Source organism: Coregonus lavaretus, assembly GCF_964263955.1.
Source record: "Coregonus lavaretus genome assembly, chromosome: 2".
In the NCBI taxonomy this organism is placed as follows: domain Eukaryota; kingdom Metazoa; phylum Chordata; class Actinopteri; order Salmoniformes; family Salmonidae; genus Coregonus; species Coregonus lavaretus.
Window position 1 is genome coordinate 38,768,982 of NC_139989.1, and position 72,089 is coordinate 38,841,070.

The window sequence follows — 72,089 nt, forward strand, 5'->3', positions numbered from 1 at the left end:
TAGGGTGAATATGTGGTCTGTCGTACGGTAATTTGGTAAAAAGCCAATTTGACATTTGCTCAGTACATTGTTTTCACTGAGGAAATGAACTAGTCTGCTGTTAATGATAATGCAGAGGATTTTCCCAAGGTTGCTGTTGACGCATATCCCACGGTAGTTATTGGGGTCAAATTTGTCTCCACTTTTGTGGATTGGGGTGATCAGTCCTTGGTTCCAAATATTGGGGAAGATGCCAGAGCTAAGGATGATGTTAAAGAGTTTAAGTATAGCTAATTGAAATTTGTGGTCTGTATATTTTATCATTTCATTGAGGATACCATCAACACCACAGGACTTTTTGGGTTGGAGGGTTTGTATTTTGTCCTGTAGTTCATTCAATGTAATTGGAGAATCCAGTGGGTTCTGGTAGTCTTTAATAGTTGATTCTAAGATTTGCATTTGATCATGTATCTTTTTTTGCTGTTTTTTCTCTGTTATAGGGCCAAAAAGATTGGAGAAGTGGTTTACCCATACATCTCCGTTTTGGATAGATAGCTCTTCGTGTTGTTGTTTGTTTAGTGTTTTCCAATTTTCCCAGAAGTGGTTAGAGACGATTTCTGACATGCTGTTCCTTCTTTTTCCGTAGTGTATTTCTGTATTGTTTTAGTGATTCACCATAGTGAAGGCGTAGGCTCAAGTTTTCTGGGTCTCTATGTTTTTGGTTGGATAGGTTTCTTAATTTCTTTCTTAGGTTTTTGCATTCTTCATCAAACCATTTATCACTGTTATCACTTTTCTTTGGTTTTCTGTTAGAGATTTTTAGATTTGATAGGGAAGCTGAGAGGTCAAATATACCGTTTAGGTTTTCTACTGCCAAGTTTACACCTTCACTATTACAGTGGAACGTTTTGTCCAGGAAGTTGTTTAGAATGGATTGAATTTGTTGTTTCCTAATTGTTTTTGGGTAGGTTTCAACACTACTTTCCTTCCATCTATAGCATTTCTTAATAGTATTCAGTTCCTTTGGCTTTGATGCCTCATGATTGAGTATTGCTCTGTTCAAGTAGACTGTGATTTTGCTGTGGTCTGATCTGAGGGGGCCTAAATGGGGTGTGGGCATGGTTGACTTGGGGGGGAGTTAATTGGTGGGGGTGGGGGTGTAGATGTGGTTGATGGTGCTGTGGTCTGGTTGTAGGTCCTCTCTGCGGGGTCCTCTATGTGTAGGTCCTGGGGGGGGGGTCCCGCAGGTCTGGGAGAGTGTCTTGCTGGTCTGGGCGGGGTGTCTGTTGATCTGTTGCTCCTGTGTGAGGTGTTGGGTCTGCGGTTAAGGGCGATATCCTTTAGGGTCCGGGCGAAGGTGGGCACTGCTGCCTTGTATAGGTGGACCCGGTCATAAAGGCTGTTCACGTCCAGGGTGGAGTGGTGGGCCAGGTAGACATTTGGTTTTGATGCACAGTCACGGGAAATATATAAAAATAATTGCGTTTACCCGCTGTATGGTAGCAGGGTGGAAGTATTTTCGTGGTAACAGGGTTGAGATAACCACTTGTGCGTTGGGGAATGTAGAAGAAGCTCTCTCTCTCTCTCTCTCTCTCTCTCTCTTTATCTTATGCTGTGCTTACATCTTCAGGATAAAACTCCTATGAGGCCAATTGGCTTTTATGGAATCATCAATCAGAATTAATTGTTTTCAGTATGCTTCAGTCAGGTAGTCTGCATTACATTATTCATGTATTTACAATGCACCACTAAGGCCCAAAGTTGCAGAACAAATGTTAAAAAGAGTTGTCACTGCTGCAGCACTGTCTGTGCTCCTGAACAACTAGGTGTCCTGAGAGTTCTTCTTCTGTTTGTCTAAGTAGGTTATTACTGAATGTGTAATGCTGTAAAGCAGAACTGTAATGTGGCCAGGATAAGGCAGGGAGCTGAGGGTTCAGAGGTTTGGAAGCAGAGGAGTCATGTTAAATCAATTACTAAACTTAATTTTTAAGACCACATTTTATCATAAAAATGTATAAAAAGATCTGTCAGCTGTATTTTGCGGAGGGGGCACACCGACTTTTTTTAACATTTTAATAATTTAGCAGAAGCTCTGACTTACAGTGGTGCATACATTTTTATACTGGTCCCCAGTGGGAATCAAACCCACAAACCTGGTATTGCAAGCACCATGCTCTACCAACTGAGCCACACAGGAGGACTGGCCATGAATAATAATTAACATAATATTTACATTTCCTGTTGCTCCAGAATAATTTTCCTGCTGTAGCAAACTGGCTCAAATTAAGATCCTACATCTGTATGTTCTTCTATTCTCTAGCCAAGGAATTAGTCCACTGAGCCACCAGGATGGAGCTAGCATGCCATGTTTCTTTTTTACTTATACAAAGCTTTTCGTTTTAGTCTATTCAAACAGACCCCATTTCAAAGGAAACAAGCACTCATTAAGATCAGGTGTGGCCAATTAGTGGGCGTTGCCAACACACCTGAGGTGAGTTCAACAAAGCTTCTGTTTGCAGCGAACATGTTGCCAAGTAACAATTTCAGTTGAACAATTTGAATGAACATTCCAAAATGTTAAGGTGAAACATCAAACAGCTACTTTTTGCAAGGATTACTGTGGCTTTTTAGCGACAATATTCAAACTGAAAACGATTGAGCTATTTCTACTAAACATAGTAGAAAGTCTACATGGCCACATGATTATTTTTAAGGTAGTTTAGACCCAAAACAGACACACGTTTGCCGCACACTATCTTCTCAGACTGTTAGCTAACGTTAGCGAACGATCGCGGCTAACACAAAACAAATGGAATATGTTAGCTAACGTTAGCGAACTAGTTCCCTTGTTGAATGCACCTCTGAACACACTTAACAAGATAGAGGATAGAGAGTTTTATTGACGCTGAGAACAGAATGTATATGTTTTTAAATAACATTCTTAGAACGTTCTAATGTTTTTTGTTGTTGTAGTTTTTAAGGAACGTTTTCTTAATGTTTTAAGAATATGACTTCAAATAGAACCATGAGGAAACCTGTAGGAAATGTTATGCTGAAGTATTGAAATTCCCACAGAAAAACGTAGTTTCTTAACGTTCTCAGAACTAATTGAAAACATTCCCAAATGTCAAACCAGTTGGAGAACGTTCCTAGAACCTTACCAAAAAAGTAATTAAATGTAACCATGTTTGAACTTTTATGAAATGTTCTATTAAAGTAATGAAATACCAAGAAAATAACGTTATTTTGTCAAGCTCCTTAAATGTGCTGAGAATGTTCGAAAGCCAAGCAACTATCCTGCACCATTCCCAGAACGTTGTTGGAAGATTGTATGCAAAATAGCCATATGACAACCACGCTCTCACCAAGCTCTAAGAAACATGGTTCTCAGAACATTATGTGTTAGCTGGGTAGCTTGTCTAACTATCCTTGCTGGCATGCCTGCTGGCAGGGTTGATATACTTTAGAAAATAATAAAATTGCTTTAATTATTGGGTTATGATACTACAGTATAGCTATACCAATGTGGCAGTTGTACTAAACTCCTAAGGCATAAAAGTTCTTAAAGAATCAATATGCATAATTAATTAAAATTACAACTGAACAGGTAAAGAGGTATGCTTAGATAACTAATGCAGAAAAATAAACATATTTTTTATTACATAGAATTAGGCATAATGATTATTTCTCTAGATTGCAGGAAAAAAGCAGTTTCAGGTGTTTGAAAAATGAATGCTAAATTCTCAGACTTGCAAGGCTGCCTCTGGACCATCCCCCTCCATCATTGCGCACTTCGTGCCCCCTCTAAAATAATAGGTGCATGAAGCCCCTGTCTGGAAGGCACATTGCTGGAGTCTGTAGAGCGCTCAAAATAAACCAGGCCTCAAACATTTTCCCTGTTCAAGAACAAGCAATTACCAGTAAGTTTGCAACATTTCTTGATATGGAAATAGTAACCTAATTATCAAAACGTGCAAAAGTCATGACCAGAAAGAATAGGCCTAAATAACTGAACAACAAACAAAAGGTTTGCGCGCCAAACCTACTCTAATTGATTTGCCGGCATCCGACTAGCTTTCTAGAACCCACATTGGACATCTATCCATGTCCTGAGGACCTGGGAAATGCCTTCCAAACCGCCCACTAAGGATAGTGCTATTACCATCAAGTAGGCTTGGGTTTTGCTATGGTGGATGGATGTAATCCCATGACTTTGGATCAGAAGGTTACAGTTGTGGACACTGGTTTTAATTTTTTCTATCCCAAACCTTAACCCTTACCATAACAATTTGGAATGAGTGCCTAAACCTAATGTTTTAACCCTATCCCAAACCTTAACCATTACCTTAACCTATCGGAATGAGTGCTTAAACTTAACCCTTAACTTCGAAATGTTATGTTTTGAGATATGGAACGATACAAAGCAGCAGGAACAACAAAAACAAGTTGAAATGTAACATTTGGAGCAACTTCGAAATGATACATTTTAAGTTTGGAGAACATGGATGAACGTCTAATTCTGCAGTGAGACTGTTGGGCAATACAACCATAAAGTTCTAATTTGAACAATTGACCAAGGCAGGGCCAATGTGTAGGCCTAGAGCTGTCCTGACGCTTGTCTAACGTTAATAATCACTGCATGCAATACGGATTTGGAGACCTCAGAAACTCTATTTTCATATCTACCTAAATCATTTTACAAATAGAAAAGAGACACTTATTTCAAGCCAATTTAAGTCAAAACTGTAACTAGGCCACTCAGCAACATTCATCTTGGTAAGCAACTCCAGTTTATATTTGGCCTTGAGTTTTAGGTTATTGTCCTGTTGAAAGGTGAATTTGTCTCCCAGTGTCTGTTGGAAAGCAGACTGAACCAGGTTGATGCAGCCATCACCATGCTTGAAAATATGAAGAGTGTTACTCAGTTTCTTGTTGTGTTGGATTTTCCCCAAACACAACACTTTGTATTCAGGAAATAAAGTTAATTTATTTGCCACATTTTTTTGCAGTTTTACTTTAGTGCCTTATTGCAAACAGGATCCATGTTTTGGAATAGTTTTATTCTGTACCAGGCTTCCTTATTTTCAACCTGTCATTTAGGTTAGTATTGTGGAGTAACTACAATGTTGTTGATCCATCCTCAGTTTTCTCCTATCACAGCCATTCAACTCTGTAACTCGTTTAAAGTCACCATTGGCCTCATGGTGAAATCCCTGAGCTGTTTCCTTCCTCTCCGGCAACTGAGTTAGGAAGGACACCTGAATCTTTGTAGTGACTGGTTTTTATTAATAACTACACCATGCTCAAAGGAATATTCAATGTCTGCTTTTTAAAAATTGTACCCATCTACCAGTAGGTCCCCTTCTTTGCGAGGCATTGGAAAACCTCCCTGGTCTTTGTGGTTGAATCTGTGTTTGAAATTCACTGCTCAATTGAGGGACCTTACAGATAATTGTAAGTGTGGGGTACAGAGATAAGGTAGTCATTCAAAAATCATGTTAAACACTATTGCATGGACTACTATGGAGTGAGTCCATGCAACTTACTATGTGATTTGTTAAGCACATTTTTACTCCTGAACCTATTTAGGCTTGCCATAACAAAAGGGTTGAATACTTATTGACTCAAGACATTTCAGCTTTTCATTTTTAATTAATTTGTAAACATTTCTAACATCATAATTCCACTTTGACATTATGGGGTACTGTGTGTAGGCCAGTGATACAAAATCTAAATTTAATCAATTTTAAATTCAGGCTGTAACACAACAAAATGTGGAAAAAGTAAAAAATGTGAATACTTTCTGAAGGCACTGGATATTCCCACACCATTCCATTGTTTGTGACCAGTCCAAGCAGGGGTAGAAAAGCTGTTTTTAAAAATATTTAATTTCAATTTTGGGGAAGGAATGCTATTTCACTCATATTGTTTCTAATTATAAGTAATATTTCATAGAAATATGGAACACTGGAAAAGTTACTTTCATACATTGCCACCACGGGACCAGAGAGAGACTGAGCTCTGTGTCCACCTGCTGCTCAGAAGAAGCACTGCATAGCTCATTGTGTTGAACTCTGGTTAAAATAAAAGCTTGTATCAGAGAGTGGAGTTGCATGCTGAGAAAGTTGAATTAAAGAAGATATGTATTGGTGGAATTCAGTAATGTCTAGGTTTTTACAAGTTAAAGGTAGCCTGTATCATACAAAGTGAAACACTATTGCTGCGATTATATTATACATTACTTATACTAATAATTTAGGCCCATTGAAACAACCCAAAACAGTATCTTCTTGGTTCAGTAATCTTTCTGAAGATGCACACACTTGTGGCAGGCTACTGCTGGTGGCTCAGGGTGGGTTGCTTTTCCTAAAAAATAAAATACCACTCCTCACCAAAGGGAGGCAGTAAAAGCCTGTAGAAAAAAAGTAAGTAACACCAAGTACGTGACCTCACTGAATTATAAACCGTTCTGCCTCAGGTGACATTTATATCTCACTTGAAACAACAACAGTACCTGAAACATGGACGTTTCAGTCGAAGAGCTTCCAAATGAGGCAATTCGAGTTTTTGATAGGGAAGTGATCCATTGATATGTATAAAGCCAGGGTTGGGCTGAGTGGGTTAAGACTTTCAACTTCCCCAACATGATGATTCAAGCTACAGTGATGACTGTCTAGTTATCTACTAAAACCCTGGTCACCACCCTTTCCTGGTAGAACAGGCACATGATCCATCACACCATACACGCGTCACCTCCCATAGTTGTAGCCTACCTACAATGCATCATACAAAAATACTTTCATTTTCATTTGTTTCGAGAATATATATGACACTGCCATTAACACATACTTTAGAACTATAAATAATTTATAAAGGGTTTATAAGCCGTTTGTAAACTGTTAGGCTAATTATGAGTCTAGTTTAACAGTTTATAACTATGTAATAAACAGTCAATACATTCGTTGAAATTTGTATCCAAACACAATCCTCAAAGCTATAAATAAAGGCCAGGAGATGTAGCCCAATCATAATATGAATCATCTTTCGACAACAAATAATGAATACGTGTGTCACTGTTGGACAAGTAAAGAGACAAGCTATCAAACAAGTAAATGAACACAGAGAGGCACGAGGACCAACACGCTCTCGTTGGGCGCGTGTATGGGCAAGGCGTGGCCAATTAAAAAGTAGAGTTTGAAGGGAGGGAACCGCATGCTGCTGCTGAGTGCTGAGGCGATCAAGGCGGTGTGATCTAGCAGTTAGAGGATAGCTAGTGTAACCGTGGGAACCGAGGGCTGCACGGGGTGGACAGGGGAGGACAACCCGGGGAGGACACATAGGAGGGCGCGCCACAACCGGCGCATGTACCTGCTCGTTTTTCCTTTAGTTCCAGTCTGACCTTATATCCACATCGGATGGTGAATGAAACCGATCCGCGTCCAGAACAGACACACTGACTGACAAAGATGGAAAGTCAAGGCAGCCGCTGTAAGATCGTGGTGGTCGGAGATACGCAATGTGGTAAAACGGCGCTCCTACATGTTTTTGCGAAGGACTGCTATCCGGAGGTAAGTGTCCTGATATAGGCTATGAAGTCTTGCGTTATGAACACGACTGTCCACACTTGAAAACAGGCAACTGGATCATTTAAGAGTGGTATGGGTACTGTGGGTCGATGGAACTCATCGCAGTTTGTGAATGAAGCAAAAATAAATGTCAAGAGAGACACAAAATGAAATAGAACGACAGGGTTTCTTTATTCTAATAATTTCACCACAAATTCCTTGATTTAAATTATGAGCCAGAGGTGTGTTCGCACCTGCGTTAGGCAATCTCTAGAGAGAGAGAAAGAGAGAGAGAGAGACGGAAAGCCGAAAGACGGAAATAATGAGCACCTTTAAATACAAAATTGCCATTATTATTAGTGATTAAACAATATAGACTCATATAATGTATTTCGGAGTGTATTCAGTTTCCCCTTTTGATTAATATTTTATCTGGGTGTTATTGCCAACAGTGTTTTAATATAGTCTATATATTTGTATGATACATTACATTTAAGTAATTTAACGTCTGACCTATGTTAAGCCTATGCTATTCGTGCTTTACTAATCAACATGCACCCTTTTTTCAGAACTATGTCCCCACAGTATTTGAAAACTACACAGCCAGTTTTGAAATCGACAAACAGAGGATTGAGTTGAACATGTGGGACACGTCAGGTAATACTATTTCTGCTCTCTGCATCTATCTCCTAAAGGCTGATGACAAATCAATCCCTCTGGCTGCTCCGCTCTGCAGTGACAACAGTCCATGTCTGCGACTGTGGGAGGGCTGCTTCAATCATTTCTGAGTTTTCAAGCAGTCATCTCTCTGACTAATTGCTTTGACCATGCCAACTTATGACTGACTGACTGGCGTACTTTTGCTTTGGGCATTTGCTATTTATGATTGTTGTCTTTGCTGAAAAGCTCCAGTGCCACTCCTTTCTCTCAGCGCTGCACTCTGTTTGCATTCCTCTCTGTGCGGAGCGCTGTGTGGGGCTGGGCTGTTCCCATGCTCTGTCCAGGGGCCAGAAGACTGCTAGGGAGGTCGGGGAGGGACGGGGGCTGAAGCAGAATGGCTGACTGAGTGACTGGCCCACAGGAATGATCTCTCAACCCATCCAATCTACTTGAGTCTGTCAGTGAGGGCTGAAGAGGCCTCTGTGGCTGAGAGGCAGGACTCAGTGGGTCGGAAGTCTTCCTTATCTCCTCCATAGCTTTGGAACGGGGGCTTCTGTAATGGTAGCAGGGTTGTGCTTCTGTCTGTCCATATCTAAACCCTTTGATCATCACTGACGATAGGTGATTAGCCTTTTATCTTCAGTAAAGAGACCATAACCCCACCTCCCTTTACTCCATCTATAAACATGATATCACCCACTCGGCCTACCAGCCTCAAGCAAGTTACACTCAAGAGTGTGTGTGCTCACTTGCCTGCCTATTTACCACTTGGTTCGTAGAAAACACAGATGCTCATGTTTTCACTCCAGATGTAAATTAGTTAACGGATGTTCGTCCATGGTAAAAAAAAAAAACTCAAACATTTAAATAAAGAGAGAAACATTTAGGTCAGGTTTCTGCCTCTGACTTCCTGCACTTCTTTTTCCCATAATTTTAATTCCATCCATCTCTTTCTATTCTTCCCTTCTCGTAACCCCCTCTTCTGCCCTTTCACTCTTCCTCCCCCCTCTCATGTGCGCTGGCAGCAGCAGTGTATTGCCAGGGACCATGTGTCTTCTCCACTCCAGTTGCCTGGCTGCATGGCCACTATCTGGACCCACTATATAATTACTGTGAAGAAGCATTTGCATATGTAGTAGACCCCCTGCTGGCCTTCATCAACTACAGCTATGGCCACTATAACTTACCCATGTGTAGCACAGGACCAGGGTCTGTAGAAAGAGTCCTGTAATCTTTAACCAGTTGTGGAAAAAGTACCCAATTGTCATACTTGAGTAAAAGTAAAGATACCTTAATAGGAAATGACTCAAGTAAAAGTGAAAGTCACCCAGTAAAATACTACTTGAGGAAAAGTCTAAAAGTATTTGGTTTGAAATATACTTAAGTATCAAAAGTAAATGTAATTGCTAAAATATACTTAAGTATCAAAAGTCAAAGTCAAAGTATAAATAATTTCAAATTCCTAACATTAAGCAAACCAGATGGCACCATTTTCTTGTTTTTTAAATTTACGGATAGCCAGGGGCACACTCCAACATTCAGACATAATTTATAATGTCCCCTGTAGCTCAGTTGGTAGAGCATGGCACTTGCAAAGCCAGGGTTGTGGGTTTGTTTCCCACGGGGGGCCAGTATGAAAATGTATGCACTCAGGAACTGTAAGTCGCTCTGGATAAGAGCGTCTGCTAAATGACTAAAATGTAAATGTAATAAATGAAGCATTTGTGTTTAGTGAGCCCGTCAGATCAGAGGCAGTAGGGATGAGTTGTGAAAAATAGAAATAGTAAAGTACAGATACCCCAAAAAACTACTTAAGTAGTACTTTAAAGTATTTTTACTTAAGTACTTTACACCACTGTCTATAACCACCCAACAGTAGCTCTGTGTAACAATGTACCAGGATCAGCTCAGTTGGTGTCACTCCATCTGCCAACTAACACTGCCATCGACATAGTTAGTGGGGGGTAATACGATGGAGACTGTATTAGTAATAACATATTAGTTGAACAGAAGAGACTCACCGTGGTCTCTGAATATCACTGATTTAATCATTATTTATTAGTCCTTGAGGTGCGTTCTGTTTCAGGAGCTGAAGTCTAGCCTCCTCAATTCCATTTTTACAGCCTCTGTGGTCTGATAGGTCTCAGTGAGTTTGGTAGGACGTGTATTGCCATTAACAAGGTCACGGTGCCTATTGTTTTAGTGTGGCAGTAGACCATTGATTAGTTTAGCCTCAGTGATTTGTTGTTCTCCAGACCAGCAGAGGTTCTAGTATTCACAGGTTGGAGGAAAACAGAGGTGAGGTGTTGATCTAATTAGGGTCATGACTGTGTCTAGGTATTGTGTGTGTGTGTGTGAACTGGTGTCTTAGTGAATAGGATGTTTATTTTAAAGAGGCAGAAACAGGGCCATTATGGCTGTCCAGAACAGAGGGAAACTCGCAGATGCTTTGTATTTTCCCTGCATTACGCTACGGACCATCTGGAGGATTAAGTCAATTAGAAACTGATTGAGTAGAATGCAAATGAGAATGTTTGTCTGTATATGTGTGTGTGTGTGTGTATTGTGGGAGAGGGCATATTCTGTGTATGCATGTCTGTTTATCTGTGTTTGGCATCTGTGTATTTGTGTATCTAAATAACAGTAACGAGGACTGATGTATTAAAAGACAGCGATGACTGACAAGCCTTGCTCCTTGAGTTCAAATGTCACCATTCCTAACCCCATTCCAAGCTGTGATTGGCCAAGCTAACTGACACTGGGTCACAATAGGTCTGTGCACCAATCAGTGACCAGTACTGGGTGCTCACGGTCACGGGTTATGATGCTCGTCAGCCAGTCTGAGTATTCATCCAGCCAAAACTGTCATGCCCCCTGTACTGTGCCTCTTCCCAATATGGTGGTGCTGCAGCATGAGAACTATCTCATCCAAGTCAGGCCTGGAACATTCTCCCACTCACAGCACAGCCAGGACTGTCCCAGGGAATATTTAAGTAACTCATGACAGTCAGTCAGGCTTCTCCCACAGTCCCACACCACAGTTACATCTCTGTTTATGCTCTCTGATTGACTAAGTCTGATTCCTATCTTAAAAGTGAAAGCCTTGACTTATGTGTTGTGGGTCAGAGAACATTCTTAGTCATACTGTAGCTTCCCACATATTTTGAATGATTTCTAATTTCCTTAGAGGCGTTAGGCAATGTCAAATACCTCTAAAAACAATTATCCACTTGCCGACTGGGCCATCTACATGTATTATAATGATTATTCTATAACACCTTTACTCACAAAAGGTGTTTCTGTAATTAGTGGTGTGATATATTTTTGATTTGAGAGATAATGACAAATAGCTTCAAACACCTAACATCACCCACACAACCACTACACACACACACACACACACACACACACTCCCATCACATGCACAGTGACTTTTCAACATTCCTGGTGACTTTGTCTTTTGCTAAAAGCCACATTCTCAGTGCAGTGGACCATTAGGGCATAAGAGCCCTGTATAAACAAGCTTAGCTTTCCCTTCCCTAGCCCTTTCCACTTGATTCATCTTTAATAGCAACTGCATGAGCTACAACCCAAAACAGAAATGAAATTAAACCAACAGCCCCACTCTACTCTATTGTGGCTGGCTGTAGCTGGATGTGCTTCAGAAAGCAGAAACATGAGATGAGCAGCTCGCCTGGATTGCCATGTTGATTTACAGTTCTATACAGAGATGACTGGGGAAGATGACCTCAATGATATGCTGCATCAGTCAGCCTTTAGTTTGCCCTTCCTCGTCTCACTGTGATGCTATCCTCATACGTTTTCATATTCTTCTCATACCTGCACTTATTTTTACAAAGCTTTTGTTTGTTTTGCATTAAGTTTAAATCTATCACATCCCTTAAATCGTAGTAAATTTGTTTACCCCCCTTTAATGTCAAAGTTAAATCTTTATTGTCAGTATCCTGAAAAGGGATGAGCATATCCTGTTGACTAACTCACACAGCTGCACTAGTCTACACTGAGCAGTTAATGCTAGTCTCCTGACCTGCCTGGGGGTAGAACTGCCGAAACTCAAACCTGTTTTTATTATGATTAGCACATAGCAGGCACATCCGTTGGTTAGGCACAGCCAGTGAGTGTACTGTGCACCTGTGTGTGTGTGTGAGTGGAAATGAGTGGTATGAAGGGTTGTTGTGGGTTCAAAGTGACCCTTGTTGACCCCCAGAGGAATTATTCTATGAGAAAGGTGTTTGGATCGCGCATGCAATCACATTTCAGATGAACTACCCATCCCCCCTCTCGCCCAATTTATCTGTTTGAAAAGGCTTTATGATAATTTCCTCAACCATTATCTTGCCATTGGAATGTCAAACACTGCATTATGTCAGTTTTATAACTATTGTTTCAGTGAAGCACAATTATGGAGAATATTGTATTCCTAATATAATGGTGAATACCCAGACTATATTTAGGACATGAAAAGGCATGTCAGGACTACTTAACTTAACATGTCATCAGAGCACTTAAAAATAAGTAGTTAGGAAAACCCATAGTAAAATATTCACCCTATTCACCATAGCACCATTAAGCTTACTTCCATTGTCTAACAAACACTGCCTATATTGTTACATATCTTATTCAACACATTGTAAAATGGTATGTTTCTTTGTGTTTAAACATTCATAAAACAACCCAAAACACCAAAGGCCATCACTAATAGTCTTATATAATGGAAAGTACCAAATTACCATGAATGATGCATTTGAACAGGAGCTGGAAATAAACGCGTGCTACTGCCAGGTCTATGCATACAGACAGACAGACAGACAGACAGACAGAAGGACAGACATTGTTGGAATGTGTGTGGAGGTATTTTTGGACAGAGGGTAGTGATCTGGCTCTCTGTTGAGTCCCTGGCGGGGGTCAGCATTGTGTGGGGGGGGTTTAATCCAGCACCTCCCTGGCCCCCCTTGCGGCTCCCCGTACCTGGCTCTTGTTTGGGAGCACCTCCAACCCCACTGGAGAAGAGCCTCTGCAGTCCTGCATGCCTCTTTTACATATAGATTAGAAGTAATAGCTGTATAAAGTGAGGGAAAAAAGTATTTGATCCCCTGCTGATTTTGTACGTTTGCCCACTGACAGACATGATCAGTCTATAAAAAATCCAGAAAAACGCATGTCAAAAATGTTATAAATTGATTTGCATTTTAATGAGGGAAATAAGTATTTGACCCCTCTGCAAAACATGACTTAGTACTTGGTGGCAAAACCCTTGTTGGCAATCACAGAGGTCAGACGTTTCTTGTAGTTGGCCACCAGGTTTGCACACATCTCAGGAGGGATTTTGTCCCACTCCTCTTTGCAGATCTTCTCTAAGTCATTAAGGTTTCGAGGCTGACGTTTGGCAACTCGAACCTTCAGCTCCCTCCACAGATTTTCTATGGGATTAAGGTCTGGAGACTGGCTAGGCCACTCCAGGACCTTAATGTGCTTCTTCTTGAGTCACTCCTTTGTTGCCTTGGCCGTGTGTTTTGGGTCATTGTCATGCTGGAATACCCATCCACGACCCATTTTCAATGCCCTGGCTGAGGGAAGGAGGTTCTCATCCAAGATTTGACAGTACATGGCCCCGTCCATCGTCCCTTTGATGCGGTGAAGTTTTCCTGTCCCCTTAGCAGAAAAACACCCCCAAAGCATAATGTTTCCACCTCCATGTTTGACGGTGGTGATGGTGTTCTTGGGGTCATAGGCAGCATTCCTCCTCCTCCAAACACGGCAAGTTGAGTTGATGCCAAAGAGCTGGATTTTGGTCTCATCTGACCACAACACTTTCACCCAGTTCTCCTCTGAATCATTCAGATGTTCATTGGCAAACTTCAGATGGGCCTGTATATGTGCTTTCTTGAGCAGGGGGACCTTGCGGGCGCTGCAGGATTTCAGTCCTTCACGGCGTATTGTGTTACCAATTGTTTTCTTGGTGACTATGGTCCCAGCTGCCTTTCCAGCCTTGTGTAGGTCTACAATCTTGTCCCTGACATCATTGGAGTGCTCTTTGGTCTTGGCCATGGTGGAGAGTTTGGAATCTGATTGATTGATTGCTTTTGTGGACAGGTGTCTTTTATACAGGAAACAAACTGAGATTAGGAGCACTCCCTTTAAGAGTGTTCTCCTAATCTCAGCTCGTTACCTGTATAAAAGACACCTGGGAGCCAGAAATCTTTCTGATTGAGAGGGGGTCAAATACTTATTTCCCTAATTAAAATGCAAATCAATTTATAACATTTTTGACATGCGTTTTTCTGGATTTTGTTTTTGTTATTCTGTCTCTCACTGTTCAAATAAACCTACCATTAAAATTATAGACTGATCATTTCTTTGTCAGTGGGCAAACGTACAAAATCAGCAGGGGATCAAATACTTTTTTCCCTCACTGTATGTGGAAGGGTTGCAAAATTCTGGAAACTTTCCCAAAATACAGCTTTTTCAGATATCCCGGTTGGAGGATTCGTAGATTTCCTGCTTATTCCATACTGAATCCAGGAATCTTCCAACTGGGATTTCTGGGAAACCTGTGAATTTGGGGAAAATTACTGAAATCTTGCACCCTAACATGTGGTGACTGTGGATATACAGCATGTGGACATGTACAGTAGATATCTTATTCATAGATCCCATAGCCACCTCACCGCACACTGCTTCACTGAGTGTCTGTGACAGTGTAGCCACCCAGAGGCCTGGAGAGCCTGTAGGAGAGCCAGGGTCCAGGCTGCAGGGCTTTATGTCTACCCGCTCAGAGTGGCCCCTGGCTGGGTACGTGTCTCTGACTCTCCCCCTGGAGCCTTGGGGTTCTCTGGTCTGAGTCACTAACACTAACTACTACGCTAGGGTCAGTGTGCTGGAGGAGACCTGGGTGCCCATATGCTTCAGCCAGAGAGACAATCAGACCTTGGACAAGAGAAAGAGGGAAAATATGAATAAAAGGTGAAGGAAAGAAGGGAAAGAAAATGGTCTGACATGGCTAGTTTCACGACTATGAGGGTGTTTTAAAATGAACCGTGTCCCTTCTCTCTCTCTCTCTCTCTCTCTCTCTCTCTCTCTCTCTCTCTCTCTCTCTCTCTCTCTCTCTCTCTCTCTCTCTCTCTCTCTCTCTCTCTCTCTCTCTCTCTCTCTCTCTCTCTCTCTCTCTCTCTCTCTCTCTCTCTCTCTCTCTCTCTCTCTCTCTCTCTCTCTTCCTCTTTCTCCGTCCCGTGTTCTCCCTCTCTGTGATAGCTCATTAGTCTGCATAGCTCTGTTCTGACCTGGAGTCAGCGACATTATGTAGGAGAGGAGGAGAGGAGGAGAGGAGCAGAGGGTGGGTAGGAGCTGTGTGAGGGCCAGTCAGCCTCACTGACAGGAACACACAGCCTATAATTAAAGACACAGAATATCCAATTTATGTCCAACACACCCTCGCACATACGCTCGCACGCACACAGATGCGACTATGCAGGCACGCATGCACACACACACAAACACACAAACACACACATGCCCGCGTACATACTTTTTTGAATAACCTAAAAACACAAAGGAAACAGGCAGACGGTACACCCAAGGTCATGCTCCTCTCTGGGCTTGTTTTGTCCTTATGAATGGTACACTACACAGCCCCATGGTGAGCCCACTGCCCGCCTGCCCCTGTTCCTCTCCTTGTTCGTCTGCCCTCTCACTGCCTCCCAGCTCCTAATCTAGTCACGTGGCGGCTTTTGGGGGATTCCATCCAGACAGATCTCTAATGACATCCTCCCTTCTGATCCCTCTGCTCTCTGATGATCTCTGTGATCTCTGTATGACCGTCTGACCTTGGTCACAGACAGACAAAGGCCCTATGATACATCTCTGTACCGCCTCTCTTAAATATGACTGTAGACTCACTGCGGGGTGCTAGACACTGGGGCTTAACATACAATCTGCTTAACATATTCACTTCAGGACACATAATGATGATTGGTGCACATATGGCTCTTACATACTTAGGTTAATGCTACTTATTATATTTTTTATTTTATTTAATCTTTATTTCGACAGGGATGCTGAGACCAAGGTCTGTTTTTACAAATGACTGAGCCCTGCATACACATCAATATACATCAAAAGCACATCAATATACACATCAATATACTGTACACATCAATAATACACATAAATAATGCACATCAATATGCTGTACACATCAATATTCACATCAATATACTGGACACATAAAATAATACACATCAATATACTTGTAACGGGTTTCAGTGTAATGCGGTGGATCGAAGTCAGGCGTTAGGACACAGAACTCGAGGAAAACGTACTTTACTGAACTTAAGTAAAGAAAACAACACAGCAATACCTTCACGCAGGAAGGAACTAACCCGCTCACCAAACAACACACGAAACGAAAAACAACCACGCACAAGACACATTGGGAGCACCTGGGTTAAATAGGGTAGGCGTGATTACACAAATGGGAAACAGGTGTGTGACATAGACAACAGGTGCAACATATACACATATAACATAGATCGGCAGTAGCTAGTATTCTGGTGACGACGAACGCCGCAGCCTGCCCGAGCAAGGAGGAGGGGCAGCCCCCCCCCCCCCCGGCCTCGGGGACGGCCAGGAGGACGCGGTGCGGGGCGAGTCGGATGACGACGGTGGAAATCCCTCAACATGGAGGGATCGAGGATGTCCCTCCTAGGGACCCAGCACCACTCCTCCGGACCGTACCCCTCCCACTCCACGAGATACTGCAGGCCTCCCACCCGACGCCTCGAATCTAAGCAGGAACGGGCCGGGCCGGACTGGGGACACGCACCACTGGTCTGGTGCGAGGAGCAGGTACGGGGCGTACCGGGCTGGCGACACGCACCACTGGCTTGGTGCGAGGAGCAGGCACGAGGTGTACCGGACTGGGAACCGGCGCTGGAGGTCTACGACTGTACCAGTCCTTTACTCTCCGCGCCCAGTCCTCCTCCAGTGAGGACTCCTCCTTGAGCCCCCACGAGTGCAGTGGTCGGGGCTCTTCTCTATCGATCCCCGACCACCCTTTTAGCCCCCCCAAACATTTTTATTGGGGCTGTCTCTCGGGCTTCCTCCTTGGCCGATGCCTTCTGTGTTCCTCTCCTGCCTGGGCCTCCTCCTTCGCCCAGGGTCCTTTCCCTGCCAAAATCTCCTCCCATGTCCAAAAACTCTTCCCCACCTGTGTCCAGGGTGTCTGCTGCTCCTGGGCACGCTACTTGGTCCGTTGTTGGAGGGATCTTCTGTCACGATCGTTGAGAGACGGGTCAGACCAAGGTGCAGCGTGGTATGCGAACATGTTTATTAACGAATAAACACTCACGACATAACAACAAACCAACGTAATGTGAAGTCCAAGGCTATACACAATACAAGCCTAACACAGGAACAAGATCCCACAACATAGGTAGGCAAACAGGCTACTTAAGTATGATCCCCAATCAGAGACAACGAGCGACAGCTGTCTCTGATTGGGAATCACACCCGGCCAAACATAGAAATACAATACCTAGATCCTAAACATAGATACATCACATAGATTTCCACACCCTGACTCAACATACAAGAGTTCCATACGTCAGGGCGTGACAATACTGTACACATCAATATTCACATCAATAATATACATTAATAATACACATCAATATACTGTACACATCAAAAATACACATCAATATATTGTACACATCAATAATACTCATCAATAATACACATACATATGCTGTACACATCAATATTCACATCAATAATATACATTAATAATACACATCAATATACTGTACACATCAAAAATACACATCAAAATATTGTACACATCAATAATACTCATCAATAATACACATACATATGCTGTACACATCAATATTCACATCAATATGCTGTACATATTAATATTCACATCAATATGCTGTACACATCAATAATACTAATCAATAATACTCAATCAGCCTTTTGAATTTTCCCAGAGGCACCAATTCATCCAATTTTAAAGTGCCTTGGAGATTATTCCACAAGTAAGATGCAAAAAAACTAACTCAGTGGAGATCAAAGGGATCTCCAGAGTTAGTCATCCCTGAGACCGGGTCTGGTATCTCTTATGTCTATAAGTTAACAATGAAGTAAGGTGCGGTTGAAGTTTATCCAGGAGGGATTTACAAGTAAAAAGAGTGCAATGCATCGAATCTACGGGATTTCAAAGAGGGCCAGCCTACTTTCTGATACAGAATGCAGTGATGTATACTGAACCTATCGACCTTATGGAAAATACATACTAATGATTAGTGCATCCTGCTAGATACATTCAGTACCAGTGGTTTGTACACATGCTAGCCTATTTACATTTGAGTCATTTAGGCCCCGTGTAGCTCAGTTGGTAGAGCATGGCGCTTGCAACGCCAGGGTTGTGGGTTCATTTCCCACGGGGGGCCAGTATGAAGAGAGAAAAAAATGTATGCACTAACTGTAAGTCGCTCTGGATAAGAGTGTCTGCTAAATGACTAAAATGTAAATTTAGCAGACACTCTTATCCAGACCTTGTTCAAGGTCACATCGACAGATTTTTTTCCCCCACCTAGTCTGCTCGGGGATTAGAATCAGTGACCTTTTGATTACTAGCCCAACGCTCTTAACCACTAGGCTACCCGCCGACCCTATCTACTGCTGGGGACCATATATAGACAAAAGAAGCTTGAGAATAGACATGGCAACCTTAATGCAGGCATCTGATGCCCAATTTTATCCAGAAGCCAAATGTCAAACAATCCCAAAATAATCCCCCTGAAAACAATCACAGACAAAGAGACATATTAGAGAGAGTTCACAAGGAGAGAAGAGAACAGAGGAAGTGAAATATAAAAAGAATTGCGTGTGCGTGTGTTAGTCCATGGGAATGCCAACTGCCCTGACCCTGTCACCCCTGCCATTGTGTCTCAGAGAATGCTCTCAGAGCTAAGAGGGGATCATGTTTCGTGACAGTGAATAGTGGGAGAAGGGACAGAAGGAGGAGAGGTATACATCTGGATCTGGGACCAACCCTCTGGGCTTTGATGTGTTGGGTCAGGCTTGTTTTTAACCCTGAGGGAAGGATTTCTGGTCCCATGGGAGACATTCACTTACTCACACATACACTGACTGTTTACAAACTGTACTTCACACACGCTCTCTATCTCTTTCACAGATACTCAGAAATACTCACACATATTATTTAGACATTAACCAGTCAAGAATAAACAGCCAAAGACACAGGCCTATACACAGGAAATGAATTCAAACCATTAGTTCATACACAGGAAGTGTATTCTAACCATGACTCTTCATTGACCTATAGTAATGTGATCCTCTGTATGATCCTATGACTCCAGTGCCACAGTGGAGCATTATTGATCCTAAATGGAGTCAACTAAAGAGCAAACAGTAACAGTATGGGCTGAAACTAGGATTAGTCTGTTGCTTACTTTGGAGTTTCTGAGTGTCATCCGATTTTCTCAGACTTTCCTGAAACACTTGTTCGTTATCCTCCGCCAGCAGTGAATGAGTGTTGGTCTCCCAGGCTGGCAGGAAGCAGCTCACACAGGGAACTCTGGGACATGGAATTTCCGGGCCTGTCCCTCCGGGAGGCAAGCGTAGCACAGCAGCAGAACTTGCCGTGGCACCAGCTTTGTTCACTGCACTACGAACAGCACGGTGACTGGCCGTCGCCCTCACCACCGCATGGCTACCAGGTCTAGTGTTTAGCTCGCTCCTATCCCTCACCACCTCCACTGGATGAGACCCTCTCTCAGCGTAAGGGGATACGGCTGGGCCTGTCTCTTACCCCCTTGGCCCCTTAACCCGCATCCTCTCCCACTTCCCTTCTACAGCTCCCATCATTTATGGATGACTTTATTTAAAAACAGGATCAGATGCTCTCTCTCTCTCTCTCTCTCTCTCTCTCCCTTTCTCTTCTCTTTCTCCCTCTCGCTCTATCACTCTCGTTCTTTCTCTGCTGTCTTTGTGGGGAGTGGAAGTGCACTCAAAGGAAAGAGGGAAATGGTGCCCATCATCTCCACTCGAGCCCTCCCTAGGGACCCTACAGAGTGGGCCAAGGATGGATAGGGCTATGATAGGGATGCGCTTGGATGGCTGGGGGGAAGAGGGAGAGATAGAAGTGGAGAGGATGTCTTTTTCCTCTTACAAGCTGTCTTTTATGTGACTGTGATAGATCAAACTATTTCATATCAAACAGACAGCCTTGGACGAAAATAACCCCACTCTTAGTAGTATTCCAGAATTCAAATGAATTTCCCTCAGCCAAGGAAAGAAGGAGATGGAAAAGAGATGACTATAAAAGAATGTGATGCATGGTGTTTTACAGGTGAAAGGGAATCTAAGGAGGGGGATTTTTTTATTGTGTGTGAGCGAGAGAAGAGAGCGGTGCCTCTTCAGAGCTGAATCCATTAGGCCAAGGTAATTTCAGAATTACAGGCCAGCTGTCTGTGAAGCAACCGAACACTGGCCACCACCATGCCTGCAGTCTGCAGTATACCTCCCTCCTCCATGCCTCCATGCCTTAGCCGTGTCTCAGCTGTGGACTGTTCTGAGGTGCTGTGAAGGACCAGGGATGGGGCGGCCTTCCTTACAATCTGGCCCCTCTAACCGGATCAACACATAATCTCTTCAGGGAGTGAAACCGGATATTCCCAGGTCTTCTTAATTCCAAAATACCCCCTTACCCTCTACTCCCTTCCCTGTGGACCCTTGCTCTGCTTTCACATACCCTGAGCAACAACAGAGAATTGATCTCAAGATGTGACGTGAAGCTGGGCGTTGGAAAGGGGATGTTAAAATTAATGTGGTTGGCATTAACAGGTGTAAGTGGTGGAGGTGTCACGATCGTCAGGGAGAGACCAAGGCGCAGCGTGATGAACAAACATACTTTAATTAGTTAAAGTTTAAACATGAATACAAAACAAGAAACGACTCGTGACGTCCACGGTATCAATGACCGAACACGGAACAAAAACCCACAAACACAAAGGGAAAACATACAGTTTAAATATGGCTCCCAATCAGAGACAACCAGCCAACAGCTGACACTCGTTGCCTCTGATTGGGAGTCACTCAGGCAAAACATAGAATTCAACAAACTAGAACCCCCAACATAGAAATAAACACATAGAATGAACACACCCTGGCTCAACATAATGAGTCCCAGAGCCAGGGTGTGACAGGAGGGGGTGAAACACAAAGTGTTTTGTTCTCCTGGCTGTCTTTAAATGCCCCTTGTCTGTTTGAATGGTGTTATTTGGTGTAACTTGTCTTAACAGCTCGTACCACTTCGTAATGACTCATCGTTACTCATCATTCCTCGTGTGAGGGAGGCTATGCTTGAGCAAACCCAGAGAAAGCGTGTGCTTGTCTTGTACATAGACAATCAATCACGGATACATATTCTGTCTAACAAAGGCCAAGACATAATAAAGTATTAAGTACTGTACAGCAAACAGAACTCAAAGAATTGGTTACATCATAAACAAGGAATACACAGTAGTTCATTGGAAAACGTTTGTTCCTCAGTTGGACACTAACTGGGGAGGAAAGACAGAGAGAGAGGGAGAGATGGGAGAAGAGAGAGGACAACAGAAATAGAAGGAAGAAGATTGAAGGTTTCCGCCATGGAGAATCATGTCATATACAGTGGCTTGCGAAAGTTTTCACCCCCCTTGGCATTTTTCCTAGTTTGTATCATTTGATTTACACAACATGCCTACCATTTTGAAGATGCAAAATATTTTTTATTGTGAAACAAACAAGAAATAAGACAAAAAAACAGAAAACTTGAGCGTGCATAACTATTCACCCCCCCAAAGTCAATACTTTGTAGAGCCACCTTTTGCAGCAATTACAGCTGCAAGTCTCTTGTGTTCAGAGCGTTGTGCCAGTAACCGAAAGGTCGCTGGTTCTAATCCCCGAGCCGACTAGGTGAAAAATCTGTCAATGTGCCCTTGAGCAAGGCACTTAACCCTAATTGCTCCTGTAAGTCGCTCTGGATAAGAGTGTCTGCTAAATGACAAAAATGTAAATGTATAAGCTTGGCACATCTAGCCTCTGGGATTTTTGCCCATTCTTCAAGGCAAAACTGCTCCAGCTCCTTCAAGTTGGATGGGTTCCGCTGGTGTACAGCAATCTCTAAGTCATACCACAGATTCTCAATTGGATTGAGATCTGGGCTTTGACTAGGCCATTCCAAGACATTTAAATGTTTCCCCTTAAACCACTTGAGTGTTGCTTTAGCAGTATACTTAGGGTCATTGTCCTGCTGGAAGGTGAACCTCCGTCCCAGTCTCAAATCTCTGAAAGACTGAAACAGGTTTCCCTCAAGAATTTCCCTGTATTTAGCGTCATCCATCATTCCATCAATTCTGACCAGTTTCCGAGTCCCTGCCGATGAAAAACATCCCCACAGCATGATGCTGCCACCACCATGCTTCACTGTGGGGATGGTGTTATCGGGGTGTTGAGAGGTGTTGGGTTTGCGCCAGACATAGCGTTTTCCTTGATGGCCAAAAAGCTCAATTTTGTTCTCATCTGACCAGAGTACCTTCTTCCATATGTTTGGGGAGTCTCCCACATGCCTTTTGGCGAACACCAAACGTGTTTGCTTATTTCTTTCTTTAAGCAATGGCTTTTTTCTGGCCACTCTTCCGTAAAGCCCAGCTCTGTGGAGTGTACAGCTTAAAGTGGTCCTATGGACAGATACGCCAATCTCCGCTGTGGAGCTTTGCAGCTCCTTCAGGGTTATCTTTGGTCTCTTTGTTGCCTCTCTGATGAATGCCCTCCTTGCCTGGTCCGTGAGTTTTGGTGGGCGGCGCTCTCTTGGCAGGTTTGTTATGGTGCCATATTCTTTCCATTTTTTAATAATGGATTTAATGGTGCTCTGTGGGAAGTTTCTGATATTTTTTTATAACCCAACCCTGATCTGTACTTCTCCACAACTTTGTCCCTGACCTGTTTGGAGAGCTCCTTGGTCTTCATGGTGCCGCTTGCTTGGTGGTGCCCCTTGCTTAGTGGTGTTGCAGACTCTGGGGCCTTTCAGAACATGTGTATATATACTGAGATCATGTAACACTTAGATTGCACACAGGTGGACTTTATTTAACTAATTTTGTGACTTCTGTAGGTAATTGGTCGCACCTGATCTTTCTTAGGGGCTTCATAGCAAAGGGGGTGAATACATATGCACGCACCACTTTTCCGTTATTTATTTTGTATAATTTTTACTTCACCAATTTGGACTATTTGTGTATGTCCATTACATGAAATCGAAATAAAAATCTATTTAAATTACAGGTTGTAATGCAACAAAATAGGAAAAACACCAAGGGGGATGAATACTTTTGCAAGGCACTGTACAGAGAGCCATAGTGAGACAAAGAAGGTGGGAGAGAGTGACAGAAAGCAACACAGCTTAGTCTAGACAGAGACAGAAACAAATATATATATAGAGAGAGAGAGAGAGAGAGAGAGAGAGAGAGAGAGAGAGAGAGAGAGAGAGAGAGAGAGAGAGAGAGAGAGAGAGAGAGAGAGAGAGAGAGAGAGAGAGAGAGAGAGAGAGAGAGAGAGAGAGAGAGAGAGAGAGAGAGAGAGAGAGAGAGAGAGAGAGAGAGAGAGAGAGAGAGAGAGAGAGAGAGAGAGAGAGAGAGAGAGAGAGAGAGAGAGAGAGAGAGATGAAATGCAGAGAGGGAGGAGAGGAGAGGTGAGAAGAGAAAAAGAGGAGGCTTCATCTCCATATCCCCAGAGGCTCAGAGAAGACAGACAGTAATCCAGCTCTCGGCTGGCGGCCACGTCCCCCTCTGTCCCCTGCCTGCTCTGTCAGCAGACAGCCCTGCTTTTGAACCTGCAAGTGGGAGAGACACAGGCATTAACTCCACTACAGTGGGGCTTTGAGTCAGATCCTTGCACCGGGGCTTAGCCATCACCCTTCAAAGGCTCTATTTCCTCCAGAGAGAGAAAGAGAAAGAGGAAGAGAGAGGGAGCCAGTATAGCTTTGATCAATATCCTTGGTGAGGGGACCACAGACTGGGGGGGGGGGTTAATTGCCATTTAACCCGCTGTCACCTCCACTGTCCCACCTGCGCTTTAGAGCCTTTGAAAACCTGACATAGCACACTCTATTCCAGACCACCAGATTCTTTATCGGTGTGTGTGTGTCAGACTGGGAAAAGTACAACACCCACAGTGCTCAAACCTTAGAACTAATGGAGGGGAAAGAGACCAACCCAGCAGAATCCTTTGTACAACATGATGAAAGGATATTGTTTCTAGATGCACTAAATAACGTCCTGGAGTGGCATCTACTAGCCTGCAGTACAAGCCCTCTCTAAATGTGTCCGGTCTGGCAAGACATAGTGTTTTTCTCTCTCTGTAAGCAATGTTTTTCGAGCATGAGGTTTGCTTGAGTGGAAGGCTAGAGGCCAAACCTACCCATTACTAAAGACTCTGGACATCTGCAGTGAAAGCTCTAATGTCCTCTCAACCACTTATAGGACCAAGAGCCTCAATCCCCCTCGCTTTCCTCTCCTCTTCCTCCCTCCCCTTCTCCTCTTGGTTACCTCTTTGCCATCAATGCATCAGCTCCTTGCGGATACACTCCGTCCTCGCTCTCTTTTCCCCTCTCCCTCGTTCCCCTGCTCTCTCGCTCCCTCCGTCTCTTACCTCCTTTCAGGGCTGCACAAAGAAGCCATTTGCATCGCTGCAGGTTGCTATGATACTCAGTCAGCACAAGTTGAAATGTTTTGCTGCTCTTTGAAGGTGGTATTAAAGGGGAAAACAGCTGTGGGTGTTAGAGAGAAATAGAGAGTGGGTATGTGTGAGCACATTTGTATATTTGAGTGTTTGTGTGTATGGGCTGTAGCTAGTTTGATTCTACTGTTTCTATGGACCCAGCACAGTATGCATCAGTCACTGTTTTTGAGAATGTGGGCGTCTGCATCTGTGTCTGTGTGTGTGTGTGTGTGTGTGTGTGGTCTAATCAGCCTGTGTTTGTTGCTGTGGACTCCCTGCCGTATGCTCATTAGACGACTTCTGGGCAAAGGCTGCTCTTTCCCCGTCTCTTTGCTGGAAGCCATTACAATGGCCTCTTTCTCAGCTGCTCCTGCACCCAGCAAAAACCCTTTAACCATGATTCATGTCTCCACAAGTAACCAGACATATCCCAGTTCAATGTGGCGTAATTGTACTGGTAATGGTACAATATAGTTCTTCAACACACAAATTAAATTATATACAAATATGTTTTGATACCTTTACCCAAAACAGGCATTATACGTGATGAAGTCATTTTCTCTCAAAAACTGGTAGGAAAGTTGGACAGTGTCGTCCCTATTCGCGGCATCAACAATCGAGGCTTATATCATGATTTATTTTTCCAGCACAGACTGACTTGTTATAAAAGTTCCTAAAACATGAACAATATAATTACTGTATCTCATCACAATACAGTCTGATCAGGAAGTCATTGCGCATATCTCTTTGTGGCAGCACTCCCTTGCTCAGAATTAAATCCAGGGACTTAACAGTCCCTCAAGGCTTAAATGAAGTCATAGCAGAGGCCTTTAGGCCTGAATAGTATGTGTGTTAGCGCTCCAGTGAGTCTGTGCCTGTATCCTACTACTATACTGTAAGTCCCTTGGGATGTTAAGGGCCTTTGAGAAGGCTGGCCTCTTGGCTTCTCTGTATCCTCCATTCAGACGAAGAGGCCCTTTCCTTCTGCCATGCCTCTTCTTCTCTGTAATTAGTACAGTGGACATAAAGACAGCCATCCTTTCTTCCTGTCGGAGGTGGCTAGTGCTGAATCAGGCTAATGTTAACGGTAGGCATTTTGTTTGGGGTGTTTTATGCCCGTCCCTGGCATCGAGGGGCAGGTTTGGTTTGGCAGTGCCAGTCCTGAGTGGGCTGGGCCAGGTTCTGCCTGTACCCCTCCCCCCTCCTGCCCCATCTATCTTGTCCCTCCTCCCTGACTGGAATTCAATTGACCTTTTGTTCTATCTCACAGCCAACGGCGTGAGCCCAACCTTCTCTCCTCTTGTAACGGTCCTATACCTCTTTTTTTGTTCTGTCCCGTCCAACACTTTCATTACCCATCTGCACAGCAGCACCCACCCCCCCCCACCCCCCCCCACCCCCCCCCCCACCCCCCACACACACACACACACTTCTCTGCACCTCACACCCCCCAACTCCACCGTATAGCACCCATGAAACTGTGAAAGGGGGGCCTCGTCTTTGGCAAGAGCCGCTGAGGAATTTTACGATTGAGGAAAACTGCATCTCTCCTCCTCCTGCTGCTGCTGATGATGGTGGTTATGGTGATTGGCTTTTATTTGTGTCTGCTCTGGGGTTTTTTACACACAGCACTTTTCCTCCTCCCTCCTTTTCTCCCTCCCTCCCCCTTCTTTCTCTCAGAGGACTTTTCTGACTTTGTAAAAGTGCTGAGGTGGCTCCTCTGTTGCTCTGTCGCTCTGAGGTTCTGTGACTAGGCCTGCCGTGCCGTCACCTGTCAATCATGTTGATCTGTAGGATTGACTGATTGATCCCCCAAGACCCAGCCATTCTCACTTTGGACATGTGTGCATATGTACGTGGACATGTGTGCATATGTACGTGAGTGTGTGTGTCTGAGCACAGCTCTCTCAGCAGTAATCTTGTGACTGTGTTAATAAGTCTCTAATAGGGTCTAACAGTGATAGTTTCCAAATGACTGACTTCCTGCTGCTGTGAGGACTGCTTCTTCTCTGAGATACACTCCCTGGCTCTGTCTGGGACCCCATTGTTTGTATTTGAGATGTCGCTCTGTTCTGTGTTACTCTGTTGCTCTGTTGAAAAGGAGAACAGGAGAAACAGGAAGAGTGAACTCTGGCTGCAGAAGCTAAATGAATGAACGTCTAACAAATTTTGAAACAACTTTTCAATGGTTATATGAAAAAGAAGACATTTGTAAAGCTTCCTTCCTATGCACTCGTAATCTCAAGCGTACAAAGGCCAACCCTCGCACATGCACATTCTCTCTCACTGAAGTGTAACAGCCTTTGACCCTTTAGGACAGGGTGCCTGTTGCATTGTCCTGTGAGGTGATGGCTCAGGTCAGGGCAGGGCGGCTAGCTGAATGGGTCGGGCTATGGACCGCGTGCAGCCATTGTGCAGGCCTCATTCCACCACAAACAAAGAGAACATAGCCCTGCTAAAACAGGCGCTACTACCATTGTGTCCAGCCCAGTTCACTGGCGCAGAAAGCCTGTGCTGCTTCAACAGCCTGCCATGGCATTATGTTGAGGCCATCCCTGAGTACAGTAACAATGTTAACATCACACTACTCTACATGCCAGACATCAGGTACAGGCTGTTTGTATAGTGTAGGCTTCTACTGCTCTAACTAGGTGGCAATTCAGTTGACATTTCAGGTTCAAATCAAGCCAGTCTGTCTCCTAAGAAAAGCAATAGCAGAGTCAGATTCCTTGTGTCCATTCCAAAAAGTTTCTGTTCCCATGCTCTAGAGTGATGTAGGCTTGTGTTGCCTATATCTCAGGGGAGCCAGGATGGGACCACAGCCACATCCCCAGACAGGATCCCTCGGAGCCCAGGGAGTTTTACGAACCTCCTAATGAGAGCAGTAGGGGAATGGGAGAGAGGAGAGAGGGGAAATGGAGTTAGGGAATGGGAGAGAGGAGAGAGGGGGAATGGAGTGGTTGCTGTTCTGCTGTGGTGCCACTCTGCCTCCAAAACGGATGAAGGTACAGAAAAGAAAGAGAGAGAGAGAGAGAGAGTGTGTGTGTGTGTGTGTGTGAGAGAGAGAACTCTCAAGAGCGACAGAGAAAGAGAGAGCGAGAAAGCGCTTTGCCCTTTGTACCCGCAACCATTTGTCATTTGGGATGTGCACAAGGACCTAGCTCCTCTGCCGACCACAGTTCACATGTGTGTGTGCTTATCACAATGCCCCTGCCTACCCCTCTACCACCTCCTAAGCTGAGGGTGTACATGTGTCTATGGGATTAGCAGAGGCTGCCAACCGTTCACATTCTATTTGAATGATCTGGGTTAAATGAGGTAAAGGGATAGTGTACTGACAGGGACTAACTGTATGTGTGTCTGTGTGTCCGCAGGTTCCTCGTATTATGACAACGTGCGGCCGTTGGCCTATCCTGACTCAGACGCTGTGCTCATCTGCTTTGACATCAGTCGCCCAGAGACTCTGGACAGTGTCCTGAAGAAGGTCAGTATCTTCCTCCTCCTCCTCTTCCTCCTTTTCCTCACCCTCCTCCAACTCCTCCTCCTCCTCTTCCTCCTCCTCACTGGCCAGTCACAACCAGGGTATATAACCATCATGCCCTGACTAGAGAGAACATGGTTTATTAACATTCTCATCCAAACTTTTCTTACTTCACGTCTCAGATAGAGTTCCCATGCTATCTATAGCCAGCACACATTCTGACCCATCAACAATAGAGTAAATCACGATGGGGGTAAGAGCTAACCCCCTTTATCTCCATGAAACAAGCAGGGCTACTTGACCCCTGACCCCTATAAGAAAGGGAGGTCAGACTGGAGAATGAGAGGAGGCCTTGGAGCCCGGTTGGGGTGGGATTTGGAGTGGAGCTCCAGCAATGGCAGATTAGCTATGCAGCAACCAATCGAAGAGCAGCTGTTTAAGAAGGAGACAGAGTATTTATGTGAATCTAGGTATTTATGCGAGTTTCATATTAAATGAGAAGCCAGGACAGATGCTGGTAGTTAACGTTTTTATGGTGGCTTTTGGGTGTGATATGTTGATACTTGGCTTGGGAAGCAAACCAACGAGAGTGTGGTAAGGTGTGGAGGTGTGGTGGTGAAATGTGGTCATGGGAATGTTTTACAGCTATTCTCAGGCTTATGAGAGAGTTTGTGTGTGTCAGTAAGTGTGTTTGTTATGACTGTTGTATATGTGTAATGTGTGTGTGTTTGTGCCATGTGAACCAGGCTTGGTGGCCCTCAGCGGTCTCTCAGTAGTCCTCCATCTTGAGGCCATGTGTGGCACGTCCCTTTGAAGGTCTCCTCCTGTGAGCTCAGGACATTGTAAAGACATTCCCACGGCGGCTCTGTTGACATGTTTAGTGGTCTGGGGGGAGCTGGTAAAACACTCCCCACCCACAGGCTCTGTAGACCTAACCCACACAACAGCTTGGTTCTACCCACCCGTCTCAGTTTCAGGGCTCAGTGGCCCTGTCTGTCGACATGGCTTTTGGTTTTCCCATGAATCCCCTGGTAGGGGTTGCCATGACCCCCTGACCCCTAGCTGTCGCCCCGGTAATTTTTAAAACCTGGGGCTCATGGAAACCTGTTGCCCAATCACCGTCCCAAATTAGACTCTTGACCTCTGTGACCTTGCCTGTCACCAAGGTCATCAGATGACAGGAGCGGGAGGGAATTGAGAATGGGGGTGCAACGTGATTGGATGGTATTGAAGAGATGGGGGTAGAGCATTGGGGGTCAAAGGTTGTTTAACTCTTGATGGATGGCTGCACACCCCTGTGTTCTGCATGTGGCTCCTGGATGAATTCAGACATGGTGGATGTTTTGGGGTGTGTTATTTGGTATTTGTGTGGCAGGAGGGAGGGACAGTGTTTTTCCAGCTGAGTCTGAATGATGACATTTAATCTCACAGGGTGTTGTTTTGTGTTGTGTGGTCCTCTGTAGCTCAACTGGTAGAGCATGGCGCTTGTAACGCCAAGGTAGTGGGTTCGATCCCCGGGACCACCCATACACAAAAATGTATGTACACATGACTGTAAGTCGCTTTGGATAAAAGCGTCTGCTAAATGGCATATTATTATTATTATTATTGTTTTAACTGGACTGCACAGGGTTTTCTGTTCTGTACTCTATCTAAAATAGCTCTATTGACTCAAGCCAGAGAGTGGAAAGAAATGAAATGAATCTCATACCGTTGCATTATATCACACAGAAATCTCTCTCCTCCGTTTCTAGTGGACTACTAAGCCTTATCCAAACCACTCAATTGGCAAAGAGAATTTAGAGCACTGATTTAATTAAAACAGTTTCCCTATTATTGTGAAATGCTAGATTCCTCTGAGATCTAATCATAGATCTGCATAGTCATCTAACTGAATGAAGCTGGGAGACTCACACAAATACACAGGGTACTGAACAGAAGTCTCACAGGGAGACCACGAAAGCAAAGTCATTCATTTACATTCATTTAGACTAATGAGATAACTGAATGTCTATTACAGAGAGATTTAGGTGAGACAAATAAAAGGTTAATCCTCTTTGGTTAACGGGGGCCAGGGTCAACCTCCCGCCTCTATGAGCTGAGTGGCCTGGGTAGAGTCCTGGGGATTGCGGGTCAGGGTAGTTTGGGCCAGAGAATGTAAAGGTCCTCTCTGTGGAGTCATTCCACTGTTCCATAGGAATGTCCTGCTGGTGAGGTGACCTGACTGATGAGCGCTGCTGGCTATTTACTGATGCTCTCTCTCTCTCTCTCTCTCTCTCTCTCTCTCTCTCTCTCTCTCTCTCTCTGTGTCTGTCTGTCTGTCTGTCTGTCTGTCTGTCTGTCTGTCTGTCTGTCTGTCTGTCTGTCTGTCTGTCTGTCTGTCTGTCTGTCTGTCTGTCTGTCTGTCTGTCTGTCTGTCTGTCTGTCTGTCTGTCTGTCTGTCTGTCTGTCTGTCTGTCTGTCTGTCTGTCTGTCTGTCTGTCTGTCCGTCCGTCCGTCCGTCCGTGCGTGCGTGCGTCTGTCCGTGCGTCCGTCCGTCCGTCCGTGACCTGGATCAAATACTGACCTCGATCCAATTGAGGTGTGCTTGAGTTGGTTTGGAATTTGCACTTTTGGAACTATTCCATTGGTTCCATAATTGTACCGGGCAAAAACAAGTATTTCACATATACAGTATTTCTACTAGGTCTGAACTGTATGTCTACCTCTCTTTCTGTCTATATGTTAACCTCTGCCTGTCTGTCTGTCTGTCTGTCTGTCTGTCTGTCTGTCTGTCTGTCTGTCTGTCTGTCTGTCTGTCTGTCTGTCTGTCTGTCTGTCTGTCTGTCTGTCTGTCTGTCTGTCTGTCTGTCTGTCTGTCTGTCTGTCTGTCTGTCTGTCTGTCTGTCTGTCTGTCTGTCTGTCTGTCTGTCTGTCTGTCTGTCTGTCTGTCCGTCCGTCCGTCCGTCCGTCCGTCCGTGCGTGCGTGCGTGCGTGCGTGCGTGACCTGGATCAAATACTGACCTCGATCCAATTGAGGTGTGCTTGAGTTGGTTTGGAATTTGCACTTTTGGAACTATTCCATTGGTTCCATAATTGTACCGGGCAAAAACAAGTATTTCACATATACAGTATTTCTACTAGGTCTGAACTGTATGTCTACCTCTCTTTCTGTCTATATGTTAACCTCTGCCTGTCTGTATGTCTGTCTGTCTGCCTCTCTCTTTATGTGTCTTTGTTAACATGCTCCTGTCTGTGTGTCCATCCCACAGTGGCAGGGGGAGACCCAGGAGTTCTGTCCCAATGCCAAGGTGGTTCTGGTGGGTTGTAAGCTGGACATGAGGACAGACGTCAGCACCTTGAGAGAGCTGTCCAAGCAACGCCTCATCCCCGTCACACACGAACAGGTGAGCAGAGGGAAGAGGAGGGGGAAAGGATGGAGGGATGAAGAAATGAAAGCGTGAGAGAAAAACATACAGCAGGAAGGAGATCTTTAAAAAAGAGAATGAGAAACCAATCGAGGTATAATGAGACACCCACGGCAGAAGAGAGAGATAGAGCCAACCCATTGTCAAACTAGATTTAACCCTTAACCCAGCATTGATGTAGCCACCCACAGTTGCTATATCAACAGGGCACACATAGATTATGTACATATTACCTAATACATAGAAACACACTGAAGCAGACATTTTGCAGAGGTTGGCGTTCTGACTCTAATATGCTGACAGCGATGTGGAGGTTGGTTATTGTAAAGGGGGTTTAGGGGGTAGGAGGGTGGGGGGTAGGTGTGTATAGGATTGATGTCTCAGGAGTAGGGCTGTTGCGGTGACCGTATTACCGCCACACTGGCGGTCACGAGTCATGAAGGCAGTCAAATTCCACATGACCGTTTAGTCACGGTGATTAGGCTTCTCCAAGCTCTGATGCTGCTGGTGGTCATTACTAGCCTACCAAACTTGCTAACTGCCTGATACTCAGCACTCTATTGTCCCTCTAATCGCTCTGACATGAATGCAAATGTAATCAAAAATCGAATCAAACACTTCATGAGAGCCCATGAGCTCATGTTGCGCAACATTTCTATAGGCTATGCAATTGCGGGAGAAAACAGAGTGATGGCCGCTATTAAAAAGAGGAGGATCCCATCAGCTCTCTATAGGCTAGGCCTACTATATTTATTTCTCAACTTTCCTAATATTAAGCACATTGCTTATATTTACAACAGGAGTATAGCCTACCTGGCTGGCATGAAAATAAACCACAGGAAAAGCGTCCTCCATTCGCTATTTAAGTGCATAGATGACATGTATTTTTTCCCGCTGCCCCTGTTTCGAAACAGGTGCATGATAATGGTCCATCCTAAATCAAAACAAATCTCACACATACTCTACAGTTCAAAAGTTTGGGGTCACTTAGAAATGTCCTTGTTTTCCATGAAAACATACATTAAATGAATTTGAATAGGAAATCTAGCAAAATGCATAGGAAATGTAGTCATTGACAAGGTTAGAAATAATGATTTTTAATAGAAATAATAATTGTGTCCTTCAAACTTTGCTTTCGTCAAAGAATCCTCCATTTGCAGCAATTACAGCCTTGCAGATCTTTGGCATTCTAGTTGTAAATTTGTTGAGGTAATCTGAAGAGATTTCACCCCATGTTTCCTGAAGCATCTCCCACAAGTTGGATTGGCTTGATGGGCACTTCTTACGTACCATACGGTCAAGCTGCTCCCACAACAGCTCAATAGGGTTGAGATCCGGTGACTGTGCTGGCCACTCCATTATAGACAGAATACCAGCTGACTGCTTCTTCCCTAAATAGTTATTGCATAGTTTGGAGCTGTGCTTTTGGTCATAGTCCTGTTGTAGGAGGAAATTGGCTCCAATCAAGCGCCGTCCACGGGGCATGGCATGGTGTTGCAAAGTGGAGTGATAGCCTTCCTTCTTCAAGATCCCTTTTACCCTGTTCAAATCTCCCACTTTACCACCACCAAAGCACCCCCAGACCATGCTCCACCATGCTTGAAAGATGGCATCAAGCACTCCTCCAGCATCTTTTCATTTGACTCCTCCAACATCTTTTCATTTGGTCTGCGTCTCACAAATGTTCTTCTTTGTGATCCGAACACCTCAAACTTCGATTAATCTATCCATAACACTTTTTTTCCAATCTTCCTCTGTCCAGTGTCTGTGTTCCTTTGCCCATCTTAATCTTTTCTTTTTAATGGCCAGTCTGAGATATGGCTTTTTCTTTGCAACTCTGCCTAGAAGGTCAGCATCCCGAAGTCACCTCTTCACTGTTGACGTTGAGACTGGGGTTTTGCGGGTACTATTTAATGAAGCTGCCAGTTGAGGACCTGTGCGGTGTCTGTTTCTCAAACTAGACACAAATTTATTTGTCCTCTTGCTCAGTTGTGCACCAGGGCTTCCCACTCCTCTTTCTATTCTGGTTAGAGCCAGTTTGCGCTGTTCTGTGAAGGGAGTAGTACACAGCGTTGTATGAGATCTTCAGTTTCTTGGCAATTTCTCGCATGGAACAGCCTTCATTTCTCAGAACAAGAATAGACTAACGATTTTCAGAAGAAGGTTATTTGTTTCTTTCCATTTTGATTCTGTAATCGAACCCACAATTGCTAATGCTCCAGATACTCAACTAGTCTCAAGAAGGCCAGTTTTATTGCTTCTTTAATCAGCACAACAGTTTTCAGCTGTGCTAACATAATTGCAAAAGTGTTTTCTAATGATCAATTAGCCTTTTAAAATGATAAACTTGGATTAGCAAACACAACGTGCCATTGGAACACAGGACTGATGGTTGCTGATAATGGGCCTCTGTATGCCTATGTAGATATTCCATAAAAAATCTGCAGTTTCCAGTTACAATAGCCATTTACAACATTAACAATGTCTACACTGTATTTCTGATCAATTTTATGTTCTTTTAATGGACAAAAAAATTGCTTTTCTTTAGAAAACAAGGACATTTCTAAGTGACCCCAAACTTATGAACGTTAGTGTATATTATTTAGTATATGTAAAGACAAGATTAAATCAAGAATAGTCTGATGGGTGACCATATTAGCCTATCACTTTTGAATAATATATTATCACTTGTGAATGATGCCCTGCATAAGAAACAGCCTTTTTTTTGCTACTTGTTCGAATCATAGTCACACACCTCATGTAGCCTAGCCCATACGCCTATATGTTTTAACAAGGTTGAGAGAATGCCAAGAGTGTGCAAAGCTGTCATCAAGGCAAGGGGTGGCTATTTGAAGAATCTCAAATATAAAATACATTTTGATTTGTTTAACACTTTTTTGGTTACTACATGATTCCATATGTGTTATTTCATAGTTTTGATGTCTTTACGATTATTCTACAATGTAGAAAATAGTAGAAATGAAGAAAAACCCTTGAATGAGTAGGTGTTCTAAAACTTTTCACCGGTAGTGTACATACATACAGTGGGGAGAACAAGTATTTGATACACTGCTGATTTTGCAGGTTTTCCTACTTACAAAGCATGTAGAGGTCTGTAATTTTTATCATAGGTACACTTCAACTGTGAGAGACGGAATCTAAAACAAAAATCCAGAAAATCACATTGTATGATTTTTAAGTAATTCATTTGCATTTTATTGCATGACATAAGTACAGTGGGGAAAAAAAGTATTTAGTCAGCCACCAATTGTGCAAGTTCTCCCACTTAAAAAGATGAGAGAGGCCTGTAATTTTCATCATAGGTACATGTCAACTATGACAGACAAAATGAGAAAAACAATTCCAGACAATCACATTGTAGGATTTTTTATGAATTTATTTGCAAATTATGGTGGAAAATAAGTATTTGGTCAATAACAAAAGTTTCTCAATACTTTGTTATATACCCTTTGTTGGCAATGACACAGGTCAAACGTTTTCTGTAAGTCTTCACAAGGTTTTCACACATTGTTGCTGGTATTTTGGCCCATTCCTCCATGCAGATCTCCTCTAGAGCAGTGATGTTTTGGGGCTGTCGCTGGGCAACACGGACTTTCAACTCCCTCCAAAGATTTTCTATGGGGTTGAGATCTGGAGACTGGCTAGGCCACTCCAGGACCTTGAAATGCTTCTTACGAAGCCACTCCTTCGTTGCCCGGGCGGTGTGTTTGGGATCATTGTCATGCTGAAAGACCCAGCCATGTTTCATCTTCAATGCCCTTGCTGATGGAAGGAGGTTTTCACTCAAAATCTCACGATACATGGCCCCATTCATTCTTTCCTTTACACGGATCAGTCGTCCTGGTCCCTTTGCAGAAAAACAGCCCCAAAGCATGATGTTTCCACCCCCATGCTTCACAGTAGGTATGGTGTTCTTTGGATGCAACTCAGCATTCTTTGTCCTCCAAACACGACGAGTTGAGTTTTTACCAAAAAGTTCTATTTTGGTTTCATCTGACCATATGACATTCTCCCAATACTCTTCTGGATCATCCAAATGCACTCTAGCAAACTTCAGACGGGCCTGGACATGTACTGGCTTAAGCAGGGGGACACGTCTGGCACTGCAGGATTTGAGTCCCTGGCGGCGTAGTGTGTTACTGATGGTAGGCTTTGTTACTTTGGTCCCAGCTCTCTGCAGGTCATTCACTAGGTCCCCCCGTGTGGTTCTGAGATTTTTGCTCACCGTTTTTGTGATCATTTTGACCCCACGGGGTGAGATCTTGCGTGGAGCCCCAGATCGAGGGAGATTATCAGTGGTCTTGTATATCTTCCATTTCCTAATAATTGCTCCCACAGTTGATTTCTTCAAACCAAGCTGCTTACCTATTGCAGATTCAGTCTTCCCAGCCTGGTGCAGGTCTACAATTTTGTTTCTGGTGTCCTTTGACAGCTCTTTGGTCTTGGCCATAGTGGAGTTTGGAGTGTGACTGTTTGAGGTTGTGGACAGGTGTCTTTTATACTGATAACAAGTTCAAACAGGTGCTATTAATACAGGTAACGAGTGGAGGACAGAGGAGCCTCTTAAAGAAGAAGTTACAGGTCTGTGAGAGCCAGAAATCTTGCTTGTTTGTAGGTGACCAAATACTTATTTTCCACCATAATTTGCAAATAAATTCATTAAAAATCCTACAATGTGATTTTCTGGTGAAAAAAAATCTCAATTTGTCTGTCAAAGTTACAGGCCTCTCTCATATTTTTAAGTGGGAGAACTTGCACAATTGGTGGCTGACTAAATACTTTTTTCCCCCACTGTATTTGATCACCTACCAACCAGTAAGAATTCCAGCTCTCACAGACCTGTTAGTTTTTGTTTAAGAAGCCCTCCTGTTCTCCACTCATTACCTGTATTAACTGCACCTGTTTGAACTCGTTACCTGTATAAAAGACACCTGTCCACACACTCAATCAAACAGACTCCAACCTCTCCACAATGGCCAAGACCAGAGAGCTGTGTAAGGACATCGGGGATAAAATTGTAGACCTGCACAAGGCTGGGATGAGCTACAGGACAATAGGCAAGCAGCTTGGTGAGAAGGCAACAACTGTTGGCGCAATTATTAGAAAATGGAAGAAGTTCAAGATGACGGTCAATCACCCTCGGTCTGAGGCTCCATGCAAGATCTCACCTCGTGGGGCATCAATGATCATGAGGAAGGTGAGGGATCAGCCCAGAACTACACGGCAGGACCTGGTCAATGACCTGAAGAGAGCTGGGACCACAGTCTCAAAGAAAACCATTAGTAACACACTATGCCGTCATGGATTAAAATCCTGCAGCGCACGCAAGGTCCCCCTGCTCAAGCCAGCGCATGTCCAGGCCCGTCTGAAGTTTGCCAATGACCATCTGGATGATCCAGAGGAGGAATGGGAGAAGGTAATGTGGTCTGATGAGACAAAAATAGAGCTTTTTGGTCTAAACTCCACTCGCCGTGTTTGGAGGAAGAAGAAGGATGGGTACAACCCCAAGAACACCATCCCAACCGTGAAGCATAGAGGTGGAAACATCATTCTTTGGGGATGCTTTTCTGCAAAGGGGACAGGACGACTGCACCGTATTGAGGGGAGGATGGATGGGGCCATGTATCGCGAGATCTTGGCCAACAACCTCCTACCCTCAGTAAAAGCATTGAAGATGGGTCGTGGCTGGGTCTTCCAGCATGACAACGACCCGAAACACACAGCCAGGGCAACTAAGGAGTGGCTCCGTAAGAAGCATCTCAAGGTCCTGGAGTGGCCTAGCCAGTCTCCAGACCTGAACCCAATAGAAAATCTTTGGAGGGAGCTGGAAGTCCGTATTGCCCAGCGACAGCCCCGAAACCTGAAGGATCTGGAGAAGGTCTGTATGGAGGAGTGGGCCAAATTACCTGCTGCAGTGTGTGCAAACCTGGTCCAGACCTACAGGAAACGTATGATCTCTGTAATTGCAAACAAAGGTTTCTGTACCAAATAGTAAGTTCTGCTTTTCTGATGTGTCAAATACTTATGTCATGCAATAAAATGCAAATGAATTACTTAAAAATCATACAATGTGATTTTCTGGATTTTTGTTTTAGATTCTGTCTCTCACAGTTGAAGTGTACCTATGATAAAAAGACCTCTACATGCTTTGTAAGTAGGATAACCTGCAAAATTGGCAGTGTATCAAATACTTGTTCTCCCCACTGTATATTTACCTGGAGTTAACCCTGCAGATAGCACTACTGGGTGATCTGAAAAGTCATTGTCAATCGATCAATAATATAATCATACTTTCAGCAAAAATGTTTATTTTCAATTTACAATATGTAGAAACAATGAGAATAGAAAGGTTCAGAACTTTTGTGAAACATCACAGCACAGTTTTAAAATATATGGCAAATAGAAATCCAATATGGATGGTGTTAAGAGATAGATGGGAGGGTTGAATGGAGCTGAAGGTTGGGACTAATATCAACTAATAACAATAAGGTAACTAATGTAAAACATACTGTGTCCGTAAAATGTATATAGGTTATAGGTTAAGAACTTTTGTGAAAGAGCACAGCTTTAAGAAATGGAACACTAGTCACTTTAATAATGTTCACATATCTTGCACTACTCATCTCATATGTAATACTGTATTCTATAATATTCTACTGTATCTTAGTCTATGCCGCTCTGTCATTGCTTTCCATATATGTATATATTCTTAAATTCCATTCCTTACATAGATTTGTGTGTATTGGTATATGTTGTGAAATTGTTAGATATTACTTGTTAGATATTACTACACTGTCGGAGCTAGAAGCACAAGCATTTCGCTACACCCATAATACTATCTGCTAAACATGTGTATGTGACAAATACAATTTGATTTGATTTGATTGGAAAGATATGGCAAATAGAAATCAAACCGGATGAACATCAGAAATAGATGGGAGAGGTTGAGGGTAGAAGAAGGACAGGAGTATAAACAAATAAAATATAACTATTGTAAAATAGACTGTGTCCATAAAATGTATATAGTATGTATAAGCTGGAAGTAGAGGCCTAAGCGTTGTTGTTCACTAGTTTACTCCAATTAGGGGAGGGGTGGTAGGGTTATAAAGTAATAAAGTGTACGTATATATATGTATGTATATATGTATGTACAGTGGGGAGAACAAGTATTTGATACACTGCCGATTCTGCAGGTTTTCCTACTTACAAAGCATGTAGAGGTCTGTAATGTTTATCATAGGTACACTTCAACTGCGAGAGACGGAATCTAAAACAAAAATCCAGAAAATCACATTGTATGATGTTTAAGTAATTAATTTGAATTTTTTTGCATGACATAAGTATTTGATACATCAGAAAAGCAGAACTTAATATTTGGTACAGAAACCTTTCTTTGCAATTACAGAGATCATACGTTTCCTGTAGGTCTTGAACAGGTTTGCACACACTGCAGCAGGGAATTTGGCCCACTCCTCCATACAGACCTTCTCCAGATCCTTCAGGTTTCGGGGCTGTCGCTGGGCAATTCGGACTTTCAGCTCCCTCCAAAGATTTTCTATTGGGTTCAGGTCTGGAGACTGGCTAGGCCACTCCAGGACCTTGAGATGCTTCTTACGGAGCCACTCCTTAGTTGCCCTGGCTGTGTGTTTCGGGTCGTTGTCATGCTGGAAGACCCAGCCACGACCCATCTTCAATGCTCTTACTGAGGGTAGGAGGTTGTTGGCCAAGATCTCGCAATACATGGCCCCATCCATCCTCCCCTCAATACGGTGCAGTCGTCCTATCCGCTTTGCAGAAAAGCATCCCCAAAGAATGATGTTTCCACCTCCATGCTTCACGGTTTGGATGGTGTTCTTGGGGTTGTACTCATCCTTCTTCTTCCTCCAAACACGGCGAGTGGAGTTTAGACCAAAAATATATATTTTTGTCTCATCAGACCACATGACCTTCTCCCATTCCTCCTCTGGATCATCCAGATGGTCATTGGCAAACTTCAGACGGGCCTGGACATGCGCTGGCTTGAGCAGGGGGACCTTGCGTGCGCTGCAGGATTTTAATCCATGACGGCATAGTATGTTATTAATGGTTTTCTTTGAGACTGTGGTCCCAGCTCTCTTCAGGTCATTGACCAGGTCCTGCCGTGTAGTTCTGGGCTGATCCCTCACCTTCCTCATGATCATTGATGCCCCACGAGGTGAGATCTTGCATGGAGCCCTAGACCGAGGGTGATTGACCGTCATCTTGAACTTCTTCCATTTTCTAATAATGGCGCCAACAGTTGTTGCCTTCTCACCAAGCTGCTTGCCTATTGTCCTGTAGCCCATCCCAGCCTTGTGCAGGTCTACAATTTTATCCCTGATGTCCTTACACAGCTCTCTGGTCTTGGCCATTGTGGAGAGGTTGGAGTCTGTTTGATTGAGTGTGTGGACAGGTGTCTTTTATACAGGTAACGAGTTCAAACAGGTGCAGTTAATACAGGTAATGAGTGGAGAACAGGAGGGCTTCTTAAACAAAAACTAACAGGTCTGTGAGAGCCGGAATTCTTAATGGTTGGTAGGTGATCAAATACTTATGTCATGCAATAAAATGCAAATTAATTACTTAAAAATCATGCAATGTGATTTTCTGGATTTTTGTTTTAGATTCCGTCTCTCACAGTTGAAGTGTACCTATGATAAAAATTACAGACCTCTACATGCTTTGTAAGTAGTAAAACCTGCAAAATCAGCAGTGTATCAAATACTTGTTCTCCCCACTGTAGCAATTCTTCAGCCATTCCTGGACCTGTGACCAAAAACAAGCTACATATGGACAGTACCAAAACAAATGATCTAATGATTCCGTCTCTTCGCAGCAACATCTGCAGAGCTGGGAAGGTTGTACCCCCCCCCCCATATAAATAACATTCTATTGGTTGCAAGAATTTTGTATAATAATTTTAATTGAAAAATTCTAAGTTTTAAATCCAGCGTCGTTTTGCGTATCAGTTCATAAACCATGTGCCATGGAATTGGTACGTCAGAAATCTCTTCCCAACTATTTTGCAATCTATATGGCACGGTTGTCAATTTTTTGGTCCTTAAATGAAACGGATATACTTTTTTATTTATCACAATTTTCTTTAACCAATTATGGTCTTTAATGCAGGGCCGACAGACTAGTTCCTTACTTTTTCCCCCTTCCACTTTCCTCTTCCATTTTTGCGGTAATGCTGCAATTATTTGGTTGTAATTTTGGGTATAGCAGACATTTCCATATGTTTTTGTTAGCTGCATGTGCAACATAACGCCACCAGTCCTACCTATGATATCATTTACGAAAATTATACCTTTTTGAAACGTTTTTTCAAAAGATAATGTTTTTTTAATCAATTAGTATATTTGAGTTTAACCACAATATTTGTTGCATTATTTGTTCTGTCCTTTCTGGTGGACTAAATTGAAATTGCAACCAACTTTCTATTGCTTGTTTTTAAAATAGCGATATTTGGGAGATGATTTCCTTTTCAAATAACTGAAAGTGAGAGGTTGTAATCTGAATAAAGGGAAAAAGGCCATTCTTGAACATAGGGTGAGACATTCTTACTAATTTGCTAGAGAACCAGTTCGGATTTAAGTATAACTTTTGTATGACTGAAGCCTTTAGTGAGAGGTCTAATGCTTTAATATTTCATAATTTCTGCCCTCCGAATTCATATTCATTATATAAATAGGCTTGTTTAATTTTGTGTGGCTTGCCGTTCCAAATAAAATGGAATATTTTTTTCTCATATAATTTAAAAAACTGTTCGCTAGGTGTAGGCAAGACCATAAGCAAATAGGTAAACTGGGATATTACTAAAGAGTTAATCAGGGTGGTTTATCCACAAATAGACAGGTATTTACCTTTCCATGGTAGCAAGATCTTATCTATTTCGCTAACTTTCTATTAAAATGTATTGGAGTGAGATAATTTATTTATTCCAGGATATGTATTCCGAGTATATCCACATCACCATCAGACCATTTTATTGGTAAACTACATGGTAATGTAAAAGTTGTATTTTTTAGTGATCCAATACGTAATATAGTACACTCACTTCTCATAATTTGGTTGTAATCCAGAGAGGTTAGAAAAATGATCTAGATCCTCTATGAAGCTGTGGAGGGATCCAAGTTGTGAATTTAAAAGAAAACATCATGGATTTCTGGATACCATTTACATAGGAGTGGTTAATAATAATAATATGCCATTTAGCAGACGCTTTTATCCAAAGCGACTTACAGTCATGCGTGCATACATTTTTTTTGTGTATGGGTGGTCCCGGGGATCGAACCCACTACCTTGGCGTTACAAGCGCCGTGCTCTACCAGCTGAGCTACAGAGGACCACAAAACATGCTAATAACTGTCCTCTGAGTATATCAAAAAAGGTTTGGTACACCTCAACTGGTATGCCATCCAGCCCTGGAGTTTTCCCGGACTTAAAAGCTTTAATTGCATCCATAAGTTCCTCCTCTGTAATTTCACCTTCACATGAATCTTTCTGTACGGCTGTTAATTTTACATTATCGATAGAAAAAAAATTCATACAATTAGCTCCGGTTAGAGGAGATGGAGAAGACTGAAACGAGAACATATGCTTAAAGTACTTTGCTTCCTCTTTCAAAATATAATTTGGTGAATGATGGGTGACTACGTCATTTGTAACCAGTTTCAGTAAATTCTTTTTGGTAGCATTTCTATGTTGAAGATTAAAAAAGAATTTGGTGCATTTCTCCCCATATTCCATCCAGTTTGCTTTATTTTTTAAATAATATATTACACTTGATTTTTCTTGAATAAGTTCATCCATTTCGTTTTGTTTTTCCTCTAACTTATTCTAAGCCTCTATGTTACAGTTTTTATTGCTATCTATCTGTTCTGTTAGACTTTCTATTTACTTTGTTAGTATAAACTCTTTTCACCTAAATTGCTTTTGTTTTAGAGATGAGTACTGAATTGCATGGCCTCTAAAGGCACATTTAAAAGTGTCCCATACAATAAGGGGATTTGCTGTACCTATGTTATGTTGGAAAAATTCAGTTATAAATTCCTCTAGTTAAAAACAAGTTATCATTCAATAGGCTTTGATTACATATCCAATATCCTCGCCCACGTGGAAATTCAGTAAGAGTATTGTATATGCCAATTACCTGATGGTCCGACCGCATTCTGTCCCCTATCAACACTTTTTAAACTTTTGGTGCCAATGAGAATGACATAAGAAAGAAGTCAAGATGACGAGCTTGATTGAGCCTCCGCCATGTATATCTCACTAGGTCAGGATATGTAAGCCTCCATATATCCACTAGTTCCAATATCCATGACATTCATGATTTCCTTAAGAGCATGAGGGTGATAGTTTGTAGTGTGATTTCCTTTACGGTCCATTGAGGTATTTAAAACAGTATTATAATCTCCCACCATTATAATATAGTCTTGTATTGCTTGCAGGGTTGATCATTTATTATATATATTTTCAAAGAAGCGTAGATCATCATTATTTGGTCCATAAAGGTTAATGAGCCATATCTCTTTATGGTCCAATAACATATTTAAAATCATCCATCTACCTTGCGGATCTGTTTGGACAATTTGCAAATTCAGATCAAAATGACTGTTAATTAATATCATCACCCCTTTTGAGTTTCTTTGTCCATGGGAGAAGTATACAGTGGGGGAAAAAAGTATTTAGTCAGCCACCAATTGTGCAAGTTCTCCCACTTAAAAAGATGAGAGAGGCCTGTAATTTTCATCATAGGTGTCACGATCGTTGGAGGAAGTGGACCAATGCGCAGCGTGATGAGTGAACATACTTTGAATTTGATTCACCACACGAAACAAAACAACAAAACGATACGTGAAGTCCTAGGTAACAGACACAAACCATACACGGAACAAGATCCCACCATAACTGGACCAAGCAGCAATTATTAGTAAATGGAAGAGATACAAGACCACTGATAATCTCCCTCGATCTGGGGCTCCATGCAAGATCTCACCCCGTGGGGTCAAAATGATCACAAGAACGGTGAGCAAAAATCCCAGAACCACACGGGGGGACCTAGTGAATGACCTGCAGAGAGCTGGGACCAAAGTAACAAAGCCTACCATCAGTAACACACTACGCCGCCAGGGACTAAAATCCTGCAGTGCCAGACGTGTCCCCCTGCTTAAGCCAGTACATGTCCAGGCCCGTCTGAAGTTTGCTAGAGTGCATTTGGATGATCCAGAAGAGGATTGGGAGAATGTCATATGGTCAGATGAAACCAAAATAGAACTTTTTGGTAAAAACTCAACGTCGTGTTTGGAGGTCAAAGAATGCTGAGTTGCATCCAAAGAACACCATACCTACTGTGAAGCATGGGGGTGGAAACATCATGCTTTGGGGCTGTTTTTCTGCAAAGGGACCAGGACGACTGATCCGTGTAAAGGAAAGAATGAATGGGGCCATGTATCGTGAGATTTTGAGTGAAAACCTCCTTCCATCAGCAAGGGCATTGAAGATGAAACGTGGCTGGGTCTTTCAGCATGACAATGATCCCAAACACACCGCCCGGGCAACGAAGGAGTGGCTTCGTAAGAAGCATTTCAAGGTCCTGGAGTGGCCTAGCCAGTCTCCTGATCTCAACCCCATAGAAAATCTTTGGAGGGAGTTGAAAGTCCGTGTTGCCCAGCGACAGCCCCAAAACATCACTGCTCTAGAGGAGATCTGCATGGAGGAATGGGCCAAAATACCAGCAACAGTGTGTGAAAACCTTGTGAAGACTTACAGAAAACGTTTGACCTGTGTCATTGCCAACAAAGGGTATATAACAAAGTATTGAGAAACTTTTGTTATTGACCAAATACTTATTTTCCACCATTATTTGCAAATAAATTCATTAAAAATCCTACAATGTGATTTTCTGGATATTTTTTTCTCATTTTGTCTGTCATAGTTGACGTGTACCTATGATGAAAATTACAGGCCTCTCTCATCTTTTTAAGTGGGAGAACTTGCACAATTGGTGGCTGACTAAATACTTTTTTTCCCCACTGTATTTCGCCCCTCCCAGTCCTTCCACACAACTTCATCTAAAATTGTTGAATGAGTTTCCTGTAAACAATAGATGTTATAAATAGATGTTATAAATATTGCTCCTTCTCTTTGAACCAGGTAAATATTACTCTTCTTTTCTTATGATCTGCTAAGCCATTACAATTATAACTGGCTATACTTATTTCACCATTTACCATAATGAGATACAAGTTTCAAATCTATTTATCATAATAAAGTCAGCACCCTGTCTTTCAAAGATAATTCTTAAAAATCCAAATAACTTCACAGATCTTCATTGTAAAGGGTTTAAACACTGTTTCCCATGCTTGTTCAATGAACCATAAATAATTAATGAACATGCACCTGTGGAACGGTCGTTAAGACACTAACAGCTTACAGACGGTAGGCAATTAAGGTCACAGTTATGAAAACTTAGGACACTAAAGATGCCTTTCTACTGACTCTGAAAAACACCAAAAGAAAGATGCCCAGGGTCCCTGCTCATCTGCGTGAACGTGCCTTAGGCATGCTGCAAGGAGGCATGAGGACTGCAGATGTGGCCAGGGCAATAAATTGCAATGTCCCAACTGTGAGATGCCTAAGACAGCGCTACAGGGAGACAGGATGGACAGCTGATCGTCCTCGCAGTGGCAGATCACGTGTAACAACACCTGCACAGGATCGGTACATCCGAACATCACACCTGCGGGACAGGTACAGGATGGCAACAACAACTGCCCGAGTTACACCAGGAACGCACAATCCCTCCATCAGCGCTCAGACTGTCCACAATAGGCTGAGAGAGGCTGGACTGAGGGCTTGTAGGCCTGTTGTAAGGCAGGTCCTCACCAGACATCACCGGCAACAACGTCGCCTATGGGTACAAACCCACCGTCGCTGTACCAGACAGGACTGGCAAAAAGTGCTCTTCGCTGACGAGTCACGGTTTTGTCTTAGTGTGACCCCCTCCCCATGGGTTACTGCAGCCAGTGTTGCCAGCACTGCCACTACCTGGGTGGGGGTACCCCACCGGAATCCCCACCGGCTAGGCACAAGGTCGTCAAGGTTCTCATTAGCAGCTTTGAGAATTTCCTTGTATATTATGCTCTCCCATCAGGGGGCTCTGGCTTTGTAGGCCCAACCCTGCCAGGCAGGCTCAGAATCTTGAGGGGGCGGTGCTGCTCTAGTAGGTCTCTGACCGCATTTATCTTTCTGTTTTGGCTGCATATAGGTAACTTACAGCAGGCCCATAAAACAGATAGGGACTTCTCTTTGGTGTATGGGTCGCTCAGGTGGGTGTCTCGGGTATAGGGTTGGGGACCGTTCCATCATGATAGGACAATAAAAAATAAAAAATTAGATGTATACTTTATTTTAAAATGTATATCCCTCATCTGCACAAAATTGAAAGCTCTCTCTCACAACCACTGCTCACAGACACACATTGGTTCTGGGATATGCAACCATTTCCTTTCTCACTCACTTAACGCCACACTTTTCCAAACAAAAAAATACACAACACACCTTCCATCACAATACATCCACACATACCCACACACTGTGCCTTCTGTGTCTTCTGTTTGCTGTGTTTTTATCTCCACCATGTTGATTGAGTATTTTTGTGTTCCAATTAGTTATATTTGAAGATGTATTATTTTGCTAGTTATCCTTTCTTCTAATGCCATCTTATCCATTTATAAAATACTAGAAATGGAAAATTGAATACTAATTATTTCACATAATTCCCTATCTTGAAAGGTACAGTGTACTTGTACTATATTTATTTAACAATTGTTTTATTTTATTGCTTTTCTAGTATTGGGTGTTCCATTATTCGACTCCTCTATGAGAACTTTTTAGAATAGCCATGGAGTAGTCTTTGTGTCTCGGAACATTTGGTTGTCAATATACAGTTTATCGACTACGAGAGCTACACGCTTCCCTTTTAATCTATTCTCCTTGAAGATTGGGTACAGAACTTTGTGCCGTTCTGCAATCTCCCTCAGGCGCTTTAACCCTTAACCCAGCATTGATCCACCCACAGTTGCTATATCAACAGGGCACACATACGTTATATACATATTACCCAATACATAGAAACACACTGAAGCAGACATTTTGCAGAGGTTGGCATTCTGACTCTAATATGCTGACAGCGATGTGGAGGTTGGTTATTGTAAAGGGGGTTTAGGGGGTAGCAGGGTGGGGGGTAGGTGTGTATAGGATTGATGTCTCAGGAGGCGAGACACATTTTACCCTGAGATTATATATTCATGCAGATTTAGGGATTTTGAAAAGGCGGAATAAATCGAAAACCAGACTTTGATAAACGAGGCCTTTTATTGCACGCTGCCACATCCTCTAAGCCAGGGGCATGGTAGGATGGAGGGAATGAGGGAGGGGGTGATAAACAGATCAGTAAATCTGTGAAATAATCAGCTTTTTGCGTGTTTCTTTTTAACGCTCTCCCATGTCTGACATACACAGAGTAGAGGGGCTGTTTCACCCCCCATACACACACAAAAGCCCAGGGAACAGAGGCCCTTTTCCACGGCTGGCTGTGAGCTGGCCACGGGGCAAAATCCAGATCCCCCACCAAAAAAGCCACACAAAAAAATAACATTAAGCATGTAAATAAAAGAGACAAAGAAAAGATAGAGTGGGATATCATTAAGCTCATGGAAAATTGCCAAGGACAATGTTTCAGAGGCTCATGTTAGGGCTATTCTGTTTTTGTTCTACGTCGTACTCTATTTCTGTCCGAGGCAGCTACTGGACTGTACTATTCTGACCTGTCTATAATTGCCAGGGAATCTGTGTCACATACTGTACAAGCACCAGGCAGGCTCCCAACAACCAACTTTTGCTGATCTAATCCAATATCCCCCAGCTTGTTATCCTGTTGTTGATCTCAAATTGAATTCCGGTAGCAGAGTTGAGGAGTCACAGGCGAGGTGACCACAGGGTGAACCCCACACAATACACACTAATCTGGCCACAATCTGATAGAGCTTTGCTGCTTGTCAGGCCCATCTCTCCCTCTCCCTTCGTTTCTCTCAACCCCCCCCCCCCCCCTCTCGCTCTCTCTCACCCTTCCTTAATCTCCCTCTCTCGCTCTCAATCTCTCTCTCTCTCTCTCTCTCTCTCTCTCTCTTTCTCTCTCTCTCTCGCCTCCCTCCCTCCCTTCCTTCCTTCTCTAAATCGGTGCTTCCACCTAATAGAGACGTTTCCTTTCATATGTGTGACTGTGTGAGGAAGGAGCCTAGATAAGATCACACCAGGCTTTATGAAAGGCCCCATCTGTGTGTGAGTGCATGTAATCCCCAGAGAGGGCCATTGGAGATGTACTGTACTGCCTTCTCATCTGTTACTGCATTAGTGCTAGGCTGTCCCCGTACTACTCTGGGTGTAAAGACAAACCAAAGTAAAACAGGGAAACAGACTTAATCCGGACTAGGCATAATCCAATGCAGAATAAGGAGAGATAGCCAGAGAGGAGAGGGCAAATACAGTACCATAGAATTCTAAACTGAAACTTCATCTGTTCAATGTATCCTTTCAGTCAGTGAGCTTTGATAACACTGGACCTGGGGGGAAGCAGGCAGCAGTTTCTCCTCTCTAGTCTCCCATACATATACAGTGGGGAGAACAAGTATTTGATACACTGCCGATTTTGCAGGTTTTCCTACATACAAAGCATGTAGAGGTCTGTAATTTTTATCATAGGTACACTTCAACTGTGAGAGACGGAATATCAGAAAAATCCAGAAAATCACATTGTATGATTTTTAAGTAATTAATTTGCATTTTATTGCATGACATAAGTATTTGATCACCTACCAACCATTAAGAATTCCGGCTCTCACAGACCTGTTAGTTTTTCTTTAAGAAGCCCTCCTGTTCTCCACTCATTGCCCTGGCTGTGTGTTTCGGGTCATTGTCATGCTGGAAGACCCAGCCACGACCCATCTTCAATGCTCTTACTGAGGGAAGGAGGTTGTTGGCCAAGATCTCGCGATACATGGCCCCATCCATCCTCCCCTCAATACGGTGCAGTCGTCCTGTCCCCTTTGCAGAAAAGCATCCACAAAGAATGATGTTTCCACCTCCATGCTTCACGGTTGGGATGGTGTTCTTGGGGTTGTACTCATCCTTCTTCTTCCTCCAAACACGGCGAGTGGAGTTTAGACCGAAAAGCTCTATTTTTGTCTCATCAGACCACATGACCTTCTCCCATTCCTCCTCTGGATCATCCAGATGGTCATTGGCAAACTTCAGACGGGCCTGGACATGCGCTGGCTTGAGCAGGGGGACCTTGCGTGCACTGCAGGATTTTAATCCATGACGGCGTAGTGTGTTACTAATGGTTTTCTTTGAGACTGTGGTCCCAGCTCTCTTCAGGTCATTGACCAGGTCCTGCCATGTAGTTCTGGGCTGATCCCTCACCTTCCTCATGATCATTGATGCCCCACGAGGTGAGATCTTGCATGGAGCCCCAGACCGAGGGTGATTGACCGTCATCTTGAACTTCTTCCATTTTCTAATAATTGCGCCAACAGTTGTTGCCTTCTCACCAAGCTGCTTGCCTATTGTCCTGTAGCCCATCCCAGCCTTGTGCAGGTCTACAATTTTATCCCTGATGTCCTTACACAGCTCTCTGGTCTTGGCCATTGTGGAGAGGTTGGAGTCTGTTTGATTGAGTGTGTGGACAGGTGTCTTTTATACAGGTAACGAGTTCAAACAGGTGCAGTTAATACAGGTAATGAGTGGAGAACAGGAGGGCTTCTTAAACAAAAACTAACAGGTCTGTGAGAGCCGGAATTCTTAATGGTTGGTAGGTGATCAAATACTTATGTCATGCAATAAAATGCAAATTAATTACTTAAAAATCATACAATGTGATTTTCTGGATTTGTGTTTAAGATTCTGTCTCTCACAGTTGAAGTGTACCTATGATAAAAATTACAGACCTTTACATGCTTTGTAAGTAGGAAAACCTGCAAAATCGGCAGTGTATCAAATACTTGTTCTCCCCACTGTGCATGTACCAGACAATGGGAGGGAACACTGGCCCACTGAGCTCTCTGTGGTAGGCATTCTGCTCAGTTTAAACAGCAACACCAGAACATGGGAGGAGAAAGAGGAGAGAGAAAGAAAAAAGAGTGAGACAGAGAGAGAGAGAGAGAGAGAGAGTCATGGATTATTCATTAGATGTGGGGCAGGTTCAACTGTCTGCACTGAGGACATGATGTATAGACCAGCAGCATCTCTGTGGCTCCTGCTTGTCTCTCACTACAGTAACATGAGATCATTGGTGCTATGTTATGGCGCATTAACTGTCATGGTACCTCAAGAAGAACAGTAGATACTATTCACAACAGCAGGATGTTGTTGATGATGATGAGGATGATGTTCTTGATGTTGATGATGATGATGGTCTCTAACCCCCTCCCTCCTCTCCTCCCTCCCCTCAGGGTAGTGGGTTGGCACGTCAGATAGGTGCGGTAGCCTACGTGGAGTGCACCTCCAAGGTGTCGGAGAACAGCGTACGGGACGTCTTCCACGTCACCACGCTGGCGTCTGTGCAGCGGCCGCACAAGCCTCCGCTGAAACGCAGCAGCTCCCGCAGGGGCCTCAAACGGGTGTCCCAGCTGCCCCTGCCTCCCCTGCCCAGTCGGACTGATACCCTGGATCCTGCCCCTGCCTTGCAGAAGGACCGGGCCAAGAGCTGTGTGCTCATGTAGAGACCCACCAACACAAATATATATATATACAGTACAGTATGATACACAGAAATATATGACAGACAGAGGAACTCTATTTATTGTTTTTGTTTTGTTCAACTTCTTTTATTTTTTTAAGAAATCCTCTAGTATTCTCGTTTTGCACTGATGAGGAACAAGGACAAAAAATTTAAAAAATGCTTTTGTGTGTGTTTGCGAATCTTTTTGGAGCTGTTTACATATTATTATTTTTTTGACTGATGGACGGTGAAGTGGACTGGTTCTCTCGAGACAAAGTCTCAGGGTGGAGAGAGGAGGGGAGGGGAATAGGAAGTGCTGCATGGTCCTGGAGTAGGGTTTGTGGAGTGCACTGACTGGGGGATCAACCCTTAACACAAGGACGGCACAACAGCCATCTTTACTGGATGGCTGGAGGAGAAGATTTTCATTCTGTGGAGAAGGTAGTGGAGGAGTTGAATCAGGAAGATGGAACAAGAAACTTGTTTTTTCTCAGTGGACAATGGACATGGTTGCTGTTGCTATGCTATATTGTGATAATACTTCCTGTTGCCATATGTGAGAATAGAAACGTGTACAAAAAAAATGCTGAAAAGAACTCTTATTGAATGGGCAAATGATGGGAGTGGGTCAGACAGACAGAACTACAGAAGTCAGTTTGATATTGCTTTTGTAACCAGATTTAACAACATGAAGAATGTGTGGAGTTTTCCTCAGATTATTCGAACCACAAGTGCTTTCTAGAAAGAAGTCACTTTACATATCTGTTTTTGTAATAATTTAACACTATTCTATGCGTCAACTCAGATCATGTCAACCTGATTCACTGAAGCTATTGCTGTTGTCATTATGTTAAGATGTTACTTTGTGGGAAATATAGCGGTAAAATGTTAGGGCTGATTTGCTGTATTTTCACCTACTCTAAAAGTCTAAAATAAAGCAACAGCTTAACTGTAGGGAGAATAGACTTCCTCTCTGACCCATGTCTCTTCATTGTGTTTGAGAATATATCAGTGCTGTCAGTCACAAACATTACATAACCAGTTTGTTCCACTGTGCACAGATGTCAATTCAACATCTATTCCACGTTGGTTCAACATAATTTCATTGAAATGTTGTGGAAACAGAGTTGATTCAACCAATGTGTGCCCAGTGGGGTGTGACCATCTTCTTGTTATTACTCAGCCCAAACAGATGAATGTTAGCTGAGGGTCCAGCCTGATCTAACTCCCCTATACAGCTCCATGAATTCTTCACACTGTTAAAATTAAGTGCTTTGTAACACCAAAAAGCAATTGAGCTGCCACCAACACGAAGGAGACTAAACTTTGCTGGAGTTTTGTAACACCTCATCCTGAGATGTTTTGAAACATTACATGGTGTGTTGTAACACCACTTAATCAAGTGTTGAGCAACTCCTTGCCAGGGTGTGGGAGCCCTACCGGAAAAGGTTGAATACACTGTTGTGTTGTTTCGAGTTCTGTTTAGGGCAGAATTAGATACCTTCTCTTTTGATTTCATTTCCTATCTTTAAAGCTTCTTAACACTATCATGGTGTTTCAAATCCTGTCTAGTGCAGAATTAGATCACTTTTTCTGGAGTATTTTAAACATTGATTTATGTATCTGATCATTTGCCAGTTTAACCTATTTTGGCAGGCATTGTTGAGCACAGTGCTCAATCCACTAGCAGTAACTAGAAGTTTTACAACGAGCATTGCAGGATACTGTATTTGCCTCTACCATCAAAAGTTGAAAATGGGGGAAATGGGTTATCTCATCATTGAATGTAATTTTGTCTGACGGTTTTGATATCCGTTCATCATGATCCATTACACCTCATGGTGCAACAAATTGCTTAATGCTAATGTATAAGTATACTTTTCTTTCTTCAAACATGCGTACAACAGTGTGTAAAAGATTTGGAATTAACCATAATCCTCTAAAAACAGAGCCACGTGGCAGTATGAAAAAAATTATAATTATGCACTAACTGTAAGTCGCTCTGGATAAGAGCGTCTGCTAAATGACTAAAATGTAAAATGTAAGATAGGAAGTGCAAGGAGATTAAAACCAGACTTCCAATGAATTCAGTCACTACATTTTCTCTATCTTTGGTTATCCTCATAAAAATACTTACATTTTGAGCAACATATTAAGTTGGATTTATTCTTCAATTTTTGGGTAATCACTGAAATGACTTGCATTCATTTTTATTAAGTATATATATATTTTTGGTTGTTGGTCAATTCACCACAGAATACGTTTTTGTGTGGCTGCGTGGTTGTGTGTAAAATTTCTATGAAATTCCAATGAAATCTTACTGCCACAGAAGCCAGGTGTTCAATTCCCACTTCCACCTGTCCCACTTTCACTGCTCTGTCTCCTGTTTCTAATATGTCTAAATAAAGCATTGAAAAAACGAAGGTGGAATTCCAGAAAATAATTCTCCACAGGCCCTTATGATCAATCAATATTTAGGCTATAAAGCATTTGCATTTCTTAACCATTTGCTTAATAGAGACAGTCTGAGAGACAGTCTGCTAAACAAATATTTTGTCTGTGTTTTGATACTGCCTTTTTTACATGCACTGAAACCCCAAAAAGTGTTTTCACAACACTCTTAAAAACACCAATATTCAGATTGAAGAATCACTTTGGGTTGTTTCAGAGTACTTCTATTCTGTTTTTAAACACTTTCTGTGTATCATAACACTTATGTTGGGTTTACATTTAAACACCCTCCAAACACTTAGATTAACACACAGCTTAATTGTACTACTTTTCATGGTTTCATTACCCAATCATGGTGTTTTGAGTCTTTCTATTTTTACAGTGTACAATTAGCCATGTATCAAACCTCACCAGGTGTTAATCATAAGAGAGTCCAGGCAGTTCCCTCTAGTTACTTGTTAGCGGTATGACTATAAGCATCTATTGGACGTTGTCAAGGTTACCACCACCATCCTTATGTCATTGCACTATTTCCTCATCAAAAAGGCAAACAGTAATGCTGCCTTCGAGGTGAGTCAGACTGACAAGGCAACACACAGCTCACTGAATTAACTAAAGCAAAACAAGTGCATCATCAACACAACTAATATATGTAAATGATTCACCAAATGCTGTTTCTTAACCCAGGGTGAGAGGAGCTTTGACTGTACTCAGAGTGATAGCTGACATCACGTGCATGTTGTACTAGTCTCAGAGGAAAACATTTTGTCATCAGGTTGACCCTTCACCTCTGTGGTTGGCTCAGTTGTTTTCCCCCGCATGCACCTGTAAACCAAGCTGTAGGCCAGGGCAGCCATGGACTCTCTGTTGGTCTGTGTGACATTCCAGACATGAGGGGGTGTTGGGGAGCAGGCAGACTGCTGTTGTCCTGACAGTGTGTGGCTGGAGGTCAGAGTGGACAGGCAGTCTCTGTCACCATTCTGGTCCTGTCCTGACTGAATACATTACCTCTATTTGTGTCTGTCACCGCTGCTGTCACACACTGTAAAAAAAACAAAAAACAAAGTTGATTCAACATACAATTGTAACGCAACCAGCTGCAATAGGATTGTGAGTTTGCTCCACAAAAATGTGTGATTTTATTTTTAAAATTGTACGTTCGAATCAACATATTTTAATATGATTATTATTTCCAGCGCCCGAGACTACCAGGCAACTTCCAAAGCTCCAAATTACACACTCCGTCCACCTCTGAGAGAGCAAGGAAGAGGGCAAAGAATCGCAAAAGAGCTAATTAGGTGGAGTAAATTTATGGAGGACAAAAAAATGTTAGGTAAGACTGTAGGGTGGGGGACTGTAGAAATGATGCAACAGAGGGAGTCAATGGAATAGAAGAAATATGAAGAGAGAGGATTAGAGAGCAATTTAACAATATACAGTAGAGAGAAACAGAGAGGGGCTGAGGGGTTGGCGGGTTGGATGGGCACAGGGGACAGAGGAGGTCTGGGAGGTTGGACGGGCAGTCTGCCACAGGGGAGAGAGATGGCACAGGGGGCCTGGGAGGGGTTGGATGGGCACAGGGGGCAGAGGGGGCCTGGGAGGGGGTAACTCAGGGCAGGAAATGAGCAAAGGAAATGAAGTTGGCACCAGCAGCAGCATGGTGGGCACTGGACCTGCTGTCCCCCTGCAGTTCAGACTGACACCAAAAGGGATTAGTCCTGTGGTCTCTCTCTCTCTCTCTCTCTCTCTCTCTCTCTCTCTCTCTCTCTCTCTCTCTCTCTCTCTCTCTCTCTCTCTCTCTCTCTCTCTCTCTCCTCTCTATCTCTCTCTCTCTCTCTCTCTCTCTCTCTCTCTCTCTCTCTCTGTCTGTGTGTGTGTTTGGATTGTCTCTCTGGTTGTGGCATTGGCCTGCATTCCCCCTCAGCTTGTGGACAAATCAAATCAGGCATTCATCCATGCACAGATAGACAGACACAGAAAAGAACGTATCCATGGTATTTAAACGAAAGCTTTGCTCTGGGTTTCTCTGTACTACCTCCACACACACCCAGGCATTTCCCAGGCTTGTGATGTGAGGGAGAGGTTTATTACTGCAGAATGTCTTGCATCTATTTCAGCAATCAGATCAGTCATTTGGCCTTTACAGAGGAGAAGCCAGGGGGATTAGAAGTACCTTTGTGAGTTATTCCTCCCCATTCTGCCTCTGCATAGTTCACTTACTCCCCTCCCGTGCTGTTAATAACAACCACTGTGAGGCATACATGGGGTCCAGTGTTATCTGAATTGCCATCTGCCATTATTCATACAGACAGCTCACTGTGTATACACTGTATACATTCATGCCCAATTACTATTAGATGGTATCCATACAGGAGGTCCAGTCATACACATACAAAGTATGTGGACACCTGCTCGTCGAACATCTCATTCCAAAATCATGGGCATTAATATAGATTTGGTCCCCACTTTGCTACTATAACAGCCTCCACTCTTCTGGGAAGGCTTTCCACTAGATGTTGGAACATTGCTGCGGGGACTTGCTTCCATTCAGACACAAGAGCATTAGTGAGGTCGGGCACTGATGTTGGGCGATTAGGCCTGGCTCGCAGTCAGCGTTCCAATTCATCCCAAAGGTGTTCAGTGGGGTTGAGGTCAGGGCTCTGTGCAGGCCAGTCAAGTTCTTCCACACCGATCTCGACAAACCATTTCTGTATGGACCTAGCTTTCTGCACGGGGGCATTGTCATGCTGAAACAGGAAAGGGCCTTCCCCAAACTGTTGCCTCAGAATTGGTAGCACAGAATCGTCTAGAATGTCACTGTATGCTATAGCGTTAAGATTTCCCTTCACTGGAACTAAGGGGCCTAGCCCGAAAAAAGCCCCAGACCATCCACCAAACTTTACAGTTGGCACTATGCATTCGGGCAGGTAGCATTCTCCTGGCATCCGCCAAACCCAGATTCATCCATCGGACTACCAGATGGTGAAGCGTGATTCATCACTCCAGAGTATGCGTTTCCACTGCTCCAGAGTCCAATGGTGGCGAGCTTGTGTGTGGCTGCTTGGCAATGGATACTCATTTCATGAAGCTCCCGATGAACAGTTCTTGTGCTGACGTTGCTTCCAGAGGCAGTTTGGAACTCGATAGTGAGTGTTGCAGGATAGATGATTTTTACGTGCTATGCGTTTCAGCACTTGGCGGTCCTGTTCTGTGAGCTTATGTGGTCTACAACCCAGCTGAGCGTTTCCACTTCACAATAACAGCACTTACAGTTCACCATGGCAGCTCTAGCAGGGCAGAAATTTGACTAACTGACTTATTGGAAAGGTGGCATTTTATGACGGTGCCACGTTGAAGGTCACTGAGCTTCAGTAAGGCCATTCTATTGCCAATGTTTGTCTATGGAGATTGCATGGCTGTGTGCTCGATTTTATACACTTGTCAGCAACGGGTGTGGCTGAAATAGCCGAATCCAGTCATTTGAAAGGGTCTCCACATCCTTTTGGCCATGTAGTGTATCTGAATGGCCATTCATAGTGACAATTTACTGTCTACATCCATGCCCAATTTGCCTGCGGATATTATCAGTAAGCTACAGTACACTGGCCAGTGTCCTGAGGGAAACCTGGACTCCTTGAAAGGAGTCAAGAGTGGTTAACACAGAACGTATGAGTGCACAGGGTTTGCACATGCACACACACATACAGATGTAGGATCTTAATTTGATCACCCTGTTGCAGGAGAACGTTCCTGCAATGCAGGACTTTTAAAACGTGTAGTTTATTTGAGGTTTACAAAGGCTTCTCAAGTTAGATTTTCCCTTACGACAAATGTATCAACCTCTACAAAAATGTCCGTTAAATATAATCCACATAATAATTCACATTTCCTGTTGCTGCAGGATTATTTTCCTGCTGCAGCCAACTGGCTGAAATTAAGATCCTAAGATCCTACATCTGTACACTGCACTTGGACAAATAAGTAGTGTTACACAGCCACATACCAGCCAATATATGCCAGCCAAATTGTACGTCTGCAGATGTAAAGCCTCCACCAGAATATTCATCTAGAGAACTTTCCCTTGTTGCCTCTTAGATGTTCCAGCCCAACTAGATTGTTTCCTAACAGATGAACACAACAAAGTGGAGGCAGACCTGAGCTGGTCCCTGAGGTGGTCCCTGAGGTGGTCCCTGAGCTGGTCCCTGAGGTGGTTTAGTAATGAAAACACAGACTGTGGAGATTAATTAGCCCACGCTTTAGCGACTAGCTCTTCCTTCCACCACCGAATACATTCCTGCTAATTAAAACGAGGCTTGTATATATGTATGTGTTTGTGTGTGTGTGTGTGTGTCTGAATTAGTCAGGAGATCCACCCCTGTCAAGCCTCTCATCACCCCAGAAAGATATCTCTCTAATCACTTTTATCAATAAAAGGAGATTGACCGATACGAGGATTGATATTCTGCCCGCATATTCATTATTCTTCCATCTGTTTTCCGGGGATACACACACAGACACAGACACAGACACAGACACAGACACACACACACTCACAGACACGCACACACACACCAATTCTCAGCGGTATAAAACTGAATATTAATTCTGTCTGTGATTGAGACGTGAAGATGGGGAGGAGGGCGGTTTCTCCTCAGGCGAAATTGGAGATGAAGTGGTGGTTGGGGGGGGGGGGGATGTTGTGAGAATATTCAATATCTAATCTGTCATAGTGTCACACGCCAGGGAGCCACTCACTCAAGCTTATAATGAAAGACAGGTTTCTATTTTATCATTAAGGTACGCAGCGAATCAGTGTTTGGGCTTGTTTTTAATTGTCTGAGACATCATTGAGGGGGAACAGATCTATTGGATTAACAGCCATGTGTGTTGGATGGAGAAAGGATACCTGAACATCCATAACAACAGATAAAGAACAGACATTTACTGTACACAACCTGAGGGGAGTTAGTTTGCATCCCAAATGGCACCCTATTCCGTTTATAGTGTGTCCCAAATGGCACCCTATTCCGATTATAGTGCACCATAGGGCCATAGGGCCCCTATGGGCTCTGGTCAAAAGTAGTGCACTATATAGGGAATAGGGTGCCATTTGGGAAGCATCCTTATTTAGTACCTTTGGGTATTTTTGGTTGGTCCATAGCTACACACTACAGCATACACCCTGGACCTCTCTGGAGAGAGAGAGAGTCTCCCAGGTGTTTGACAGTGTTGTGGGGACTAATTATGGAGTAATTAAAACCATGTCTGCTCTTGTGTAACGTTAATATGCAGGACAGGTTTGTCTGCCTAATCTGCTGAGAGAAGGACACCCTGCTCTGTCTCAATGGGAGGGGAAGAGGGTTAGTGTACTATTATGCACCCTTCCCAGACACATGGTAAAAGCTTCTGACTGCTTCTGATATGCATCCAATTGTATGAGTACAATGGAGAACCAGTCACACCTAGACATAAACAGAATCAAAATGGCCAGAAACAAAGAACTTTCTTCTGAAACTCGTCAGTCTATTCTTGTTCTGAGAAATGAAGGCTATTCCATGTGAGGAATTGCCAAGACACTGAAGATCTCATACAACGCTGTGTACTACTCCCTTCACAGAACAGCACAAACTGGCTCTAACCAGAATAGAAAGAGGAGTGGGAGGCCCCGGTGCACAACTGAGCAAGAGGACAAATACATTAGAGTGTCTAGTTTGAGAAACAGACACCTCACAGGTCCTCAACTGGCAGCTTCATTAAATAGTACCCGCAAAACACCGGTCTCCGGGATGCTGACCTTCTAGGCAGAGTTGCAAAGAAAAAGCCATATCTCAGACTGCCCATCTTAATCTTTTATTTTTATTGGCCAGTCTGAGATATGGCTTTTTCTTTGCAACTGTTTTGATAAGGTTTGTATCACAACTAAAGTGGCCAAATAACTTCTTAAAATTAAGCACATTAATCCGCTTTACAAGGGGTGTAGAGCCTAACTGGCATACATAAGCAGCGCTTTAGTTTCAAGTTTGGGGAAGATAATTTTCACCCAAGAATTACACCATTATAATAAAAGCATACATGCATAATTGCATATGCGGTCACTTTTGATAATGGTGTTTTCCCGCTAATGGAACATTTGTGCTTATAGCTTACTGCCATGTGCGCATTGCTGCGCTTATAATGTGAAGAAATAGCCTAATAGTTTATCAACATTTTAAGCTAAACGTTCTGATCTGTTGCGTCAGCCACATTGCGTAAAAAAGGTTTTTTGATGCTAGTGGTTGTATTAATTTGGGATCTATCGCATCCCACAACTATCCCAGACTATGTTTGGAATATTTATTTCTCGCACAGAATAGAAAATGGTCGACGTTTGTACTATGGGGGATGGTAGATTGACATAGGCTAGTGCTTTTGCTGTTCGTTAGGCCTACTCATCTTGTTGGCTGATGAAAAGTAAATGTGGACAGTTCTTCCAATATCTTCAATATGCACCTTGGAATTGGATAAGGATGTGCGCAGTTGTGTCCCCGATGTGTCTGTCTTCACCTATGAGAAAGACCCGATCAAGTGATGGAGAGCCATGTGAGTGAGAGGTGCTTCCGAGCGCGCAGCACTCAGGGAGAAGGGCACAACAGCCACTGGCCGCAAAAGGCATGGATTTTTTTAGGGTGCATTACGGCCACACAAAGGGGATGTCGCCATGAAATTCGAGCCATTATCAAGTGCTTGTCAAATTGTGAATGAGTGACTGATTAAGTGTGTACAGCCTGCACAAAAAACAAAGCAAAGCTCATGCCTTTCAAGCGACTTTTTTCAAGTCATCATTAGATCAGGCAGCCTTACAATGTATTAAAAATCAAAACATATAGCCTAACGTTTGTAGAACAACTAAAGTTACATTAATAACTCTAAATTAAGCATATAGGTATACATATTTATGTGTTAACCGCTCAACACAGAATAGCCACATGTGCGCACTAGTTTGGAGAAAATATCCTTATTCAGCTTTGTTCAATTGTATTCTTCATACTATAAAATAATGCCACGGAATTCTAAGCAAAACTTGTCTGCTAAATGAACTAGTGTAGCCCACAGCCATTTGGCATAGCCAGATCAGGACCTAATATAAGGACAACTCAGAGTATGCCATTCTGTTCTTCTGAAATAGACTACATTTTCTTCATATCATGCTTCTGTAGACCTGTCTAAAATAAATAATGGATTTATTGTGATGGTGTAGGCTATATTACATGGATTTATTATACTTTTTTAAATGTAGATGTTCCAAAGGTCTGCATCAGTGGCTTGTATGCTATGTGTGGAAGCCAGGAGATGCTAAATGTATTAATTAACAGTTATTTGCTTGACAATCACCGGCTGACGAAATTTCGTGACCGCCACAGCCTAGTTGCTACTCCTATTTGCCACATCTTCAATCTAAACCTGGAAGATGGAGTGGGCCCTCAGGCCTGGAGGGAGGTAAAGGTAATTCCGCTGCCCAAAAATAGCAAAGCACCTTTTAATGGTTCAAACAGCAGACCAATCAGCTTGTTACAAGTGCTTAGCAAACTTTTGTTCGACCACATACAATGTTATTTTACAGAAAACAAATTAACAACGGACTTTCAGCATGTTTATAGGGAGGGGCACGCAACATGCTCGGCACTGACACAAATGACTGATGATTGGCTGAAATAAATTGATATTAAGAAGACTGTGTGAACTTTGTTGGTAGACTTCAGTACAGGCTTTGATACCATTGATCATAACATATTACTGAGAAAATGTAGGTGTTATGGATTAACATCCTCTGCCTCATCATGGATGGACAGTTACCTATCCAATAGAACACAGAGGGTTTTCTTTAATAGAAGCCTTTCTAATGCAAATTCAGTTGAGTGTGGTGTACTGCAGGGCAGCCGGCTTGGACCATTATTGTCTTCTGTGTTTACTAATGACCTTCCACTGACCTTGAATAAAGCCTGTGTGTCCATGTATGCTGATGACTCAACAGTATACAAGTCGACTGCAACAGTAAAATATATAACTGACACCCTTAACATAGAGCTCCAGTAAGTTTTAGAATAGGTAACTAGCAATAGGCTGGTGCTAAATATCTAAAAAACTAAAAGCAAAATTTTGGGGACAAATACCTCGCTCAACCCTAAACCTCATCTGGATCTATTATTGAATAATGTGGCTATTAACCTCTACGGGATTGGTGTCCCGTATACGGGACGGTTGAGCTAACGTGCGCTAATGTGATTAGCATGACCGTTGTAAGTAACAGCAAACTTTCCAGGACATAGACATGTCTTATATGGGCAGAAAGCTTAAATTCTTGGTAATCTAACTGCACTGTCCAATTTACCGTAGCTATTACAGTGAAAAAATACCATGCTATTGTTTGAGGAGAGTGCACAACAACAACAAAAACGTATCACGGCAACTGGTTTGATATTAATCTCTGAAGGTAAATAATGTACTTACATTCAGGAATCTAGCTCTGATTTGTCATCCTATGGGTCCCAGAGATAAAATGTAGCATAGTTTTGTTTGATAAAATCAATTTTTATATTCAAATGTAGGAACTGGGATCTACAGTCGTGGTCAAAAGTTTTGAGAATGACACAAATACTAATTTTCACAAAGTCTGCTGCCTCAGTTTTGATGATGTCAATTTGCATATACTCCAGAATGTCATGAAGAGTGATCAGATGAATTGCAATTAATTGGAAAGTCCCTCTTTGCCATGAAAATGAACTTAATCCCCAAAAAACATTTCCACTGCATTTCAGCCCTGGCACAAAAGGACCAGCTGCCATCATGTCAGTGATTCTCTCATTAACACAGGTGAGAGTGTTGACGAGGACAAGGCTGGATATCACTCTATCATGCTGATTGAGTTAGAATAACAGACTGGAAGCTTTAAAAGGAGGGTGGTGCTTGAAATCATTGTTCTTCCTCTGTTAGCCATGGTTACCTGCAAGGAAACACGTGCCGTCATCATTGCTTTGCACAAAAAGGGCTTCACAGGCAAGGATATTGCTGCTAGTAAGATTGCACCTAAATCAACCATTTATTGGATCATCAAGAACTTCAAGGAGAGAGGTTCAATTGTTGTGAAGAAGACGTCAGGGCGCCCAAGAAAGTCCAGCAAACGGCAGGACCGTCTCCTAAAGTTGATTCAGCTGCGGGATTGGGGCACCACCAGTGCAGAGCATGCTCAGGAATGGCAGCAGGCAGGTGTGAGTGCATCTGCACGCACAGTGAGGCGAAGACTTTTGGAGGATGGCCTGGTGTCAAGAAGGGCAGCAAAGAAGCCACTTCTCTCCAGGAAAAACATCAGGGACAGACTGATATTCTGCAAAAGGTACAGGGATTGGACTGCTGAGGACTGGGGTAAAATCATTTTCTCTGATGAATCCCCTTTCCGATTGTTTGGGGCATCCGGAAAACACCTTGTCCGGAGAAGACAAGGTGAGCGCTACCATCAGTCCTGTGTCATGCCAACAATAAAGCATCCTGAGACCGTTCATGTGTGGGGTTGCTTCTCAGCCAAGGGAGTGGGCTCACTCACATTTTTGCCTAAGAACACAGCCATGAATAAAGAATGGTACCAACACATCCTCAGAGAGCAACTTCTCCCAACCATCCAATAACAGTTTGGTGACGACCAATGCCTTTTCCAGCATGATGGAGCACCTTGCCATAAGGCAAAAGTGATAACTAAGTGGCTCGAGGAACAAAACATCGACATTTTGGGTCCATGACCAGGAAACTCCCCAGACCTTAATCCCATTGAGAACTTGTGGTCGATCCTCAAGAGGTGGATGGACAAACAAAAACCTACAAATTCGGACAAACTCCAAGCATTGATTATGCAAGAATGGGCTGCCATCAGTCAGGATGTGGCCCAGAAGTTAATTGACAGCATGCCAGGGCAGATTGCAGAGGTCTTGAAAAAGAAGGGTCAACACTGCAAATATTGACTCTTTGCATAAACGTAATGTAATTGTCAATAAAAGCCTTAGACACATGGAATGCTTGTAATTATACTTCAGTATACCATGGTAACATCTGACAAAAATATCTCATAACACTGAAGCAGCGAAAAAGAAGGGTCAACACTGCAAATATTGACTCTAGCCTGGACAATTATCGGCCAGTTTGCACAGAGCGCTATCGACCCAGAATATATCGGATTTTCTGCCGGAATTACAGAATCACTGGACCTTTAACACCGGATCATCGCAACTAGCTAGCTGCAACCGAATGGATGTTGTTGTTGGCTAATCATCACTGCCCTTGAGCTAGCCTCGAGCCAGGCCCATCTCCCGGCTATCTACCTCTCTGTCAACCGGATGGGACCTCCTAGTGTCGACACGGAGCCCCGCTGATCCATCATGACTGGTCTGCCGACGTAATCGTCTGATGTAGTTTCAACAGGCTTCCCGTTGCGACGACCACGAAGATCCATCTGCTAGCCCCGGCCCGCTAGCACACGCAATCAACAGCCGTGCCTCCTGCTCGCCTGTGCCGTAGCAGCCATCGAACTGCTTCCGGACTCACCTTTTGCTGTTCACTGGACCTTATGATCACTCAGCTACACAGCTGATGCTTGCTGGACTGTTCCTTTACACAGTACCCCATCCTGTTTATCTGTCCTGTTTATCTGTTTAGCCTCAGCCCAAACTTTCGTCGCCATTACCAGTTGTTGTCTTAGCTCTCTCGAATAACACCTGTGATTGCTTTATGCCTCTCTCCCATGTCAATATGCCTTGCCTATTGCTGTTTCGGTTAGTTCTTATTATACAATTTCACTGTAGAGCCCCCAGTCCCGCTCAACCTGCCAAAGATAGCTCCTTTGTCCCACCCCCCATACACGTGGAGACCGGCTCAATCGGTGCCTCCAGTGATGCTATCTCTTTCATCGTTACCCAACGCTTAGGTTTACCTCCACTGTACTCATATCCTTCCATATCCTTGTCTGTACATAATACCCTGAATCTATTCTACATGCCCGGAAATCTTCCCCTTTTATTCTCTGTACCCAACGCACTAGAAGACCAGTTCTTAAAGCCTTTAGCCGTATCCTTATTCTACTCCTCCTCTGTTCCTCTGGTGATGTAGAGGTTAACCCAGGCCCTGTAGCCCCCAGTATCACTCCTACTCCCCACGCGCTATCATTTGTTGACTTCTGTAACCGTAAAAGTCTTGGTTTCTTGCATGTTAACATCAGAAGCCTCCTCCCTAAGTTTGAGTTATTCACTGCGTTAGCACACTCCGCCAACCCTGATGTTCTAGCAGTGTCTGAATCCTGGTTTAGGAAGGCCACCAAAAACTCGGACATTTCCATCCCCAACTACAAAATGTTCTGTCTAGATAGAACTGCCAAAGGGGCGGAGTTGCTGTAGAGATAGCCTGCAGAGCTCTATCATAATATCCAGGTCTGTGCCCAAACAGTTTGAGCTTCTACTTCTAAAAATCCACCTTTCCAGAAATAAGTCTCTCACTGTTGCCGCTTGCTACAGACCAAAGCCAAGGCTTTCGACTCTGTCAATCACCTCATTCTTATTGGCAGACTAAATAGCCTTGGTTTCTCAAATGACTGCCTTGCCTGGTTCACCAACTACTCAGATAGAGTTCAATGTGTCAAATCGGAGGGCCTGTTGTCTGGACCTCTGGCAGTCTCTATGGGGGTGCCACAGGGTTCAATTCTCGGGCCGACTCTATTCTCTGTGTATATCAATGATGTTGCTCTTGCTGCTGGTGACTCTCAGATCCACCTCTACACAGACGACACCATTTTGTATACATCTGGCCCTTCATTGGACACTGTGTTAACAAACCTCCAAACAAGCTTCAATGCCATACAACACTCCTTCTGTAGCCTCCAACTGCTCTTAAACGCTAGTGAAATTAAATGCATGCTCTTCAATCGAACGCTGCTAGAATCACTACTCTCGGCGGGTCTGACTTAGAATATGTGGACAACTACAAATACCTAGGTGTCTGGTTAGACCGTAAACTCTCCTTCCAGACTCACATTAAGCATCTCCAATCCAAAGTTAAATCTAGAATCAACTTCCTATTTTGCAACAAAGCCTCCTTCACTCATGCTGCCAAACATGCCCTCGTAAAACTGACTATACTACCGATCCTTGACTTCGGCGATGTCATTTACAAAATAGCCTCCAACACTCTACTCAGCAAATTGGATGTAGTCTATCACAGTGCCATCCGTTTTGTCTCCAAAGCCCCATATACTACCCATCATTGTGATCTGTACGCTCTTGTTGGCTGGCCCTCACTACATATTCGTCGCCAAACCCACTGGCTCCAGGTCATCTACAAATCACTGCTAGGCAAATCCCCGCCTTATCTTGCTCAAAAATCTCTGAAGCTGGAGACTCTTATCTCCCTCACTAACTTTAAGCATCAGTTGTCAGAGCAGCTTACCGATCACTGCACCTGTACACAGCCCATCTGTAATTAGCCCACCCAACTACCTCATCGACATATTGTTATTTATTTTGCTCATTTGCACCCCAGTATCTCTATTTGCACATCATCTTCTGCACATCTATCAGTCCAGTGTTAATACTAAATTGTAATTATTTTGCACTATGGCCTATTTATTGCCTTACCTCCATAACTTACTACATTTGCACACACTGTAGATAGATTTTCTATTGTGTTATTGACTGTATGATTTGTTTATCCCATGTGTAACTCTGTGTTGTTGTTGTTTTTATCGCACTGCTTTGCTTTATCTTGGCCAGGTCGCAGCTGTAAATGAGAACTTGTTCTCTACTGGCCTACCTGTTTATATAAAGGTGAAATAAAAAAATAAAAAATAAAAAATAATAATTGTCTTGCTGGAAGGTGAACCTCCATCCCAGTCTCAAATCTCTGGAAGACTGAAACAGGTTTCCCTCAAGAATTTCCCTGTATTTAGCGCCATCCATCATTCCTTCAATTCTGACCAGTTTCCCAGTCCCTGCCGATGAAAATCATGTGACAGATCATGTGACACTTAGATTGCACACAGGTGGACTTTATTTAACTAATTATGTGACTTCTGAAGGTAATTGGTTGCACCAGATCTTATTTAGGGGCTTCATAGCAAAGGGGGTGAATACATATGCACATATCCATTATTAATATTTTTTAATTTTTTTGAAACAAGTTATTTTTTTAATTTCACTTCACCAATTTTGACTATTTTGTGTATGTCCATTACATGAAATCCAAATAAAAATCTATTTAAATTACAGGTTGTAATGCAACAAAATAGGAAAAATGCCAAGGGGGATAAATACTTTTGCAAGGCACTGTATGTATATTTATGTATATTATGTATTTTATTTGTTGTGTTGTTTCCTGTTTGGACCCCAGGAAGAGTAGCCGCTGCCTCGACAACAGCTAATTAGGGGTCCTATTAAATACTAAATACTAATAAATATGGGATCATATACAATTGTAAGCAAGGTTTGAAATGATTTTGGGTTTTAGTCAAATATTATATCTGTTTGGGCTTCTTACGGTCAATGTGCAGTCTACAAATTATATGTAATTATGTTCCGGCCCCCTGACCATCCGATCAAGAAAAAATTGGCCCGCGGCTGAATCTAGTTGATCCCTGCTGTATAGTATGAAGCTACTGTCACCTACTGTCACTGTTGGCTGGTGTTCTGGTATGAGCTGGTGTAGGAGTATAGGCTAGGCCTGGGTGTAATTTCTGAGGACATCGTGTGGTTAAATCCAGGTGGTTAACCACACAGCTGTGTGAACTTTTCTAAGCCAGACATCAAAATCATCATGAAGCAACAACAATGATAAACCATTACGCTAAAAGACACAAACCCAGACTAAAAAAACAACACTAAACAGGGATTAGGAATAGACAGAAAATACATAGGAAAAGAGGAGCTAGGTAATGCTTTGATACCAAACATTCTCCCACCATGGTGAGGTGAAGTCCAGAGTAAGCGTCTGTCAGACCCTGAACCCAGTGTGTTTCCACAGAGATGCTGACGTCATGGTAACCAACGAGCTGATGTTCCAGAATATTAATGAACCCAGATGAACTTGGTGTGGTGAGACCTGCTGTCAATTAACGTACAGAGGCAGATGTATGACACATAGACACATACACACACACACACACATGCACATGCACAATCACACACATATGAGCACGCACATCCACAGTTATAAAAATGCTGTTATAGTTGAAGAGTAAGAGCAACAGAGAGAGAGACAGGGAGAGACAGGGAAAGACAGGGAGAGATAACTAGAGAGAGAGATAGATGTGGAGGAAACAGGGAGAAACAGGGAGAGGGGGAGTTCAGTGGTACGGAAGGAAGAAGCCACTGAGCTGTTCCTAATCAGGCCAATGAAGCTGTGAACACACACTCAGGCTGGATGCTGCTGAACCAGGAGTGTGTCTGCCTCCCCGTCCACTTTGTTTCGTCTGGCCCCTGCATCGTGAACTATCTCTCCTGTAGTCCTTATCTCCTGTTGGCATTCACAGCAACTCCAGGAAAGTCTTCAAACTCAGAGGAGAAAGAAGCATCTCCACTTCAACTTGACCCCAGACAGACACCCTGGCTAAAACCCCAAGTCTGCCATTTTCTCTCCATGGAGAAATGAGTGTCTGAAAAGATGTGTGTGTGTGTGCATGTTTGTATTTCTGTGTGTGACAGAGGGCTTTATATGTCAACACATTCTCTGTGTGTGTTTGTATGTCATACAACACAACAGTGTGTATGTCTGCCAGTGTGTGTGTAGATAGATAGAGAGAGGGGGATGTGATGGCAGAGAGCCACGTCCAGCTGAGCCATTCTTGCAGCTTTTGCAGCACTTCCCTTTGTGGTCTAGATGCCTGAACAACAAACAGCATGGGGACATTGTTATTCAGGCTGCAGGCCTTAGTAGTTATGTTCAGCTCCTCCTTCTACAATGATAAGGTATGTCCATTTCCTTATACAATTAGCTGGTATACACAGTCCCTTGTCACTCCAGGGTGTGACAAGGGACAATGGCACTGTCTGTGTCCAGCAGTAAAAAGGGGGCTTGTTTAAAATTACACACATGCAAACACATATAGACTCATGAACACTCATGTAGACACACACTGACACATTCACACATAAGCATGCTCCCACACACTCAGACACTCACACAGACATTGTCTTAAATTGAGGTTGACTCGCTCCACTCTCCTCTTGCCACTCCTCTACTCCTCTAAATTACTATGCATTCCATCACTCTGTGCGTCTCTGATAAGACAAACAGTATTGGCATAATTCATTCACAAAAAAAACTATTAAACTAATGTCAACATCAGTCTGCTAATAAGCAACTAGGCTCTCTGATAATTATTACATTTCATCCTGGCTAACTGGGAATTGTCTGGCTATGCAGCCTGCTTTAAAAGGGGGAATCTTGTGTGTGTTGGGTTTGTGTATGTGAGTTTGGGTGTGTCTGTGTGAAGAGTTATTTACGATGTAGTTGTTTGTGTGTGTGCGTTGACTGTGTGTCTATGTATATTTATGCTGTGTGTCTCTGTATTCACTTCTTATTGGTAAAGATGAAGTAATATATGGACCTGAGGGTTGGAATAGTGTAAGGAGGTGGGACCAGATGAGTGTTTGTGTGTGGGAGAGTGTGTGATGCTGTGTGGGTGTCACGTTCGTTGAGTAAAGGATTGGACCAAGGTGTAGCGTGGTATGCGTACATAGTCGTTTAATTATAATAATAAACACTTGACAAAATAACAAAGCAACTGAGCGTGAAGTTCAAAAGGCTAAACATCCAACAAGACAAACAGAAAAAGATCCCACAACATAGGTAGGCAAAATGGCTACCTAAGTATGATCCCCAATCAGAGACAACGATCAACAGCTGCCTCTGATTGGGAACCACACCTGGCCAACATAGATATAGATAACATAGAATTCACACCCTGACCAAACCAACTAGAGAAAACCGGGCTCTCAAGGTCAGGGCGTGACAGTGGGAGAGTGTGTGTTGCTCTGTGGGAGAGTGTGTGTTGCTGTGTGGGATGCACAGCGTATTTTGCTGCTTTAGTCGTCATTAAGAATGAACATCAGAAGTTGGGTGGACATAACACTAGGTGACTCCCCAAAAAAGAGAGAAGGGAGAGAGAGATTGAGAGAGGGAGAGAGAAAGAGAGAGAGAGAGAGAGGACAGATAAGACAAATAAATAAACAAATAAAGAGAGGGTGAGCAGACAATAATTTGATTGCTCTAATTATCCCTGTCTTTGTTGTCTTCTAACTGACTGCTCTCCCAGTACAATGAGAGTTGTTTATGGTCACGGTGAGATAATGGGTGAGAGGTAATGTCAAAGGACACTGAGTAATAATCCAGTAGGCATACAGTTGAAGTCGGAAGTTTACATACACCTTAGGCAAATACATTAAAACTCAGTTTTTCACCATTCCTGACATTTAATCCTAGTAAAAATTCCCTGTGTTAGGTCAGTTAGGATCACCACTTTATTTTAAGAATTTGAAATGTCAGAATAATAGTAGAGAGTAGCTTTTATTTCTTTCATCACATTCCCAGTGGGTCAGAAGTTTACATACACTCAATTAGTATTTGGTAGCATTGCCTTTAAATTGTTTAACTTGGGTCAAATGTTTCGGGTAGCCTTCCACAAGCTTCTCACAATAAGTTGGGTGAATTTTGGCCCATTCCTCCTGACAGAGCTGGTGTAACTGAGTTAGGTTTGTAGGCCTCCTTGCTCGCACACGCCTTTTCAGTTCTGCCCACACATTTTCTATAGGATTGAGGTCAGGGCTTTGTGATGGCCACTCCAATACTTTGACTTTGTTGTCCTTAAGCCATTTTGGCACAACTTTGGAAGTATGCTTGGGGTCATTGTCCATTTGGAAGACGCATTTGCGACCAAGCTTTAACTTCCTGACTGATGTCTTGAGATGTTGCTTCAATATATCCACATAATTTTCCTTCCTCATGATGCCATCTATTTTGTGAAGTGCACCAGTCCCTTCTGCAGCAAAGCACCCCCACAGCATGATTCTGCCACCCCGTGCTTCACGGTTGGGATGGTGTTCTTCGGCTTGCAAGCACCTCCTTTTTCCTCCAAACATAACGATGGTCATTATGGCCAAACAGTTCTATTTTTGTTTCATCAGACCAGAGGACATTTCTCCAAAAAGTACGATCTTTGTCCCCATGTGCAGTTGCAAACCGTAGTCTGGCTTTTTTATGGCGGTTTTGGAGCAGTGGCTTCTTCCTTGCTGAGCGGCCTCTCAGGTTATGTCGATATAGGACTCGTTTTACTGTGGATATACATACTTTTGTACCTGTTTCCTCCAGCATCTTCACAAGGTCCTTTGCTGTTGTTCTGGGAGGCAGAATGCATCTCCTTCCTGAGCGGTATGACGGCTGCGTGGTCCCATGGTGTTTATACTTGCGTACTATTGTTTGTACAGATGAACGTGGTACCTTCAGGCGTTTGGAAATTGCTCCCAAAGATGAACCAGACAAGTGGAGGTCTACAATTATTTTTCTGAAGTCTTGGCTAATTTCTTTTGATTTTCCCATGATGTCAAGCAAAAGAGGCACTGAGTCTGAAGGTAGGCATTGAAATACATCCACAGGTACACCTCCTATTGACTCAAATGATGTAAATTAGCCTATCAGAAGCTTCTAAAGCCATTACATCATTTTCTGGAATTTCCAAGCTGTTTAAAGGCACAGTCAACTTAGTGTATGTAAACTTCTGACCCACTGGAATTGTGATACAGTGAATTATAAGTGTAATAATCTGTCTGTAAACAACTGTTGGAAATATTACTTCTGTCATGCACAAAGTAGATGTCCTAATCGACTTGCCAAAACTATAGTTTGTTAACAAGAAATGTGTGGAGTGGTTGAAAAACAAGTTTTAATGACTCCAACCTAAGTGTAAACTTCCGACTTCAACTGTACATACAGGCCTGAGCCATAAATTACCCATGTGCCCTGGGTAGCATAGCAGGCTTGGTCAGGGAGTGGCACCTCTGTATGCCCCAGAAGGAGTTGGCAAATGTTCAGGTACATCATTGCATTGCAGCCAAGCACACACAAACACCCATCAGACATTGAAATTAACCCCCAGCAAACTTAGTGTGTGTTTTGGTTTGTGTGTGTTTTGGCTGTCTCTCTCTGGGGAAGGTAATTGGGGCGCCATGGGAGAGGGGCAGTACAGCTATCCTGCGGCCTTTAAATAACAGGTATAGCTTGTGTCTGCTCTATGTGAAGGTGTCCCTGACATCCCCTCAGGCTGGCCCAGCCAGTGATTACTGAATGGACATTTTAGCTGGATGCTAGGATGTGAAAAACACTGGGTGCCCACTCAGACACATACAGATAGATTCTACCTCCCTGTTTCTGGTTAGTGATGACTGGGGTTTCACAGACGTGGGTGATCTCCATGACTAAGCCAGACAGTAATGTCAGGGTTGACAGGTCTCTAATACGACATGTGCTTGCTCAGGAAAATGGAAGTGTTTAAAAATAGATGGCTCGTTTAAACTGCATGTAAAATTAAGCAGATTAAAGACATACTGTATACATTCAAGGCTTGTACCCACAAGGCTCTTTGCTCCCCCACTTTTTTTACTCTCTCTCGTTCACTCCATCTCTCTCTCTCTCTCTCTCTCTCTCTCTCTCTCTCTCTCTCTCTCTCTCTCTCTCTCTCTCTCTCTCTCTCTCTCTCTCTCTCTCTCTCTCTCTCTCTCTCTAATTCAGTCTTTATCTCATTCTCCTTTTCCTTTTCTTCCTAAGACAATGACACTGGCTGAGGATTGTAAATGGCCAGTTATGAAGGGAGCCGTGTGCACTGTGCCGTTGCCAAGGAAATTAGTGTTTCTGAG

The 72,089-nt window shown here is 43.2% G+C and overlaps 1 protein-coding gene across 1 annotated transcript; it reads left to right on the forward strand.

Moving 5' to 3' along the window:
• The first annotated feature begins 7,191 nt into the window (after positions 1 to 7,191).
• LOC311145786 (rho-related GTP-binding protein RhoN-like) lies at positions 7,192 to 53,137 on the forward strand. The gene is made up of 5 exons (XM_084182098.1): positions 7,192 to 7,547; positions 8,114 to 8,201; positions 28,385 to 28,494; positions 31,743 to 31,877; positions 50,456 to 53,137. The coding sequence occupies exons 1-5, from the start codon at positions 7,446 to 7,448 to the stop codon at positions 50,723 to 50,725; spliced, it is 705 nt and encodes a 234-aa protein (XP_084038224.1). The 5' UTR covers positions 7,192 to 7,445; the 3' UTR covers positions 50,726 to 53,137.
• The last annotated feature ends 18,952 nt before the right edge of the window (positions 53,138 to 72,089 follow it).

Bases quoted from the DNA above. Each gene is read 5' to 3' on its own strand.
- LOC311145786 (XM_084182098.1), top strand. From the start codon at position 7,446: ATGGAAAGTCAAGGCAGCCGCTGTAAGATCGTGGTGGTCGGAGATACG. The intron at 7,548-8,113 runs GTAAGTGTCCTG...CCCTTTTTTCAG, and splicing joins CGAAGGACTGCTATCCGGAG to AACTATGTCCCCACAGTATT. The intron at 8,202-28,384 runs GTAATACTATTT...GTGTGTCCGCAG, and splicing joins GAACATGTGGGACACGTCAG to GTTCCTCGTATTATGACAAC.